This window comes from Triticum dicoccoides, chromosome 7A (genome assembly GCF_002162155.2).
Source record: "Triticum dicoccoides isolate Atlit2015 ecotype Zavitan chromosome 7A, WEW_v2.0, whole genome shotgun sequence".
In the NCBI taxonomy this organism is placed as follows: domain Eukaryota; kingdom Viridiplantae; phylum Streptophyta; class Magnoliopsida; order Poales; family Poaceae; genus Triticum; species Triticum dicoccoides.
The window spans coordinates 80,610,567-80,681,724 of NC_041392.1; the positions used below are offsets into that span (position 1 = coordinate 80,610,567).

General features: G+C 46.4%; 4 protein-coding genes and 1 long non-coding RNA gene across 5 annotated transcripts in view; 2 read left to right on the plus strand and 3 right to left on the minus strand.

The window, feature by feature from the left end:
- LOC119333532 (ABC transporter C family member 10-like) overlaps positions 1 to 7,188 on the plus strand; it is a 9,251-nt gene extending 2,063 nt beyond the window's left edge. The window contains exons 3-13 of the mRNA XM_037606397.1: positions 1 to 1,653; positions 1,805 to 2,125; positions 2,202 to 2,288; positions 2,413 to 3,012; positions 3,120 to 3,284; positions 3,449 to 3,743; positions 4,529 to 4,743; positions 4,818 to 5,123; positions 5,840 to 5,903; positions 6,291 to 6,530; positions 6,702 to 7,188. The exon at positions 1 to 1,653 is cut by the window's left edge and continues 386 nt beyond it. Of these exons, the coding sequence (XP_037462294.1) occupies positions 1 to 1,653; positions 1,805 to 2,125; positions 2,202 to 2,288; positions 2,413 to 3,012; positions 3,120 to 3,284; positions 3,449 to 3,743; positions 4,529 to 4,743; positions 4,818 to 5,123; positions 5,840 to 5,903; positions 6,291 to 6,530; positions 6,702 to 6,811 (4,056 nt within the window). The 3' untranslated portion in view covers positions 6,812 to 7,188. The remainder of the gene's footprint in view (positions 1,654 to 1,804; positions 2,126 to 2,201; positions 2,289 to 2,412; positions 3,013 to 3,119; positions 3,285 to 3,448; positions 3,744 to 4,528; positions 4,744 to 4,817; positions 5,124 to 5,839; positions 5,904 to 6,290; positions 6,531 to 6,701) is intronic.
- A 2,389-nt stretch (positions 7,189 to 9,577) lies between these two features.
- Positions 9,578 to 10,349, minus strand: LOC119328691. The gene is made up of 2 exons (XR_005159093.1): positions 10,036 to 10,349; positions 9,578 to 9,849 (listed from the first exon to the last, which is right to left on the minus strand). It is a non-coding gene; the product is annotated as an uncharacterized LOC119328691 (long non-coding RNA).
- A 17,490-nt stretch (positions 10,350 to 27,839) lies between these two features.
- LOC119332684 (histone H3.2-like) lies at positions 27,840 to 28,500 on the plus strand. The gene has a single exon (XM_037605841.1). It carries the CDS (start codon positions 27,912 to 27,914, stop codon positions 28,320 to 28,322), a length of 411 nt encoding a protein of 136 aa, XP_037461738.1. The 5' UTR covers positions 27,840 to 27,911; the 3' UTR covers positions 28,323 to 28,500.
- A 1,245-nt stretch (positions 28,501 to 29,745) lies between these two features.
- LOC119333143 (GDSL esterase/lipase At4g01130-like) lies at positions 29,746 to 31,378 on the minus strand. The gene is made up of 4 exons (XM_037606145.1): positions 31,264 to 31,378; positions 30,631 to 30,939; positions 30,348 to 30,521; positions 29,746 to 30,264 (listed from the first exon to the last, which is right to left on the minus strand). Exons 1-4 carry the CDS (start codon positions 31,376 to 31,378, stop codon positions 29,972 to 29,974), a joined length of 891 nt encoding a protein of 296 aa, XP_037462042.1. The 3' UTR covers positions 29,746 to 29,971.
- Positions 31,247 to 38,620, minus strand: LOC119329659 (homeobox protein Hox-D9-like). The gene is made up of 5 exons (XM_037602724.1): positions 38,401 to 38,620; positions 37,745 to 37,791; positions 36,488 to 36,703; positions 35,443 to 35,544; positions 31,247 to 31,609 (listed from the first exon to the last, which is right to left on the minus strand). Exons 1-5 carry the CDS (start codon positions 38,618 to 38,620, stop codon positions 31,478 to 31,480), a joined length of 717 nt encoding a protein of 238 aa, XP_037458621.1. The 3' UTR covers positions 31,247 to 31,477.
- Positions 38,621 to 71,158: the final 32,538 nt, after the last annotated feature.

Here is a 71,158-nt window from a genome sequence, read left to right on the forward strand (position 1 = left end):
GCTTTCAGCACCAGGCCTCTGTTTCTTGGGGCAGCGTTTGTTAGATTTTGGCCGGTCCTGCTGACCATCTGCGCAGCATTCATCTGTTGTTCTTCGGTTGTTAATATTGTTGCAGAGAAGACGATCACCATTAAGGCTTGTTCAGATGTTCTGTCCCTACCAGGTGCAGTTCTCCTCCTCCTTTATGGCATTCGGCACAGCCATGATGAAGAGGGTTATGGAGGAAGTGGAAATGGTTTATACAAGCCCCTGCACACGGAGACAGACAGTGAGGTAGCTGACTCTGAAAGTCAGGTAACTCCCTTTGCTAAAGCTGCTTTTTTCAGCAAGATGACATTTTGGTGGTTGAATCCTCTGATGAAGATGGGATATGAAAAGCCCCTTGAGGACAAAGACATGCCACTTTTAGGCGCCACAGATCGAGCGCGCAACCTGTATGTGATGTTCATGGAGAAGCTCAATGACAAGAAGCAGTCGCCGTCGCACCCCACACCATCATTCTTCTGGACTATTGTTTCTTGCCACAAGCGTGCAATCTTGGTCTCGGGTCTCTTTGCTTTGCTCAAGGTTCTGTCCTTATCCACAGGCCCAATACTTCTTAGGGAATTCATCAATGTATCACTTGGGAAATGCACCTTTAAATATGAAGGATATGTACTTGCTGTGGTAATATTTGTCTGCAAATGCTGTGAATACTTCTCACAGAGACAGTGGTATTTCCGCACCAGGAGATTAGGACTGCAGGTGAGGTCACTCCTATCAGCAGCAATTTACAAGAAACAACAGAGGCTAACAAATGCAGCAAAAATGAAGCACTCTACTGGAGAAATTATGAACTATGTGACCGTCGATGCCTATCGGATTGGGGAATTCCCATACTGGTTCCACCAAACATGGACAACAATTGTTCAGCTTTGCATTGCCCTGGCAATTCTGTACCATGCGGTCGGTGCTGCAATGGTTTCGTCATTGGTTGCCATCATTATCACCGTACTCTGCAACGCTCCATTGGCCAAACTGCAACACAGATTTCAGAGTAAACTTATGGAAGCACAAGATGAGAGATTGAAGACCATGTCCGAGTCACTAGTTCACATGAAGGTCTTGAAACTTTATGCATGGGAAGCTCACTTCAAGAAGATCATCGAGGGGTTGAGGGAGGTTGAGTACAAGTGGTTGTCAGCATTCCAGCTTAGTAGGGCGTACAACAGCTTCCTGTTCTGGGCATCACCTGTCCTGGTTTCAGCAGTGACCTTTCTAACATGCTATCTTCTGAAAATTCCTCTTGATGCTAGCAATGTGTTCACCTTCGTGACAACTCTACGTCTTGTGCAAGACCCAGTTAGGTCAATACCCAATGTAATTGCAGTTGTGATACAAGCTAAGGTTGCTTTCACCCGGATATCAAAGTTCCTTGATGCACCTGAGCTAAACAGGCAAGTTAGGAAGAAATACTATGTTGGCATTGATTACCCTATAGCGATGAATTCGTGTATCTTCTCTTGGGATGAAAGTACATCAAAACCAACCCTAAAGAATATAAATCTGATAGTCAAAGCTGGAGAAAAGGTAGCAATTTGTGGAGAGGTAGGTTCAGGAAAGTCAACGCTTTTGTCTGCTGCACTCGGAGAGGTCCCCAAAATTGAAGGCACGGTATGTTTCTTTACTAACATCATCTTTTGATGAAAGTTTGCAAAGTTGTTATGAAAATTAGGCTTGGCAATATTTCCAACATGAAGTACATTAATCATTTTTTTCATAACATCCTAACATCAAATTCTTGATCTTTGCATAAACATTTCAGATCAAAATCTCTGGGAAAATAGCATATATTTCTCAGAATGCATGGATCCAAACAGGAACCGTGCAAGACAATATTCTCTTTGGATCGTCGATGGTCAGGGAAAGATACAACAACACACTGGCGAGGTGCTCATTGGTCAAGGACCTTGAAATGTTGCCATATGGGGATTGTACCCAAATTGGGGAGAGAGGAGTAAATCTTAGTGGTGGTCAGAAGCAGCGTGTCCAGCTTGCTCGTGCACTATACCAAAATGCAGACATCTATCTTCTTGATGATCCTTTCAGTGCTGTTGATGCCCATACAGCCACAAGTATATTCAATGTAAGGATCATATTCAACAGATGCAGATTGTATTACTATTTGGTTGTGAACTTCTTTACAAAGCTCTTTGTAACAGGAATATGTCATGAGTGCTCTATCAGACAAGACTGTTCTCTTGGTGACCCACCAAGTGGATTTGTTACCTGCATTTGACTCCATTTTGGTACCTCTATCCACTTCGAAAAAGTCAGCATTTGATGATATTTGTGCCTGTATAATTTATATTTGTATGTAATGAGCTTTATTTATTTGTGGATTCGTCTAAAATTTGCGATGATTTTTTGCAGTTAATGTCAGATGGAGAGGTTATCCAGTGTGCACCTTATCAAGATTTATTGGCAGATTGTGAAGAATTTAAAAACCTTGTCACAGCCCATAAAGATACTACTGGTGCATCGGATCTTAATAACAATATACCACCTCAAAGATCTAAGGAAGTATCAATAAAGGAGACAGACGGTATTCATGGAAGCGGATATACAGAGTCTATGAAGCCATCGCCGGCAGATCAACTGATCAAGAAAGAGGAAAGAGAAAAGGGGGATTCAGGTGTTAAGCCTTATATGCTTTATCTGTGCCAGAACAAAGGCTTCCTGTATTTCTCCTTTTGTGTTATTTTTCACATAATTTTCGTAGCTGGGCAAATATCACAGAATTCATGGATGGCTGCTAATGTCCAGAATCCTCATGTTAGTATGCTGAAGTTAATTTCTGTGTACATTATAATTGGAGTTTGCACAATGTTGTTCATGCTATCAAGATCTTTAGTAGTCGTCGTTCTTGGGATCCAGACATCAAGATCCTTATTTTCCCAATTGCTCAATTCATTGTTCCGTGCACCAATGTCCTTTTTTGATTCTACTCCTGTAGGAAGGGTTCTTAGCCGGGTAAGAATTCTTAAACAAATGGCAAATACAACAAAGTACAATCTGTTTTACACCCAGAGATTTTTTTCCTGATGGATTAACTTGTTCTCTTTTTTCTTTTAATGCAGGTCTCTTCAGATTTGAATATCATTGACCTCGATCTTCCATTTGCCTTCGTGTTTAGCCTTGGTGATACCTTAAATGCATATAGCAATCTAGGGGTATTGGCTGTTGCTACATGGGAAGTTTTATTTGTATCTGTGCCAATGATAGTTTTGGCAATTAGGTTGCAGGTAATTGGTATGACTTTGTTACTTTATGGCTCTCATTTCTGTCATTATTTGATTAGATTTACCAATTGATGTTCTCTGCTGCTATTTTTGTCTGGGGTGAATGAGCCTACAGTTTTGTATTCAAAATTATCATTAACTGAAACCTATTATGTTTGGTCATGTAGAGGTACTATCTAGCCTCGGCCAAGGAGCTGATGCGGATCAATGGTACTACCAAGTCCGCTCTGGTGAATCACTTAGGTGAATCGATTTCAGGGGCTATAACAATAAGGGCCTTTGGGGAAGAAGATCGTTTCTTTGCTAAAAATTTGGATCTTGTTGACAAGAATGCCTGTCCATATTTCTGTAATTTTGCCGCAACTGAATGGTTGATTCAACGCCTGGAAATAATGAGCGCCTCCGTGCTTTCTTTTTCTGCCTTTGTCATGGCTCTTCTTCCTCAAGGAACTTTTAGCCCTGGTAAGAAACTGTATGAACACCATGCTGCTTCAATTGGACAAAATTGAGTAGCCAGCTTGTTCTAAGGCCATCGGTGCTTACAACTAATTTGCGATAAGTGTTAGATGCATTGCCATGTAAATGTTGCTACCTTTTCATATCTTTTGTCATGACAGCATACTTATACTCCCTCCACGCCTAAATAGATAACATTTTGGACATGACATGGGTCTCCAACAAATTTATTTGACTGTTACTTTTGTTATGTGCATGTTTGTAGAGAACTACTCCCTCCGTTCCAAAATATTAGTATTTCTAGAGATTCCAATAGGTGACTACATACGGAGCAAAATGAGTGAATCTACACTCTAAAATATGTCTACATACATCCGTATATTGTAGTCCTTTTGAAATGTCTAAAAAGACTTATATTTCGCAACGGAGGGAGTAGAAAAAAAATATTATGAAAAAATATTGATAAAGAATATGATAGTACTCAAAGTTAGAAAAGCTTTACTTGCTAGTGAAGTTAGAAATGTTTAAATGAACACTTTTTAGAATGTCTTGTGTTTACGAGAGGTAGTAATGTCCAGGCAGAACACGGTGAATAAAAAACACCATGCGTTTCTCAAGCTACCACTTGCTCTGGTGATTTTATGGATGCGTTTTCATCTTTTATGAAAATGTATTTTAAGTCCTAATGCTTATGTGCCGGAGTCAACTAAATAAGTATTTGATGCTATACCGTTTATGAATAGCACCATTACAAATAGTAGAATTAATTCATTGCTTTCGTACATGCACAGGTTTTGTGGGAATGGTATTGTCCTATGGTCTTTCGCTAAATGTGTCCTTTGTTTGCTCTATTCAAAACCAATGCAACCTTGCGAATCAGATAATATCAGTGGAACGGGTGAACCAGTACATGGACATACAAAGTGAAGCAACGAAAGTTATTGAAGAAAATCGGCCATTGCAAGATTGGCCCCAAGATGGCTATGTGGAACTTAGAGATTTGAAGGTAATCAAATATAAATATTTACATGTACACCTAACAGTACTAACAAATTTAAGCGATTAATTTTCATTCAACAGATCAGGTATAGGAAAGATACTCCCCTTGTACTACATGGAATCACTTGCAAGTTCCAAGCTGGAGACAAGATTGGTATAGTTGGTCGGACAGGAAGTGGCAAGACAACGTTAATTGGTACATTGTTTCGTCTTATTGAACCTGATGAAGGGAAAATAATTATAGACTCTATGGACATCGGTACGATAGGGTTACATGACCTGCGTTCGCGTTTGGGTATCATTCCACAAGATCCAACACTTTTTCATGGTACAGCAAGATACAATCTAGATCCTCTTGGACAATTCTCAGATCAGCAAATATGGGAGGTAAGATTTACCCTGCTATCTATGTTGATTTTTCTCATTTTACCCAATGATCAGATAATATTATGATGAAAAGGTATTAGATCAAAACAACCTGCTATAATGTTTAATCATGTGACAGTCATCTTTAGTACCGTGTCAATTCAACTTAGTTACTTTGACATTCTGTCCGAAAATATAGTGCACATTCGAATTTTTTTAAGTCAAAATTTGTAAGCTTTGACCAAGTTTATACAAAAATTTATCAACATGTAAAATACCAAATCAATGCCATTGGATTCATCACGAAATTTATTTTCATTTGGTATATATTAGGTATTGTGTGGTCAAAGTTTGTGAAGCTTGACTTTCACGAAAACCAATGTGCACATTATTATGGGACGGAGTGAGTACCTAACAAATTCAGAAAGTTCAGCAGATTACCAAAGTAGGGCGAATAAACCAAGTTAGCCAATTAGGGGAATCTCAGATGACAAGTTGCCTTTCTCATATAAAAACCAGATTGCCTAGGAATTACTTGACAACTTTTCATTCATCGAAGAAATAAGCACCGAAAGTTGGGTTGAGAACTCAAACATGAGTGATGGCATGGTAGGAGTGTGAAGCCACACCTTCCACCAACTGAGCTAGGCTTAGGGCCTCCTTTCTCATTTTATGGCACGATGTACGTTTCAAAAGGAACCACTAAAGTGGTCACTCCATTTGTTATTACGGTGCAGGTTCTTGGCAAATGTCAACTTCTTGAAGCTGTCCGAGAGAAGGGACATGGATTGGATTCACTTGGTATGAAACTGCTCTTCATCTATAATTGGTTTACGGAGTTCCTCTTTTGAAGCTAATAGACTGGGCAAACAGAAAACTCCGCTCTAATCATTCCAGAAATTCAAATAGGTGTGAAAATGCATCTGCTACTAAATATGTTAAATTGTTAGTGGTCCTCCTAGAGTATTCTTCACCAAAGGAGGAGTATCATGGGCGTGCAGGCTAGTACTTCAAATACACCAACGGGCTCTTAGCAAAAACAAAATCATGTTCAATGTGTATGTGTTGAATGTGGTGTCTCTAGAAATTGTGCCCAGACCTGCCTATGGACATAGTTATATATCCTTTCGCCAGCGTGATGTTTGGAACTATCTTATTCATGGTACTGATCAAGACCTATCATAATAGTTGTGGAAGACGGGTCGAACTGGAGCATGGGCCAAAGGCAGCTCTTCTGTCTGGGACGCGCACTTTTGAGAAGATGCCGCATCTTAGTTCTTGATGAAGCGACGGCCTCTATAGACAACGCAACAGATGTTGTCCTTCAGAAAACGATCCGAACAGAGTTCAAATATTGCACCGTTATTACAGTTGCACACCGTATACCAACAGTTATGGACTGTGATATGATACTTGCATTGAGAGATGGTATGTTTCTCTTACCGGCAACTTATTAGAAATATAGTTATTTCTTATAGTTCAACCCATCGTCTTATTGACAACACCAATTTATATGGAATTTATGAATTATAGTTGATACCACATACAGAGTATTTGTAGATCTTTCCCGTACTAATGATGTGTGTACGAACACTTCAGGGAGAGTAGCAGAGTATGACAAACCTGTAAAGCTCATGGAGACTGAAGGATCTCTCTTTCGTGAGCTGGTCAAGGAGTATCGGTCACACACATCAAACACAAATATTTAGAAGAGACTGTCGATTTTGATTGTTTACTTGATGCAGCTTTCCAAGAGAGAGAAAATAAATCAGCTTTTATTATACGCTTTCCAAAAGAGATACGACGTGAAGCTATATTCCTCGGAGGAGTTCATCAATTTGGTACCCTAGGAAAAACAGTACCATCTGTATTATTTCGAAGTTTCTTTTGCTATTTATTGCTACCGGAAATTCTGTGCAATACATTGTGAGCTGTCATAGTTAACTGATGAAGTTGAAGAGAGTAAATCCCCGGAGATTTCCTTGCTCCAGAAGTCAGATACAGTATAAAAGGCTAAGCAGGAGGGACCCTGCTGACCGTACTGATTAGCAAGGCTAAATGAGAGCTCATAATATGTTCATTGATTGGTGCACGCAACCATCTTTTATTATGAAGCGTCAAGTCTTATAGAAAATAAAATAAACATGTCAGTCGGGGCTAAGGGCATCTCCAGCCGCGCCCCCAGGAAGGCCTCCCCAGGCGTTTTTTTTGCGCCGGCGCCGAAAAATCGGCCAGTCGCGCCCCCAGGAGCCCGATTTTCGCCGGCTTAGGCCGAAAACAGCGCTGGCGGACCCAGGCCGAACCCGGCGCGCTGGGGGGCGCCCGGGGGCACCGGGGCGAACTGTTTTGGCGCGAAACAGCCGCGGGCCCGCCGCGTCAGCGACTCTACCCTCTTCTCGCCCCTTCGTCGTCCTCATCGCCTCGTTTCCCGCGGCGAATCAATGCCAAAGCTGCCGCGCTGCCGCGCCGGTCAGCCTGCGCCATTGATGCCTCACGGGCGGCGCAGTGAAGGCCGGATGACGCGCGTCCCTCGCCCTCCCTCGCCCGCCACGCGTACTCACGGCGGCTCGCGCACGGGCGGCGCCTCGGCCTATATAAGACGCGCCCCAGCGCACTCGGCGACTCGTACTCTCTCGCCGTCGTCGTTCCTCCCTCTCCTCTCTCTCGCCGTCGTCGTTCCTCCCTCTCCTCTCTCTCGCCGTCTCCAGCACCCATGGCCGAGCGCTTCCCAGGCGACGGCGCGGCGGCGAACGGCTTCGGCCGCCGCCATCTTCACGAGAGCGAGGCTCGCCTCCTTTTCGAGGCCGAGTACCCGGTCCCGCCGGACATGCGGGTACCCGAGACGTGGAGGATCAGCGCCGGCGGCGTGCCGGTGCCCCCGATACCACCGGCGCGGCGCAGCGTGCGGAGATCGCACGCATCCGCTCGTCCCTGCCGCGTGCGGCGAGGGAGGGGCCACGGTACGTCCCCGACAGCCCGCTCTGGGAGCCCTACTTCCGCCGCCGTCACGCCGAGCAGCTCGAGGCCACCAACGGCGTCGAGCCCTCCGGCAGGCTCAACGCCGTCGGCCGGCGTCGGTGGTGGGGCGTGCCCGGGCGCACGTTGGAGGCCGTCCTCGAGTACATCGAGGGCGGCAACACGCCGCGCCTCGAGTACCCCACTCCCCCGTCCTTCACACGCCGCCGGGGAAGCTCCTGGACCCCGAGGCGCATGGAGACCGGGGGGTCCTCCTCCTCGTCCGGCGGCTCCCCCTGCCTCCACCTCCGCCCCGTCAAGCCGGAGCCCCAGGGCACGCCTGTCAGCGCGCGCACCCGCAGCTCCGGCGTCCGCATCAGCGACAACGCCTCCCCCACCGTCCGCTTCGTCCTCGTCGAGCCCAAGCCGGAGCCCGGCCTCCCCGCGGAGTACGAGGAGATAGCCCGGCGTGGCTTCTCCGATGAGGATGCCCTGCGGTGGGCGCGGGACGACTACCTCCGCGACGAGATGGTCCGGCAGCGCCGAGCCCTGGAGGAGATCGCCGCCCGCAAGCGTGGGCGCGAGGACGAGCACGGCGTCGTGGTCCTCGACAGCGACGACGACGCCGCCGCCCCCGGACCGTCCAACCCGCCGCGCCAACCGGGGAAGGGATGCAGCAGGGACGGCGGAGGCGTCGGCGGGGGCGACGACGACGACACGCGGTTCTACCGCCTCCTCGGCATGTAGAACCGCGTGGGCGGGCGGCGAGGGAGACGGCGGGGGTAGCCCGCGGTAGTTTTTCCCATTTTTGCAAATTATGTTTAAATTTGAACGAACTCGCCGATGTTTGCGTTAAATTTGAGTCGTGTTTGCGCCGTATTTGACTTTTTTAAAAAAACGTGGGTGCCACGACTGGGGGGCATCACGCCCCCAGTGCGCGGTTTAGCGCCGGTGCGCCCCCAGGGGGCAATTTTTTGCCCCTCCTGGGGGGCCAACGGCTGGAGATGCCCTAAGATAGCCTCAGTAGGGATAACATGACGCACTTATGCATCAATGGTCCTACTGGTAGACCATAATCAAAATAGGTTGAAGATAGATTTGGCTACACCTAGATATCTGGGAATGTCATCGTCCACACACTAAAGTAAGAATCACGTACGAATCCAATAGTCAGGTGGATAACCTACAAGGAATCGGAAAATCTTTTGCTGTTAAAAACTGTCAACGATTAATGAACAGCTGATTTTATGATCTACATGGAGTCGAGGAATGTAGAGTGACAGATGGTGCCCAAAGGGATCTCAACGGCGATGAAGGTGACATGGTAGTTTTACCTAGGTTCAGATCCACGGATGAGTAATAGCCCTACGTCCTACATATATGTCTTTATTGTTGAGAGGATTACAATGGTCATGAACTTGTAGGTCAACTCCATATCAGACACACAATATGCATGAAAATTGAAAAAGGATACTACTAAGTAGTAGAATAGAAAGGGATAATTAAATGACCAATTGAACTTGTCATCAGTTCACACAATTGACCATATCACTATATTAGAACACACAAAAAAATAGAAAAGGGGGGGAAGGCCCCTGCCTCTGCATCATCTAGATGGACACATCCAAATAAAGCAGATCTGACAGGTTCACACATACCTGGGCATTGTAAGTAAATTTTGGTACTCCAGAAAATACTACACATAACGACCACCAATGCTAGACCATCAGGAGCTGATGGAGATTTACCAATTTCCACCAATGACTGCATCGACTCTGCTGTTTCCCCATTGCTTCCTAAATAAATAAAATTGCATAAAGCATCCAAATTTCAACAATTAACCAATGGGTGTACACTACTGGGGTTCGACATCGAAATTTTAGTACTAAATCATCTTGGGCGCTTGCAATAATCAGAAAAAAAGGACAACTCGGGACTTGCACTGATCAGAAAAATAGGAGGTGGTTACTGAACATACCTAACCAAAACCAAGGGTCCAGGGCGAGTGACCGACGAGCCGACGAGGGAGCGGCGTCTCGGCGTGCACTGCCGGCATGGACGAGCCATGTGCGGTCGACGCGGTTCCAAGCGCGGAGAAGCCAGAGGAGCATCGGGCGCCGGCGTGCGGGCTGCCGGTGTTGGCGGACTGGGACGGCGAGCCGTGGGCGTGCCGCGTGGTTGGAAGGGGAAGGAGGTTCCGATGAGGAGGTCAGAAGTGACTGCTGATCAGAGCTCGGGATAAGCTATCACGTCGCCGGCGGCCGACGCGGAGGCCGGAGGCGGACGGACTGCTTTCTGAATCTCTCCATCGGCAAATGGGCTGGCCCTGAGCAACTATAGAACGCATGGTAGTAAATTTTTGTTTTCACTTTTGTAGCTTTTGTAGGGGTCATGGGCCCGTTTGGCCTCAACTCAACGAGATTGAGCAATTTGCTGCACATTTTGCAATTTTTGTTACTCCCTCCGTCTCATAATATAAAAATGTTTTTTACACTAATGTAGTGTTAAAAACGTTTTTATATTTTGGGACAGAGGGAGTACTATTTACTTTTTTGTGACTGCTCTTGCTTTCAAACAAATCATCAAACACCCTTTGCAACTTTTACAGCAAACTCTTGTTGTTTTCCATTAACCAATTTCTTCTTCTTCTCATTGGGTTGAACACTCTTATTTTTCGAAAAGGTTAGAATAGACGGAAGCAGATTTGTAGCACTCGGGTGCTCCACACCCCTATATGAACATTAAATTCAAAAAAATACCGAGAAATTTGAAAACAAAAATCTAAGATTTGGGATAACAAACTTGGATTCCCGATCTACTACTGTGTGAAATTTCGTGAAAAAATAACAGGAAAATGCATTCGTTAGAAAAAAGACAAAATTTTCCTATGTATAGAAAAAAAATGTTTGGACGGATTTTTGTTCGGACAGTATTTTCTTCGTCGCGGATACATTTTATGGTATTTTTTCACGAAATTTCACAATGGAGTAGATTGAGAACCCGGGTTTGGTATCCCCAAATTTCAGGGTTTTTTGTTCTGTTTTTTTATGTTTAATATTCGTATAGGGGTGTGAAGCACCCAGGAGCTCCCGTGTATTTTCCTAGATAGACCCCTGACACTTGTGGGTTATCACCTAGCAGTGTCATGTCTAATCAGGAGTCTAACTCTATTAGACCAATTATACAAGGGTTAGAGCCTGTCTAATTATGAATCTAAACTTTAGACAAATTAGACCGGGTTGAGAGTGAATTCATGTGGGACCCTAAAGATTGGTGTGCCTTTTCAGGGTCTCTCTCCACATATTTATAGATGAAAGAGGGAGGACTGGAGGAGGGGGCACCACCATGAGGAGGAGTCCACCTCGTAGTTCGTTTGAAGTAGGGAGGAAGGACTCCTCCCCTAGTCCAATTTGGCCACCTCTATCATATATTCGGGGCGACCCACTAGGGCTTGTCCACTTGGGTAGGCCCAAGAAGGACTTATTACACAAATAAAATCCCAGAATTTTCAGAAGTTTCTGGAACCTTGCAAAGCTTTTCATATATAGATCTGAAACTTTTTTAGACATGTCATACCTTTCTGAAATTATTGAAATCCTTCCGGGTCCATCCGTGTAACGCCCCGAGACCGATGTGCCAGGTGTCCTCCAGTTATTCGATGTTGTTGCCTTGTCATTGCTTGCGTGTCATGCATTGCATAACATGTCATCATGTGCTTTTCATTTGCATACATGTTCATCTCTTGCATCCGAGCATTTTTCCCGTTGTCCGTTTTGCAATCCGGCGCTCCTATGTCACCCGGTGTTCCTTTCTACCTCTTTTTGTGTGGGGGGGTTAAAAATTTCCGGATTGGACCGAGACTTGTCATGCGGCCTTGGTTTACTACCGGTAGAACGCCTGCCAAGTTTCGTATCATTTGGACTTCATTTGATACTCCAACGGTTAACCGAGGGGACCAAAAAGGCCTCATGTGTGTTGCAGCCCAACACCCCTCCAAAGTGGCCCAAAACCCACCTAAACCTCCTCCATCACCTCGGTTGTTCGATCACGATCGCATGGCCGAAAACCGCTCCTCATTCTGAGCTTCCTAGCTCCTCCTATCTATAAAAGGCCACTCCCCCGAAATTTTCGGATCGTTCCTACCCCTAACCCTAGTCTCCTCCCTCCTCCAGCCGCCGGACGTGTCCGACCGGGCCAGACACGTCCGCCCCGCTTCCCCCGGCGAACCAGAGCACGCCACCTGGACCCTGGCCACCGCGCCGCCGTCAGGCCCGCCAGGCCCGCGGCCGGCCCACGCCTCGCCGCTCCGGGGCGCGTGCCTCCCTCCGCCGCCTCAGCAGCCTGCCGCCTCGCCTCGCCTTGCGCGAGCGCCGCCACCGCGCTTGCCGGCCGCGGCCCCTTCCCGCTGGCGCCGCTCATCGCCGCTGCGCCGCCCGTCGCCGCCCGGATCCCGCGCCGCTTCGCCGCAAGCTCCGGCGCCGGCGACCTCACCCCAGCGCCTCCCTCCGCCGCCTCGACCTTCCCGGCGACCCCGTCCTCCTCACCGCCGAGTACTTCGGCGACTTCCCCTTCTCCGGCGAGCAGCATCTTCGGCGAGCACCCGCTGCTACAGTACCGCCGGATCCCGATCCAGATTTGTTTTGCCCTAGGTTGATTTTTATCCCCGAAACCCTAACTTTATGCTCATCTTCATCGCATCGTAACTTTGCATCCGTAGCTCCGTTTTGCGCGTGCAGCATATCAAAATGTTCGCCTCAGAGAGTACATCATTTCATCTCATTGCATCATTTTCATTTGAGCTCATCTTGATGCCCAAAATGTTGTTGGAAGAGAGCTATTTGAGTTAATTGTCAGATCTGCTGCACCAAATAGCTATTTGTCATTTTTGCCATGATTAATGTGTGCATGATATGCTCCTGTTTTCTACATGAGTTTTGTTATATGCTTTGCCATCTTTAGAGAGGTGCTATCCATGTATTTTTGTGATATGTGTGGTGACTAGCACAAGCTTGCAAAGTGGTGCATTCGTTAATGCTGATTTCAGGGACTTAGAGATATCACTAAGTCCTTGATCTGTTTTTATCAATATGCCATATGGTCATGTTGTTTCCTAGTGATCCGTGCCTCTTTTGAGGATGATAAGTAAGGATGAATTGTTAATCTTGTAGTGCTCTATCCATCCATGTCTTTGTTTGCAATTATGGAGCATCCTAGCTTGAGTCAATCGAGCTCTACTTTTGCTATTTCGTAATTCCTGGCAGATTGTCTACTTGTTAGCGATTTTGCCAAGGATGTTGTTGTTGATCCGTGCATGCTATGTTGTTGTTCTTGCCATGTCTAGCTTATATAATGTGTATTATTGATGGGTGTGTGCTTAGATTGTCATGCCTTGCTCTGTAGTGAGTGCATCGAGCTAGTAAACATGCCTACTCGTTAACATATTTGCATGCTCCAGTTTTTCACTAAGTCTGAGATCTGATTATGTTTTTGCCATGTTCACATGCTTGCAATTGTATTTTCTAATCCCTTTTGGCTCAAGGTCACTAAGGGACTTTTGTCCATCATTCCTTTGCAAATCATGCATATACATCGCATACCGCATCCCGCATATCATATCATGTTCATGTGTTGGTTGTTTACTATGTTGTGTGCTTCTTTTCCGGTGTTGCTTCTTCGGGTTGGTTCCGTAAACGTCGTGTTTGTGAGGACCCGTTCGACTACGTCCGTTTGACTTCTTCATGGACTCGTTCTTCTTCCTTGCGGGATCTCAGGCAAGATGATCATACCCTCGAAATCACTTCTATCTTTGCTTGCTAGTTGCTCGCTCTTTTGCTATGCCTATGCTACGATACCTACCACTTGCTTATCATGCCTCCCATATTGTTGAACCAAGCCTCTAACCCACCTTGTCCTAGCAAACCGTTGTTTGGCTATGTTACCGCTTTGCTCAGCCCCTCTTATAGTGTTGTTAGTTGCAAGTGAAGATTGAAGTTTGTTCCTTGTTGGAACATGGAGATGTTGTTCCTTGTTGGAACATGTTTACTTGTTGGGATATCACAATATACCTTATTTAATTAATGCATCTATATACTTGGTAAAGGGTGGAAGGCTCGGCCTTATGCCTGGTGTTTTGTTCCACTCTTGTCGCCCTAGTTTCCGTCATATCGGTGTTATGTTCCCGGATTTTGCGTTCCTTACGCGGTTGGGTATAATGAGAACCCCTTGACAGTTCGCCTTGAATAAAACTCCTCCAGCAAGGCCCAACCTTGGTTTTACCATTCGCCACCTAGCCTTTTTCTTTCCCTTGGGTAGGCCTGCCCAAGGGTCATCTTTATTAAACCCCCGGGCTAGTGCTCCTCTGAGTGTTGGTCCAAACTGAGCGATGTCTGGAGCTACCAGGGGCAACTCTGGGCTGGCCCACCCGACGTCTGGCCCATCTGGTGTGCCCTGAGAATGAGATATGTGCAGCTTCTATCGGGATTTGTCGGCACATCTGGGTGGCTTTGCTGGTCTTGTTTTACCATTGTCGAAATGTCTTGTAACCGGGATTTCGAGTCTGATCGGGTCTTTCCGCTATAAGGAATATCCTTCGTTGACCGTCAGAGCTTGTGATGGGCTAAGTTGGGACACCCCTGCAGGGTTATGAACTTTCGAAAGCCGTGCCCGCGGTTATGGGCAGATGGGAATTTGTTAACGTCCAGTTGTAGAAAACCTGAAGTTGACCTTAATTAAAATACATCAACCGCGTGTGTAACCATGATGGTCTCTTTCCGGCGGAGTCCGGGAAGTGAACATGGTGTTGGAGTTATGCTTGACGTAGGTTGTTCTAGGATCACTTCTTGATCATAGTTTCTCGACCGTGCTTTGCCTTCTCTTCTCGCTCTCTTTTGCGAATATGTTAGCCACCATATATGCTAGTCGCTTGCTGCAGCTCCACCTCATACCTTTACCTTACCCATAAGCTTAAATAGTTTTGATCGCGAGGGTGCGAGATTGCTGAGTCCCCGTGACTCACAGATACTTCCAAACCAACTTGCAGGTGCCGATGAGTTCGTGCAGATGACGCAACCAAGCTCAGGAGGAGCTCGATGAAGATCTTGTCCTTTGTGTTGTTTCATTCTAGTTGATCAGTAGTGGAGCCTAGTCGGGACGATCGGGGATCTATGTAGCATTTGGGGTAGTCTTCTTTTATTTTGGCTCCGTAGTCGGGACTTGATTGTAGCTGGTTGACGTAATGCTTTATTCATGTAATTGTGTGAAGTGGCGACTGTAAGCCAACTATGTATCTTTTTCCTTATGTATTACATGGGTTGTGTGAAGATTACCTCACTTGCGACATTGCTTTCAATGCGGTTATGCCTCTAAGTCATGCTTCGACACGTGGGAGATATAGCCGCATCGAGGGCGGTACAAGTTGGTATCAGAGCCAGCTCCGACCTTAGGAGCCCCCATTGCTTGATCGAATTAGCTGACGAGTTGAGTCTAGAAAAAATGTTTTGAGTCATTTAGGAATTATATATCGGAGAGTTTAGGAATTCTTTTTACTCCCCAGTCCCTTCATCGCTCTGGTAAGGCATCCCGACGTAGAGTTTTGACTCTTATCTTCTCAAATTTCACTAAAAAAATTTAGGATCACGCGGGTATCTTGGAATCATTTCGATGGTTTTGTGACGAGAACATTGTTCTTGGTGCCTCCTGTCATTTAGGGGTTGTGGCAGTGTCCTGGGGAGTTGAGCTTCGAGGTGTTGTCGTCACAATTTTATCGTTGCAGTTCTGGAATACCTGAGTTTAGTTCACCGACATCGAAAATCTCTTTTATGCAGTTGTTGGTGAGATAACCTCGACGCCACCCAGTACTGGGGCGGGAGTTCGGAAGTATTGCCATAACTTGTATAACGGATGCTTTTCGAAGGTTGAGGTAGACGATTGCCGAAGGTTTCTTGGTTATGTGTTGAAGGATGGATACAGCTGGATGTAGGATTTGCTAGTTTTGGGTGACATATTATGCTTCCCCTGTATCCCCAACACCTGATTGCATAACCGGAAAGTTTCGGAAGTTTATAAGTGAGAATTCAAGTAGCTCTTAGGATATCTTTTCGACAGATGTATGATATGAAATTGGGGTTCGATGTCTAGTGGTCCGCCTATTCACGGTTGGTTTTACAGTGGTCTCGTTGTGTCTTAAAGAGTCATTGGCTATGCCGACTCGGGGATGCTTCGTATGTCATGTGCACTGCCTTGTACATGATGGTGTTGTACGATCGAGCCCGTGTAGGCCCCACCACGAAAACTTCGGACGAAATCTGTTTGTTCTGGCTTATTTTGCAAGCCAATTCTTATTTTGCTTTTGAGTTGTGGTATTCGAGTTGCTTCAATGTCAAGAGTTGATTCCATACTTTTCCTAAGCGGTATTCTCATATTCCTATGTGAATACTAATCCTTCTCGATCATTGAGTTTGTCATTTCAATTTCTTTTCAACCGGCGCGTTTTCTCTTCAAGTGGATCCGATCACTTCAACATCCGCAAGATCACCTCTTGGGTTTTCCAACGTTGTTCGTTTCATCTGTCCTCAAGTTGCCTTTGTTTTTCCCGCCCACCCACCCTTTTTCTTCAAGGACTAAGATTTCGTAATCCAGTATCATCTTATTGATGAGAAGCCTCTCCATTCTTTTCCCTTCAATCTTCTTACCCGGTGATTCTCATGAAGATTCTAACGGGCCTCAAGCTCATCATTCTTCATTCTTTTCTTCTCCGGTGGATTCAATTCAAGCTTTCGGTGTTTGATCACATTCTTTTCCTTGTTTCAAATGTTTTTCATGCCGGTGCACCTTATATTCAATCATTTCTCGCTATTCAATTGTTCCGAAGTGCTCAAGATATCTCAGGAGATTCGTTTCCATTCTCAATCCGTTAAAGCTTTTGCGAGGATGTTATCTCATTCAAGCCATTTAATTCAACCAGTGCATTCTCTCTTTTAAATCGTTCAAAGGTGTTTCTTTTGAATGGGCCTTAACCCACAGGTCTTTTCCCAGGATCTTACCTAACTCTTCTTATTTTCCCTGGAGCTATCCTCAAATTCTTTTAAAGTTTGACGTAAGAATGAATTGTCATCAGTCAAATGTTTTTCTCCAAGATCTTTCAAATTCTTTTCATCGTTGGTTCAACCTTTCTAATTTTCATCCCGGAGTATCTCAACAATTTGCTGGTGTGTCCCGTCGTAATTCTCAGAATTCGAAGACCGAAGAAGAGTTTTACCTCTATATCTTATCCATTCTCTCAGAGATTCGTGGTTCTAATTCGAGACCATCCTCTCATAATTGTTTTGATCGTGAGAATTCTTTTCACCCATCCGAAGCATTTCTTGAGTTGTTTTCCATTTCTTTCCTCCGAAGGCCATCTTTTCAAATATTATTCATTTCAGCTGGCAGCTCACATTCTCCAAATCTTACCGGTGCATCAATCAAATATCCTCTAATCAGTTATTGATCTCTTCGTTCTAATGGATCTAAATCCCCTCAAGCTTCTTCATTCATTTGCTAATTCTTTCCAGTGTTTCTTTATCTTTTCTTCGTTCATTTTAAATTCTTACGGTGGTTTGTTCAAGATTCCTCTTCTTACGTTATCATACTTCCGTTCTTTCAAATCCTACCGGTGGATCATGGAAGACCTTTCCAAGTTGACGCTATATCTATCTTAATCCTTTCTACGAGAATAAGTAGTATGTCAAATCCGTTGCTTCTCATCAATCTAAATTGGTGAAGGATACGCATAACTTAATTCTTATTCTTGTTTCATCCAAGTGATTAATTCCTTATTCCGGAGGCTCATCAAATTCTCGGTTCGAGATGCTTTATCTATTCTTTTACAGGAGTTCCAAGCCCTCTCAACTATATCGTCATGAAGATCCATCTAATCATTGCAAGGGTTCAACTGGTGTTTTCAACTTCTCCTTCATTCCGTTTTGGTCATCCTTTCGTTACCGGAGTTCTTCATGGAGGTTCTACATAATGGTCCATCAAGGATTTAATTCCTTCTCTAACTTTTTCATCGAGATTCTTTTCTAAGAAGCTCAAGCTTTCTTCATATTGTAATCCGGAGTGCAATTCGTTCTTCCGTATCATTTGAGATGGTATTGTGTCATTCTTGATAATCTGAGTTTATGTTTCATGATTCGAATGTTGTTAAGAATGAGATATTTTAAATCCATCAACCTCTTCGTTGGAATTATCTTGGGTTATATTTCACCTAAAGCCTTCCCTAAGGATTGTTGCTATCTATGGTGCTTATAAATGATCCAATTTCTTCATTTATCCTTTCCGGTGCGATATAGTTTCTCGTCTCCTTGTTGATATCAATCCAATTCCGCTTCTCGTGAGTGGCAGGTTGACACCTCATAATTTGAGATGTATTCCATATGACCATATCAAGCTTATTCTTTTCGTTGTTGGTTTTACAACAACTCCGTTCGACCCTTCTCCTAAGGAGGCCTTCTCAAACTCTTTTTGGCAGAAATTGGCATTTTCTCCTCATTTCTCCTATGTCAATTATCTATCTTCTATTCTTTCGTTCCGGAGGCATTGCGCTGTTGTTCTTTCACCAGTCATCTCGTTTTGGCAAATATCATGTTCTTTTCATGCCTATCCAATTAACCGGAGAGTTGTGCCCTCTACTCAGTTCTTTTCATCTTATCAAGCTTTGCATGCCCTCTCAACCGGAGTGCTATCCAAAGTTGTTCTTCCTTGTTCCTCTTTGCTAACGAAGTGCTTTCAACTCCATTTATCTCTGTTGTATTCTTTTCTCGATATGGCTTAACCTTTTCAAGGTTCTTTGGTTTCACTCGTTTGTCAAAGAAGCAACTTAGCTTTACCTCTCCTCTTTCTCTTCCTTTGTTCCTCCGGTGCCATCCTAGATCTCGGGACAAGATCCTCTCGTAGTGGTGGAGTGTTGTAACGCCCCGAGACTGATGTGCCAGGTGTCCTCCGATTATTCGCTGTTGTTGCCTTGTCATTGCTTGCGTGTCATGCATTGCATAACATGTCATCATGTGCTTTTCATTTGCATACATGTTCGTCTCTTGCATCCGAGCATTTTTCCCGTTGTCCATTTTGCAATCCGGCGCTCCTATGTCACGCGGTGTTCCTTTCTACCTCTTTTTGTGTGGGGGGGTTAAACATTCCGGATTGGACCGAGACTTGTCATGCGGCCTTGGTTTACTACCGGTAGACCGCCTATCAAGTTTCGTATCATTTGGACTTCGTTTGATACTCCAACGATTAACCGAGGGGACCGAAAAGGCCTCGTGTGTGTTGCAGCCCAACACCCCTCCAAAGTGGCCCAAAACCCACCTAAACCTCCTCTATCACCTCGGTCGTTCGATCACGATCGCGTGGCTGAAAACCACTCCTCATTCTGAGCTTCCTAGCTCCTCCTATCTAAAAAGGCCACTCCCCCGAAATTTTCGGATCGTTCCTACCCCTAACCCTAGTCTCCTCCCTCCTCCAGCCGCCGGACGTGTCCGACGGGGCCGGACACGTCCGCCCCGCTTCCCCCGGCGAACCAGAGCACGCCACCTGGACCCTGGCCACCGCGCCGCCACCAGGCCCGCCAGGCCCGCGGCCGGCCCGCGCCTCGCCGCTCTGGGCCGCGCACCTCCCTCCGCCGCCTTAGGAGCCCGCCGCCTCGCCTCGCCTTGCCCGAGCGCCGCCACCACGCTTGCGGGCCGCGGCCCCTTCCCGCCGGCGCCGCCCATCGCCGGTGCGCCGCCCGTCGCCGCCCGGAACCCGCGCCGCTTCGCCGCAAGCTCCGGCGCCGACGTCCTCACCCCGGCGCCTCCCTCCGCCGCCTCGACCTTCCCGGCGACCCCGTCCTCCTCACCGTCGAGTACTCTGGCGACTTCCCCTTCTCCAGCGAGTAGCATCTCCGGCGAGCACCCGCTGCTACAGTACCGCCGGATCCCGATCCAGATCTGTTTTGCCCTAGGTTGACTTTTATCCCCGAAACCCTAACTTTATGTCCATCTTCATCGCATCGTAACTTTGCATCCGTAGCTCCGTTCTGCGTGTGCAGCGTATCAAAATGTTCATCTCAGAGAGTACATCATTTCATCTCATTGCATCATTTTCATTTGAGCTCATCTTGATGCCCGAAATGCTGTTGGAAGAGAGGTATTTGAGTTAATTGTCAGATTTGCTGCACCAAATAGCTATTTGTCATTTTTGCCATGATTAATGTGTGCATGATATGCTCCTGAGTTCTACATGAGTTTTGTTATATTCTTTGCCATCTTTACAGAGGTGCTATCCATGTATTTTTGTGATATGTGTGGTGACTAGCACAAGCTTGCAAAGTGGTGCATTCGTTAATGCTGATTTCAGGGACTTAGAGATATCACTAAGTCCTTGATCTGTTTTTATCAATATGCCATATGTTCATGTTGTTTCCTAGTGATCCGTGCCTCTTTTGAGGATGATAAGTAAGGATGAATTGTTAATCTTGTAGTGCTCTATCCATCCATGTCTTTTTTGCAATTATGGAGCACCCTAGCTTGAGTCAATCGAGCTCCACTTTTGCTATTTCGTAATTCCTGGCAGATTGTCTACTTGTTAGCGATTTTACCGAGGATGTTGTTATTGATCCGTGCATGCTATATTGTTGTTCTTGCCATGTCTAGCTTATATAATGTGTATTATTGATGGGTGTGTGCTTAGATTGTCATGCCTTGCTCTGTAGTGAGTGCATCGAGCTAGTAAACATGCCTACTCGTTAACATATTTGCATGCTCCAGTTTTTCACTAAGTCTGAGATCTGATTATGTTTTTGCCATGTTCACATGCTTGCAATTGTATTTTCTGATCCCTTTTGGCTCAAGGTCACTAAGGGACTTTTGTTAAGCTCTTTGAGTAGCTCCATGCCATGCCTTACTTTGCCATGTTAAGTTCCTGTAACATCTAGTTTTCATGCTTCAAAGTGTGCTACCTGATCTGAAATTCCAGGCTTGTGTTAATTTCATTAAGTCTGAAACCTGTTTACCAATTGCACTTTTGCCATGCTTGTTTGAACCTGTTAATGGATGAATTGGCCATAGCTCAGTGTTCATCTTTTGTTAAGCCTTATGAGTGGATCCCTGCCATGTTTTTTGTTGCCATGTTTGAGTGCTGTAGCATAATTATCTTGTTACATTTAGATGGCTACTTGTTGTTTATCGCAGACCGATGTCATATTTGTTTCGCTTGCCATTTCCAAACCGTGCATCCGATTCCGGCGATCCTTATATCGATTTCAAACGAAATCACCTCACCTTTCCAGTGGTACTCTTGGATTTCCAAGTTGAGGCCAGGTTGAATCATTCCTTTGCAAATCATGCATATGCATCGCATACCGCATCCCGCATATCATATCATGTTCATGTGTTGGTTGTTTACTATGTTGTGTGCTTCTTTTCCGGTGTTGCTTCTTCGGGTTGGTTCCGTAAACGTCGTGTTTGTGAGGACCCGTTCGACTACGTCCGTTTGACTTCTTCATGGACTCGTTCTTCTTCCTTGCGGGATCTCAGGCAAGATGATCATACCCTCGAAATCACTTCTATCTTTGCTTGCTAGTTGCTCGCTCTTTTGCTATGCCTATGCTACGATACCTACCACTTGCTTATCATGCCTCCCATATTGTTGAACCAAGCCTCTAACCCACCTTGTCCTAGCAAACCGTTGTTTGGCTATGTTACCGCTTTGCTCAGCCCCTCTTATAGCGTTGTTAGTTGCAAGTGAAGATTGAAGTTTGTTCCTTGTTGGAACATGGAGATGTTGTTCCTTGCTGGAACATGTTTACTTGTTGGGATATCACAATATACCTTATTTAATTAATGCATCTATATACTTGGTAAAGCGTGGAAGGCTCGGCCTTATGCCTGGTGTTTTGTTTCACTCTTATCGCCCTAGTTTCCGTCATATCAGTGTTATGTTCCCGGATTTTGCGTTCCTTACGTGGTTGGGTATAATGGGAACCCCTTGACAGTTCGCCTTGAATAAAACTCCTCCAGCAAGGCCCAACCTTGGTTTTACCATTCGCCACCTAGCCTTTTTCTTTCCCTTGGGTAGGCCTGCCCAAGGGTCATCTTTATTAAACCCTCGGGCCAGTGCTCCTCTGAGTGTTGGTCCAAACTGAGCGATGTCCGGAGCTACCAGGGGCAACTCTGGGCTGGCCCACCCGACGTCTGGCTCATCCGGTGTGCCCTGAGAACGAGATATGTGCAGCTCCTATCGGGATTTGTCGGCACATCTGGGTGGCTTTGCTGGTCTTGTTTTACCATTGTCGAAATGTCTTGTAACCGGGATTCCGAGTCTGATCGGGTCTTCCCGCTAGAAGGAATATCCTTCGTTGACCGTGAGAGCTTGTGATGGGCTAAGTTGGGACACCCCTGCAGGGTTATGAACTTTCGAAAGTCGTGCCCGCGGTTATGGGCAGATGGGAATTTGTTAATGTCCGGTTGTAGAAAACCTGAAGTTGACCTTAATTAAAATACATCAACCGCGTGTGTAACCGTGATGGTCTCTTTCCGGCGGAGTCCGGGAAGTGAACACGATGTTGGAGTTATGCTTGACGTAGGTTGGTCTAGGATCAATTCTTGATCATAGTTTCTCGACCGTGCTTTGCCTTCTCTTCTCGCTCTCTTTTGCGAATATGTTAGCCACCATATATGCTAGTCGCTTGCTGCAGCTCCACCTTATACCTTTACCTTACCCATAAGCTTAAATAGTCTTGATCATGAGGGTGCGAGATTGCCGAGTCCCCGTGACTCACAGATACTTCCAAACCAGCTTGCAGGTGCCGATGAGTCCGTGCAGATGACGCAACCAAGCTCAAGAGAAGCTCGATGAAGATCTTGTCCTTTGTGTTGTTTCGTTCTAGTTGATCAGTAGTGGAGCCCAGTCGGGACGATCAGGGATCTGTGTAGCATTTGGGGTAGTCTTCTTTTATTTTGGCTCCGTAGTCGTGCCTTGATTGTAGCTGGTTGATGTAATGATTTATTCATGTAATTGTGTGAAGTGGCGATTGTAAGCCAACTATGTATCTCTTTCCCTTATGTATTACATGGTTTGTGTGAAGATTACCTCACTTGCGACATTGCTTTCAATGCGGTTATGCCTCTAAGTCGTGCTTCGACATGTGGGAGATATAGCCGCATCGAGGGCGTTACAAGTTTGCTCGGATGCAAGAGACGAACATGTATGGAAATGAAAAGCACATGATGACATGATATGCAATGCATGACACGCAAGCAATGACAAGGCAACAACAGCGAATAACTGGAGGACACCTAGCACATCGGTCTCGGGGCGTTACAATCCGGAACACTTTTCGATCCATCCAAAACATTTCCTATGGTCATTCTCTCGTTTCTATGGTTATCATAGCTATTAGTCATTGAGCATGTGACCCTACAGGTTCGGAAATAAGCAAAAATGACCCGGGACCCTTTTTGGTCAATAGTTAAGAATGGGATATGGACACCCTTGTTAACTCCTGTATATTCATGAAATTCTCAAGCAAACCTTTTGTTCCCGAATCCCATTTCCTTTGTTGCGCGGTACATTTAGAAATTTTGATGCAAGATATTATCGGTATCCTCGTGATCAACTCCTGGTCACTATACTGGTTATCCTCGTTACCAGTTTTGTTCTCTTTGCTTGTATCCATATTCTGGTATCCCTGTGATCTTCATCACATATGTCTGGCCATACGATAATGATATCATAACACCGAGTTGTCCCAGAGAGTACCTCTCCATCGTCAGAGGAGCAAATCCCACTCTCAAACTATCAATATCGAGACATACTTTTTTGGTATAACCGTAAGTCACTTTTATTCACATCCAGTTATGGAGTGACATTCGATAACCCCGAAGTAACCATCCGGTATGTTGGTAAATGATATTCTCATGGTCTAAGGAACTAAGTAAGCGATGACACTTTATATGAAAATACCGACAACATAATAACGACTCTCAGCAATTCATAAGTCGAGTATATCCAACACTATTTTTTCTGATAACAGTGTTGTCTCATTATTGATAACAACATTGTTAGTATAACAATGCTCATACTCAGGAAAACAATATGATCATGAATACATGAGCAAGTTTTAGAGGCATGACTAGGGATCATATTGGCATTGAGAGACTGATTTTCCTATGCATGATGGCAACTACGCACACATAGTGGCAGCTACACACCCTTTCACATAAGTGCCTTTTTGATATATGGGGTGTTAGGTTTTTCATGGCACTGGCACAACTGCCATTGTATAGAAGTGTCTTTTTCTCACTTCTCTTTGCCTTTTTGCTTGTCTTTTGGCACAAATGCCTTTTTTGTATATAAAAGACTTTTTCTCGATTCCCTCTGTCTTTTTGCTTGCTTGGATGATCATACGTCATGAAAAAAACTTTATTTTTGTTATATACCTTTTTATTCATGGTCCAAAGTAATTTACCAAAATAGTTAGAGATGAAATTTGGGGTTGTGTGCATCTGTCACCATGTGTAGAGAGTTATTTTCATATTTGTGTTTATGTTTCCGCACATGTAATGGGCTTTTCCTCTGAATCCCATATGCAATAACCAATACAATTATAGCATAAAAAATAAAATTAATTATGAACATGAGAATATAATAATACATTCATTATTGCCTTCAAGGCATATCTCCAGCATGCTATGTCTTAGGTGATCATGTATGAGGTAAATGATGTGAAAAATGGGCCGGACTCTTCACCTTGGTATATTCCCATCTTAATAGTGTGGAATTCCTATCAACTCAAATCAATAATCATAAAAGACTACCCTAAGTCGCCGAGGATCACATCTTAATTCTTGTGTTTTTGTGAGGTCGACGATCATCCATCAACCATGCACCATGCATGGCATTAATACCTGAGATACACTCGCTGATACGTCCATCTTGCGTCATGCTTTTATATCGATATTTATTGCATTATGGGCTGTTATTACATATTATGTCACAATACTTATGTCTATTCTCTCTTATTTTACAAGGTTTACATAAAGAGGGGAATGCTGGCAGCTGGGATTCTGGGCTGGAAAAGGAGCAAATATTAGAGACCTATTCTGCACAGCTCCAAAAGTCCCGAAACTTCACGGAAGATGTTTTCAGAATATATATAAAATACTCAGCGGAAGAAATTCACCAAGGGGGCCACACCCTGCCCACAAGGGTGGGGGGCGCGCCCTACCCCCCTGGACGCGCCCCCTACCTCATGGGCCCCATGGTGGCCCTCCGGTGGCCATCTTCTGCTATATGAAGTCTTTCGATGGGAAAAAATAACAAGCCATCTTCTCGGACAAAACTTCGCCGCCACGAGGCGGAACCTTGACAGAACCAATCTAGGGCTCTGGCGGAGCTGTTCTGCCGTGGAAACTTCCCTCTCGGAGGAGGAAATCATCGCCATCGTCATCACCAACGCTCCTCTCATCGGGAGAGGACAACCTCCATCAACATCTTCATCAGCACCATCTCCTCTCAAAACCCTAGTTCATCTCTTGTATCCAATTCTTGTCTCCAAGTCCGGGATTGGTGCTAGTGGGTTGCTAGTAGTGTTAATTACTCCTTGTAGTTGATGCTAGTTGGTTTATTTGGTGGAAGATCATATGTTCAGATCCTATATGCATATTAATACCCCTCTGGTTATGAACATGTTTATGCTTTGTGAGTAGTTACGTTTGTTTCTGAGGACACGGGAGAAGTCTTGCTATTAGTAGTCATGTGAATTTGGTATTCGTTCGATATTTTGATGAGATGTATGTTGTCTCTCCTCTAGTGGTGTTATGTGAACGTCGACTACATGGCACTTCACCATTATTTGGGCCTAGAGGAAGGCATTGAGAAGTAATAAGTAGATGATGGGTTGCTAGAGTGACAGAAGCTTAAACCCTAGTTTATGCGTTGCTTCGTAAGGGACCGAGTTGGATCCATATGTTTCATGCTATGGTTAGGTTTACCTTAATACTTTTGTTGTATTTGCGGATGCTTGCAATAGAGGTTAATCATAAGTGGGATACTTGTCCAAGTAAGGACAACACCCAAGCACCGGTCCACCAACGTACCAAATTATCAAAGTACCGAACGCGAATCATATGAGCGTGATGAAAACTAGCTTGATGATATTCCCATGTGTCCTCAGGAGCGCTTTTCTCTATATAAGAGTTTGTCCAGGCTTGTCCTTTGCTACAAAAAGGATTGGGCCACCTTGCTGCACTTTATTTACTTTTGTTACTTGTTGCTCGTTACAAATTATCCTATCACAAAACTATTTGTTGCCACTTATTTCAATACTTGTAGAGAATACCTTGCTGGAAACCGCTTATCATTTTCTTCTGCTTCTCGTTGAGTTCGACACTCTTACTTATCGAAAGGACTACGATAGATCCCCTATACTTGTGGGTCATCACTCGCAAAATGTATTAGTCCAAACAAAGTGTGTGTCATAACATACCAAAATTATATCAAGTGCATGATTGTACTTTCAAGCGGGCGCCTGCTCCGGCCAGCCTGGGTCGGTTTCGGTTCGTGGCGAGATGGGAGATGATGACCTTGTGTGGTGATGGCGTGGTCGTTGTGTAGGTTGTGTGTGGGCTAGTGGAGATGTCTGTCGACATTGGCCATTTTGCGAGGTGGTGGTATTGCGCTACTTCGGTGAAAGCTTGGCCGATGACTACTGCACGGCGAAGATAGTGCCCATGGGCGTCTCTATCCTCCTCGGATGCGTCATCGAGGAGTTCATGTATCGTCAACCCCCCGAATCAAGCTCTTTGGAGAAACTCACGATCCCGCACAGGGGCATGAGATGGAGGTGTCTCCAACGTCATTTCCTCATTTGGGGCGTCGTCTTGAAGTTCTTGATCCACATGCACTTCCTTGGTGCCGGACGTGCCTGATCGTGCGGTGTGGTTGGTTGGTGTTGCGACTTGTGCAACAATGATGGTAACAAGAGGAGTGGGATAGTGGCATGTCCTTTGTCATCGACCGATCGACTTGTCTTTACGTGTAAAGTCAGAGCTGTATAGTGGCGGGGTGACGCGGTGGCAATGATGCCGTGTAATGGTCATGATATCCTGTGTTTTGCAAGACGTGCTTCTTTCTCCTACAAAACTTGTTATCGTCAGAGCTGCCTAGTCCTTGACGCGGTTGACCGATTGTTTGGCATAGGACGACATGTGTTCTAGTGCATTGTTCGTCCCAGAGGCTCTTGGTCGGTCGTCCTCAGTGAAGTTAGAGTCGCTTGCTCAAGGAGAGTGACGACGATGACAGCTCGTAGGCATCTTCGACGTTGTTCCTCTCGTCGATGGTGTGTGTGGGTCTTGCGGTTGCCACTTCGGCCAGGGTTCCCTATCATGTGGGCGTGTTTTAATTATTTCGTCAGGTTTTCCATATATTAATCTGACAACTTCATTCTACCTTTTTGAATGAATCATGTTGTAACGGGTCGACTTCGAAAAAAAGAAAAACCGAACAAGTTTTTCCACCAGTTTGAACCGTTCGTGTAGCACACACAAGTGAGAGATGCTACTCAACGGATCGTGATCCGTGGCCAACCCGCACAAACACATCTCCAACGTCCATTCCGGCTGATCCAACGGCTCATCCGACCCCGCGCGCTCCTCGCCCGTGGCGCCAAAGAATCCGTCCAAAACCGGGAATTTCCGCTCGAAATGCTCCAGCCGCGCGCCATCCTCCAAAAATTCCCCACCCCTACTTAACCCCTCCTCCTCTCCCCCAAATCCTCACAAATCACAGCGCCGCCGCACCCGATCTCCCAAGAAGACACCACCACCACCCGCGCCGATGGCCCGCACGAAGCAGACGGCGCGCAAGTCCACCGGCGGCAAGGCGCCGAGGAAGCAGCTGGCCACCAAGGCGGCCCGCAAGTCCGCGCCGGCCACCGGCGGCGTCAAGAAGCCCCACCGTTTCCGCCCCGGCACCGTCGCGCTCCGGGAGATCCGCAAGTACCAGAAGAGCACGGAGCTGCTCATCCGCAAGCTCCCCTTCCAGCGCCTGGTGCGGGAAATCGCGCAGGACTTCAAGACCGACCTGCGGTTCCAGTCATCCGCCGTCTCCGCCCTGCAGGAGGCCGCCGAGGCGTACCTGGTGGGGATGTTCGAGGACACCAACCTGTGCGCCATCCACGCCAAGCGCGTCACCATCATGCCCAAGGACATCCAGCTCGCACGCCGCATCCGCGGCGAGCGTGCCTAGGTCTGGGTCGCCGGTAATACTGCTGGGTAGTAGCTGTTCCTGTCTCGTGATCTGGATGTGTGTCGGTTGTGTTTGTTGGTGTTGATATGATCGTATCGTTTGGTCCTGTGATTCGTGATGCTCGAATGAAATGGCAATGAGAAGTTCAGTTATAATGTGATGGTAAATCTGCCCTCTAGTTCTACTGTTTGCCACTTTATTCCTCTGTGATTCTGCAATGGTGTTTTTGCCGCATGTAGCCCTGTTGCAGTGTTGGATGCATGATGCGGTGTCCCATGGGTGTTGTGATTTTGCTGGCGTGGTCTGTTATTTTTGTTTGGTTGCTGTGCGATTCGTTTTTTTTTTGCACGTTTCTACAGGGATTTGGTGAATCTAATTATGCCTTCTGCTCTGTTCGATATGATTCTGAATTATAGTTGGGTTGGTTGATGTGGACTAGCTGAAGGTGAAGTGGCTACATGTTATGTGATTCTAAAATATGTGTTTGTTAGTTCAAATTTGCAAAGAATGTGATCTATTTCATCTGCATTTCCTAGATCTTGTTAATCAAGTTCTGTGATTGGATGCTATGTTTGGCCAATGATTTCATCCTGGGAATGATTATTGTCCCATGGGTTTGGTGATTTTGCTGGGGTGCTCTGTTATTCTTCATTCGTTGCTGTGTGATTCAGTTTTCTTGCACCTTTTGTGCACACTTGTACAGGGATTTGGTGAATTCATTTGGGCTTTCGGCTCTGTTTGATGTGATTCCGAACTATGGTTGGGTTGGTTGATGTGGATTAGCTGAGCGAGGTGGCGATGTGTGATGTGCTTCTGAATTATGCGTCTGTCTGCTAGTTGGAAATTTGCAATGGATGTGGTCGGTCTACTTTATCTCCATTTCTCAGATCTTGTTAACAAGTCATGTGCTTGGATGCTATGTTTGGCGAATGACATCATCCTGTGAATGATTCTTGTGCTGGAATTTTTCTGGCTGTGATTGTTCATCTTGTGGATTAGATATCATAGTTGACAATTACAGTAGAGACTGCAATATTTTTCTTTGATCCTTTCAGTACTATCCATTTAATCTAACAGGTTAACAATATATAGTGGCACATTTGTTTGATGTGATTCTGAATTATGGCTGGGTTGGTTGATGTGGACTATCTGAAGGTGAAGCGGCTACATCTGACGTGATTCTGAATTATGTGTCGTCTGCTAGTTCGAAACTTGCAATGGATGTGGTCTACTTTATCTCCATTTCTCAGATCTTATTAATTAAGTTGTGTGCTTGATGTTATGTTTGGTGAATGATATCATGCTGGGGATGATTCTTGTGCTGGAGTTTTTATGGTTGTGATTGTTCATGTCTTCAAGATGATTCTTGTGCGTCAGAAATCTGCAGTTGATAACTACAGTAGAGACTACAATTTTTTTGTCTAATCTTTCAGTACTACAAGTAGTGGTGCATTATAGCAGAAACAAGTCTATAACAGGACACACTTACTATGACGCTCTTATTTTCTGTATCATCCTACACATCTTTTAACTGACAGAATGAGTAATTTGGTGTCTGACTGAACTTGCGCTGTTATCTGACAGCGGGATAACTTGGTTTGAGCAAGCAGTATCTCTGAGTAAACTTATGCTGTGATCAGGCTATGGGGTCATGGCTGGCAAAGTTTTGAAAGACCGGAAGGTGGATATGAGAAGGCGCCACTCATCACCGCAGACGCTATGATATTGTTTGCAGCTTCGGTGGCATGAATTCCATCCCAGCTCACGTAGTTCTGCGGGTCTCCGCAGGCCGTCGCACTTGCGATGTTGCTTGACACGCTCGAAGGAAGCGTTCGCTTGATACGCTCGATGCCCTGGGACGCCAGGTTGGAGGTGAAATCATTCTGGCCGATGTCGATCGTGTAGAGAGAATCGCGGAGAACACCGGGCGGGGGAAGCTGGCCTGAAATTCAATCGAAACGATCAGTCTCTGATGGAGCTGTAAAACTCAGAGAATTCAGACCGTGTTTTGTTTGCTATTTTTACCACTGGCGTCATCGGAGGCGATGGCTCTGCTGCTGAGCTCCTTCATCTGCCGGAGCTGGATGGCGAGGGAGAAGGGCGACGTGTTGGGCGGCAGCGCCGTCGAGGCGAGGGTGGCGAAGTCGGAGCCGACGGACTGCAGGTAGGGGCTCAGCAGCGGCAGCCCCATGGCCTGAGCTGATCAGTGATCAAACCAACACCAACAGTACGACACCACTTTTCTCTCGTCAGAATCAATCAAACCACTGCGTCATCGATAGAACGGCGATTAGTGGCAGGCACCTACTTATGAAGTCGATGACGAGGCGGCCGAAGTAGGTGACGCCGAACGGGGGCGGCTGCGCCGGGAAGGCGGCCCAGAAGCCGCCCGTGTCGGAGTTGGAGTCGCCCAAGTTGAACACGGCCGGGAACCTGCACCGCCACCCCTCGCCGGCCGTGCCGCCGATGCAGCAGCCGGCAGGAGCAGCTGCCACGCCGACGCTGTCCTCATCTCGGGGAGCAAAACCACGTGCGAGCGAGCACACAGCGGCGTTGTCGTGTTGGGCGTGGCCAAGCTTGCCATGCTTATACAGCGGTGCTGGGGCTGGAGGCCGTACTGATCGAGTTCAATCTGCATTTCGTCACTGTAGATATATATCACCACATAAGCTGTATGTTATATATCTCCAGTTCTCCACAGATACTATTTGCTTGTCTCTCGCTTGGCCCGTGCTGGGCATATGGTTAGGCCAAAGGCGATTCGATGGTGCAGTTCTGCTTTGGAAGCGCGTCGCTGCACGAACAAGCTAAATGGACACATACATACATGACACATGTAGCCCTGGGTCCTAACATTTCGTTGGAGCTGCGCGGTGGGCAGCCGATGACAAACTACACGCAGACAAGAAGTTCCAGACGAGATCTTCACCGCAACGCATACACACATGACTGAAATAACGTACTGTGTAGAAAGACTGTGACACGCCAATCTTGGCCGTCGGGCTGATGCGCCACACCCGCAGCTGACAGACACACTGAACCGCTCCAGACTCCATTACAAGTTACAGCTAGTACAGTGTAGGCATAATGTTGGCTAGACTAGAGGCGGGACCTGTCTCACTGTACATATGCGGAGACGAGAATCACGGGCAATGTTATGTCGTGCTGAGCAGGTGCTGGATAACCTTGTCGGGGTCGTTGTCGTGCATCGCCAGCAGCTCGGGGACGTTACGCGAGGTGAACCCCATCTCGTGGAGGGCGTTGTAGGCTTTCACAAACTCCTTCACCTGCGCCACAAGGTAAACAAACCACACAGTCCAGGTTTATGCTTTGCCACCATAACCGAAGATGAATCGTCAGGACAAAATTGTACATGCATACAGAAGATAAAACACACATGCGTCAGTGCACATGCTGAAGCACACATGCGCACTGTTGATTGAATGAATGATGGACATAACACAAATGCACACTATTGTTCCACTACTAAGTGACTGTTGTTCGTTAAACTGTGTGATTTACAGCTGTAGCCAGAACGGGAAGTATTCTGCTCATTATTTTATAACTGTCCACGTCAATTATTTGGTAAGAGGATTTCTAAGTAGGCAAGCATTTTCTCCCATAGAGACAACTATTACAACAAGTTTTAACTTAGACTGGATAGAACGACAAGCACAGTGCAGTTCTCCAATCGATTAGTGTGTGGCACTGGCGCGCGTGCACACACAAAGAGAGAGAGAGAGAGAGAGAGAGAGAGAGAAATGGACCAAATCTATAATACCTAAATAGTTCATCCCCACTATCTTATTTCTCTTCACATGAAGCCCGTCCACATCAGCAAGCATGCCACGTCATCACCTCAGTGCGTTCCGTTACCAGCATCAGCAAGCATGCCATGTCGTCCCCTCAGTGTGTTCCATAACCAGCGACAACAAGTACATAACCGACGAATACCAGCCATCTCGCCGTTTCCAGCAGTAAACCACTGACCCTCCCTATGCGAACGAAAATAAAATGATCGACCACCATCTCCGCCAGAAAAAGACGAGAGGACCAACACACACATATGGACCCCACCGCTACCCTGCAGCCTAGGCGCGCCCATCTTGGGCCACCTCCATGCGCGACGAGTCCCGCGCCCCCCGTCGGCGTCAAGCCTCTCCAGCACATGCAGATCCGCCCACCTGCACGTGAGGATGGAGGCTTGGCTCCTGTTAACCCCAGTTGGAGCCTCTTCTCTCTGCCATGCCCGTCCTCAACGTCCCACGGTGCCGTTGGCCTCCTGAAGGTGCTGTCACAAACGTGCCTAACCTGTCTCTACCTACAGTCGATGGTAACCAAAGTAGGGGCTCAGTATTTAATTAGCCTCACATTCACCCTTCAATTTTGTTTATGGATCTGGGGCAGTGAGGGATTGGAAACAGATTATATGTAGATGTGTTACTTTGTTATTGTAGCTGTGCTGATGTTGTTGCCTGTAAGATGTACTATGGTTTTCCCTTCCGCATAAGTGCAAAACTTGGTTAGCTGGCTTGTGTGATGTTGAGGCCAACAGTATTAGGAAGAGTTTCAGAAAGAATAAGCTAGCACAATGTCATCTTGGCTTGCATCCATTCCATTGATTACGAGTCGAGGGACTAGTCGAGACTAGTCGCTAGACTAGTCTATGAGTCGCATTCTGGGTGTCGACTAGAAATCTCGTGTAGACTAGTTCGCCGAGTCAAAGGAGTCGAAGGACTAGTCGTAGACTAGTCGTGCACCTTGAGTCTTTCGACTCATTTTTATTTTTATTTTTTAGGGATTGGGAGGGGATAAGTGAGCCAGCCATCCTCCCCCTTTCCCTCCATTGCTTATGCTCTTCATGGATCTGCACTCCTCTGCTCTGGCCCTTTCCCTCCATTGCTTCTGCTCTCCCTAGATCTGCCCTACGGTCTCCCTCTGCTGCCTTCTGGCTACTGGATCCGCTCGTCCCTCAGGTTGCAGTAAGCAAGCAAGCATACTAGCAAAGTAATTTCTCCCTTCTCTTCTTCCCTTCTTTGATTTGATTTTTACCCCCTGCCCTCTTCCTTATTTCGTTTTGTTTGCTTCAGTTTCAAGATCCTTAGGTCTGAAGTGCAATGTCTATGCCGGAAATATCTCAAGTATTGTATTCAGCAGCAGCAGCTCAGGCCAATGAGCAATATGATCCATCGAAGGATCCTGCAAGAAGCCAACTAGGAGCAAGGATCCAAAATGGAAATATGCTTACTGGCCTAATCTGCAGGACAAATTGACGCTCTAATGATCTTTTTATAGTATATATTACATATTAATACTAGGTTTTAGTAATTGATTACTGCAAGTTGTGAACTACAGTACCATGTCGACTAGTCCAGCAGTAGTCTAGGTTACAAATTAATGCGTGTGAAACTATGAAGAATTCCCCACAAAGGTAAGTGTTGTAATGTTTTATGCAGTTTCTCCAAGTGTTGTAGCATTGCGGTTAATTCAGTGAGTATGTCAGTTACTATTGTGTCCTTCCAGCTACCTTTTCCTGTATGTATGTTTTATTCATCAGAAATTAAGCAATTTCCTATGGTATCACTACAGTGGAGCAGAAAACCTGAGGAGTATCTTCCAAGAGTACAAACAAACTAACCCAAATCGTAACAATTCTGAAACTGAATTGTTTAACTATTGTCCCTCCAACCTCATAATATGCCCTTCTCTCCAAAATTTAACCTAATAGTTTCTATGCCTTTGTTTTGCATTGCTTTGTGTTCTATTATTGGATCAATAATTTATAGGTACAATAGTGTGTGTTTTGTGATCTTAACCAAATGCATATTGCTTCACTTGGAAATATATTCTGAATTGGTTGAGCCTACCTTTTCCTAAAAAGGTACGGTTTCATTTTCTTTATTTCGATAGGCATTTGTACTGAAGATTTAAATCAACAAGTAGTGACATTCCTTATTGATTTATATGTGGATTTATCCAGTCAAGCAGGGATTGAATTTTAATTCTTTCGTGCGAACTCAGAAAGAGGGTAAAAATGAGATGAAATATGATCACATGTTTTTTTACACCCAAGAATTTGGCATGTTTTTTTTTCATTAGAAGAAAGTTAGAAACACCATGTTACTTTCCTAGATTTTCTGCAATTTTTCTGCAGACTAGGCCTCTCTTAGCTCTTGATGGTTACTTCACACATCAAAGACCTGGTAAAGTGGCCCATCCATTTGATTATCTAATCTTGATGCATTATTTTTGTTTTTTTCTCTAATGGTCTATTATTTGCACATTGTTTTGTCAGCAAAGCTAAACTACCATTTTTTGTCTCAAGTGTGAACCCTCTTTACCCAAAAAGTTACTGATAGCATTTTTTTTTGTTTCATATGGAATCCATCTAATATTTCTGGCAGCATGCAGACTGAATTGGAGGGCGAGAACATACTTGGTATGCTAAGTTTTTTTTTTGTCATTTGAGGGCTTCATGTCACGTCTATGTTATTCAATTTTGATGTTTCTGATTGTACTTCAGAAAGAACATTTAGTGACTGCCATTTTTTTCATATACATGAACAGAATATCGATAAATGTAACACTCATTTTATTGTTATGCAATTCAGGAAATCTGTAAATGTGTGATATCGAAATGTGGCCAAGATTGTAACATCTTCTGTGAACATCTAACTGGTTGAGATGATATTACGAAATTGAAACCTTTTAGCCTAACCTCAGGTATGAATAGGAAACATTAAGTTATTATAAGTTACCTTTTGTTAGGTAATTTGATTTTTTCCCCTTAATGGTCGAAACACCATTTGATGTGCTGATAACGCATACATGACACTTCCACATAAGTACATTATTTGCTATCACATGTATATAATATAGTTGGTATTTGTTTCCTTGCAAATTAATTGCATAAATTCCTGCCGCAACACGCAGGGTATCGTCTAGTTAACTGTAAAATGTAACAGCCATCAGCTGTTTGTACCTATGTGATTGGCCACAATGAAAGATAGTATTGGTTCACCGATACAGTCACATAATACAGCAAAGCATTGGTTTTTTGTAATTGACGATGATGAAAGAAAGTATTGCTAAAGGACAAGATAAAAGAGAAAGATCATGCCTTTGTTGGGTTATCTCCATAATTTAGCACAGCAAATGAAACAGCTTCACGTCCAAGCCCCATAGACATATACTTCTCCACAAGTGGATCTCCTGGGGTAGCCTGAAAAAGGGACAAAACAGAAAGAAAAACAAGTATTCAGAGATACTTTATTACACTAAAGACTTTAATGAATATACCCAACTGTTATAAACATCTGGCATGCATTTATCATGTGGAATGACACAGCTAAGTTAGGGATGCAAAGGAGGTGAGGAACCTCGAGCGGAGTCATAAAATAGACTATAGAGAAATGTGCTAATATCTGCAACATCAAATTTATATACTACAAAAATATATTTATGATGAATCTAATGAAACTTATTTCGTGTAATAGATTTTCATATATTATTTTATAAACTTGGTCAAACTTAAAGAAGTTTGACTTAGGACAAAGCTAGGACTTAGAATAATTTGGAACAGAGGGAGTATAACCAATCTTTTTATTTAATTTTTAATATAAGTAGCAGAACCTTGGTAGCAAGCTGTCAACGGATAGCACGGACTTCAGTACATAACTTAAGGGTGTGGGCTTAACAACATAATTTTCTTGCAATGCTCTAAGTAGGCAAGCCTTTTCTGCCATAGAGACAACTATTTCAACAAGTTAGAACTTAGAATGGATAGAACAACAAGCACATACATAGGCCTGAGGCTAAACTAGCTTAACCAGTATACCCTCATGATTTTCTTGCAATTTTGAAGGTATATTTAAATGGATTTTCAGTCATAGGCCATGGCAGCCCCAGGCGAGTCTCTGCCCCTGCTTAAGGTTAAAAGTGGCATCGAGTTTGAGCTAATAGAAAATCCAAGCAAAAAGCAACTATGTACATGAGAAAGTGGATTCAAGTTGGGTCTAACAGAAAAGGGTATAAAATGAACCAACATAATAGGTGTTGCTAGACCAGACTGCAAAGATTGTTGTAATTACAATACATGATTTCACCATATTAATGTACTACTGCTTTGGCAGAGAGGGATGGGGCAAGTGAGAGATATTGTTTACCATAGAAGTAGTGGATGTTGAGTGTCTTGGCCCTCTTGGCGGCTGTGGTTGTTGTTGTTGTTGTGGTGGTGGTGGTGGTGGCGTCTGCCTTTCAATTACAAACTTCCCCCAGTTGGGGTTTTCCTTCTCTGCCTCCGCAAGAATCTTTCTTTCATACTCAAAATCAAAGTTAAAGGTGCTGCGGGGAACTTCTACCATCTGTGGTGCCAACTGAGGCTGAAAACATAACACTAATTAAAAGGGTGCTAATTATCCAAACGCTGTGAGGGGAAGGGTAAATAAAAAGCAGCACAGCCTTGCATAAGCATACACGTTTGCAGAATGGTGGGATGCTTCTCTAGAAAATGAACAGAATAGGATGAGTTTTCAGGGAACCCACAAAACTGGTGAAGCATGCTCTCATACATTTCAACCCATACTATTAACTATCACACCAACATTTTAGGATCAAAGTCTGAAATAGTTACAACAGCAATAGGATGAGTTCTTCTACTGTGAACCATAACAAGACTATTTCCATGTATTCCTTACTCCTTAGACACTTCCATTCAGACATATGTTGCATCCAGTGTTTAGATATGCCATCATCAGTATGGAACAAGCTACACCATCTATTTTTCAGTTAGTCTGCTAAGGATGGAATGGTCCATCAGGAGAACCTGACATGCCCCTGCAAACTTAACAAAACCTCCTCGCTGTCTATTATATGTGGGTCCAGACCCACATGGCACAGAGAACCTAGGATAAAAAGGATAAACCACTAAAACTAATCAGCGGTGCTTAAGATCACCAAGCGCACTAATTGACAGCTAAAGCTGTCTCCTCGCTGACCGTATGATGCTAAGTTGCTAACAATAACTCGTTTGTACATTTCTAGCACATACCCATGCACTAAATGAGGACAGAAACAGACATTTAGAACAATTAGTTATTAGCTAAAATGTCTTGCTTGAATGCATCACAATTTATTCACTACTCCAAGGAGTACTATTTCTCACAATCCCAAGGAGAATAACTGGCAACAGAAAACAAAACACTTATGGTAGTATGTTGATGTCCAGCCAATGCACAGAAGTTAAAGGCACCCATTTAACTACGAAACAGCATTTTTTTGGAGCAACACTCTTAACACTGGAGAATGAAAACTGAACTCAGTCATTACTCATTAATACAACTTTTTTGGTAGCAAAGTAGATTGACAGCTCTTGCATAAGAGAACAGGAAAGTAGTGATTGTATAATAAATCATATAACTTACAGGAGGGGTTATCCGATATTCTGGCTTTATAACAACTTGTATGCCCACTGCAGCGAAACAATGAATTACGTTAGTAACCATGAACTGTTCTCAATAACAGTACAGAAGGGCACAATATTGGGCAGTTTGTTAGTCTGGCATGGTAGCAACAGTAAAATATATACAAGCAGGCACTCCCTTCTCTGTATACCAATTCAAAGTCCAACCAATCTCACAATATTTTTCAATTTTCAGCATGACCCCCTTCTTCGCGAGGAAGCATGCTCTGACAAGCTAAGTTAAGTTACACATGTAATGGCCAAATTGGGGGAAATTACTAGCTAAACAAGTTTAAGCGCACACACATGCTGGCTACAAGAGAAATGATAGGGTTAAAAGACCAACAAACAAACTCGTGTAAAACTGCCTCAGTTTCAGGTCTATATTGTTCAATTCCACTTTCCACTCACGGGCTCTTAAATCAGAACTCAACTAAGAGATCCGCCGATCTAACGCGCACGAAACCACTCTCAGTTCGATCGAACGAAAGATCTAGCGAGCCCTACTCGATACAGCACGGAGCACCCGGGTTCTCGGATACCGAACAGCCCACCAACCAGGGCACCAATCGGCCGTATGGCATCCAAGCAGTACAGAGTGAAGGGAGAGGGGATTACTCGATGTGGAGGACGACGACGAGGAGGGAGCGGGGGGCGGGGCAGCGGGGGACGAGGGAGCTGCGGTGGCGTGGAGGTACGGCGCGGGCCGCTGCGGCGGTGGGCCGGCGGCGCCGTGGGTGGGCTGGCCGACGCGCGGGTAGAGGGACGAGCCGCCCCCGCCCCCGCCGGCTCCGCCGTACGAGCCGGAGCCCGACCGGCTGCGGAATTCGTAGTCCATCGGCGCCGGCGCGGGGGTGGCGGTGGTGGTGGGGTCGACGGGCGATGGGTCGGGGGAACGCGGTTTGGACTTTGGAGGGCTAGCGATGGAGCGGAGTCGTGTTCGTCTTCGTCGGGGAAGAAAGAAAGTGTACACGGAATTACGGCTCCCCTAGAAAAAAAACTATACACGGACCCAGGCGCGCGGTGCTGACGGTAAAGGGCGGCTCATCAAGGGCCGGCCCTTCGCGCACTCGGCCCCAAGCAAAGCGCGACGTTTCTCTTGCCCCGATGGGCTGTGCGGGCCACCGGTCAAGGGGCCGTAGCGAGCCCATAACATATGAAAAAAAAAACCCATTAAAAAACAGATAGAAAAAACCATTGCTTTTTCTGGGCATGGCATTATGAGCGGACGGGACTATTCCCGGTTCAGTTTGCATACCGTACTAGATCATCGTTGGCGTGCGTTGCCGCACCCGTCTTTTTAATACGGAATGTTAGGTATTGATGCAATGTTGTGTAGGTATTTTATTTGAAAGTTAACTATATGTAATTATGTACAATTTTATTTTATCTAAAGTTATAGTAGTTGTAGTATACATATTATTGTGATTTTTTGCGCACTTGTAGCATAAGATGTTCATTATAATAGACCAAATGCCATTTGCAGGAGGCTAGTATTTTTCTCTCAAGATCATGCATGTCAAGATCCTCTTGGCCTTTAGGCCTACAGTGGACACTCCACTTGGCTCGCTAGATGATGTTTTTTTTTACGATCACCACTTTGCCCATAGAAATTGGACTTGAAATATCTACTCCCTCCGTCTGAAAAAACTTGTCCCAACCTAGTCTTTCAAATGGATGTACCTAGTGCTAACTTGGTGCTAGATACATTCATTTGAGGGACAAGCTTTTTCGGACGGAAGGAGTACTATTTTTACGACAGGTGAGTAAAAGAATGGCTAACTGCAAACAAGAAGATAACAAAATATCAGAACTGATTTGCAATGTGCTATGGAGACACTGATATTCAGTTAAAAAAAGAAAAAACATCGACATTAATAGAGAAGCTGACGTGCAAAAGAAAAACAGAGAAAGTGCAGACCATTATTGTGCAAAACGTTCATGTACAAAGTAACAAAAGACTGCTGGCTGCTGGCAAGTGTTGTAGACACACTTAAAATAAAGACCAAATTGTACGACAACACAAAACAATGTTCGTTCTTTGTGACAAAAAAGAGCTCAACACATGGTGTCTCACAACTATTACATTATTACCCGAGGGAAGATCTTATAAGCATTTTTCTTATGTTTCTCAAGCACCAAATCTAAAAGTAGCAAGGGACATGACAAAAGAAGCTCAATCTAATCATCCAACCTCGTGAAGCAACAATCCCTCCTCTTTAGAATGATGAATACAATTTGACCTATTAGAAAGGTCCAACGTGCGTGATGAACTTCTCCAGCTCCGGCTCCTTCCTCATATACATCTTGACGACGTCTTGGAGGTTGGTGTGTGGCTTGTAGTTCCCAAAGAAGGCACCTTTCAAGTTCTTGCCATTGGGGAAGTTCATCAGGTGGATATTGAATGCCACCTCCTTGTGTGGACACCCACCAGCCTACCGTTGGACCAGCTTGGTTCTCCTACTGGTTTGATAACCTTGGTCTCATCACTGAGAAATACCTATCATTGTTGTGCTGCATCATCCCTTCCTCTTTGGAGAAATACCGACGCAGTTCTAGCAGACATCACGAACCACAGTTGAAGCTTTAGCATGTTTCTTTATTCTAATAGGGAAAGGTGGTTTCTCAATATAAGAAGTAGGAATATCAGGATCACCATTATAAGTAATAGTTTCTTCTTCAACTTTAATATGTTCCACTACTTTTACTCCAGTGGGAGGATGACATTTAAACCACTTATCTTTAGGGAGATCAACATGAGTAGCAAATGATTCACAGAAAGAAGTTACTATCTCAGAGTCAAGTCCATATTTAATGCTAAATTCACGAAAAGCATCGGTATCTGTCAGTGTCAAAACCGACCGATCTCGGGTAGGGGTCCCGAACTGTGCATCTGAGGATCGAAGGTAACAGGAGGCAGGAGACATGATGTTTACCCAGGTTCGGGCCCTCTTAATGGAGGTAATACCCTACTTCCTGCTTGATTGACTTTGATGAGTATAGGGGATATAAGAGTTGATCTACCTCGAGATCATAATGGCTAAACCCTAGATGTCTAGCCTGTATGATTATGATTGCCTCTACGAACTAAACCCTCTGATTTATATAGACACCAGAGGGGCATAGGGTTGTACTGAGTCGGTTTACAGAGAAAGGAATCTTCACATCCAATCGCTAAGCTTGCCATCCACGCAAAGGAGAGTCTCATCCGGACACGGGGGAAGGCCTTCTATCTTATATCTTCATAGCCCATCAGTCGGCCTAGATCACATAGCCCGGACGCCCGGGGACCCCCTAATCCAAGACTCCCTCAGTAGCCCCTGAACCAGGCTTCAATGACGATGTGTCCGGTGCGCAGATTGTCTTCGGCATTGCAAGGCGGGTTCCTCCTCTGAATACTCCAAAGCAGTTGGTCAAAAGAACTATGTTCGAATCTGTATAACAGTCACAACCCTGAACCACAAGGGCAAAATACTTAAACAAAATAAGTCATGTCTACTGACAGCTTTTTCGGCGAGACGTTATGTTCTGGCCTTATTATTATTTCGAACCATTTTTTAGCCTCCCGCTTCGTGTTTTGAGACGCGGTCATATTGACGCGTCTTGTAAAAGCAGAGATCGTGTCCCCTTATTGCGGGATTCTCATCAATACGTGTTTGAGTAATCCAACCATGCCGTTTGCACGACCCCTTGGGAATAGGCGAGTTTTAAGGCTCGTGGGGGGACGCTTGATATTCATTGCCTTTATAAGAAGATAAGGATCCATCTTTTTACCCCACGCCTTCTTCCTCCTCAGCCCACTTGCCCTCGAGCTCCAGCGCCCAAGTTTCAATCCTTTCCGTCCCCAGCAAACACTCCAGCCATGTCCGGATCTGCCACTCAGGGCAAGTGGATGGCCTCCTCCATCATGGAGGAGAACATCAAGGAACTCCGGGAAGCGGGGTACTTGGCCGCGGAAATCGCCCACCGGCTTCCTGCCAAAAAGCAGATCATCCCCACTCCGGAGTCCAATGAGAGGGTAGTATTTAACCCCCACTTTCTCAGCGGACTAGGGTTTCCTCTCCACCCTTTTGTCCGGCTCATGTTCTATTACGGGCTAGACTTTCACGATCTAGCCCCAAATTCCTTCCTCCACATCTCGGCATTCATCATCGTGTGTGAAGCGTTCCTCCGCATCCCCCCACTTTGGATTATGGCTCAAGGTCTTCAATGTGAAGCTGAAAGTGGTCGACGATCAACATGCGGAGTGCGCCCATGCCATGGTGAGCAAGCTCCCCAACGTCACTTGGCCCCAGGGGGCCTTCGTGGAGACCGTGAAGGGATGGCAACATGAGTGGTTCTATGTCACAGAACCTCACGACGCCACATGGGCCGCCACTCCTGAGTTCAAATCTGGGCCTCCAATGCGGCTCACATCGTGGGTTAAAAAGGGCCTGGACTGGGCATCGTCCGATGAGGTGATGACGTTGCAGAAGCGCATCAAGGGTGTGATAGAGAAGAACACTAGCCTCGCCGATGTGATCCAGGTGATGCTTTTTCGCCGGATTCTCCCCTGCCAGCACCAGACTCTATATATGTGGGAGTTTGATCCGGCCGGCCCTCGGACCCTGCAGCGCATGAAGAAATCTGGAAGCTGCTGTTCAAGGCCCAGAAGTCGTGGCCGGGAACGACCGAAGACCTCGGCCTCGACTGCGCTCACCCGACCACTCCAGTAAGTTTTTAGATTTCCAAACATAACCTCTACTTGTAGATTCGAGGAGTATGCTAAGCCTTCCTTTTCTCCTTCAGGGCTGGACGAAGAAGGCGGAGCGGATCAAATGTCCGGCTCCGCTGCCCGAAGACCCAGCTATCCCTCTGTTAACAAAGATGCTGGTTCCAGTGCCATACCAGGCACCGAAGAAGAAGGCCAAGAAGAAGGGCAAGGAGGCCAGAAGTGGCCTCCGCCGTAAAGGTACTTCGGACCTCGCGTCCGAAGACACCAAGGTTCTCTCCTCCCACGAGGGTGATGAAGATGAAGAGGAAGAGGAAGAGGAGGAGAGCAATTCTCCCCTCAAGGGGGGAGAAGAAAAGGGCGGCGTCAGCGGACCTAGAAGCGGAGGCGTCTAAGAAGGGGAAGATTTCCCTTTCTGATGATTCAGATTCTGACGCCGAAATCATCCCCGAGCGACGCCTCAGGCCAAAGCCCCCGGCCGAACCGTAAGTATTTAAAGATACTATACATACATCTGGCCTTTTACAGATCGTAGGATAACATTTTATTTATGTATTTTCAGTCCGGCCTGTGATCTCCCCTAACAATCATCGTCTTCAGGAAACTCGTTGGTGCCGGAGATGATGGAGAGCAAAACGCATCGGCGAGCCTCTCCGCCACGACCCGCGGATGACACCGAGGTGTTATCCCAAGGACTTTCCCATGCCAGGGGGATATGCGGAAGGCCGCTTAAACGGCGCCAGAGGGTTATGCCTCGGCTGCCGAAAACATGGGGGATACTATGTTGGGGAACGTAGCAGAATTTAAAATTTTCTACGCATCACCAAGATCAACCTATGGAGTTACCTAGCAACGAGGGAAAGGGGAGTGCATCTACATACCCTTGTAGATCGCGAGCGGAAGCATCCAAGAGAACGGGGTTGATGGAGTCGTACTCGTCGTGATCCAAATCACCGATGACCTAGCGCCGAACGGACGACACCTCCGCGTTCAACACACGTACGGTTGGGAAGACGTCTCCTCCTTCTTGATCCAACAAAGGGAAGGAAAGGTTGATGGAGATCCAGCAGCATGACGGCGTGGTGGTGGAAGCAACGGCGATCTCGGTAGGGCTTCGCCAAGCTCAGCGAGAGGGAGAGGTGTCACAGGAGGGAGAGGGAGGCGCCAGGGACTTGGTGCGGCTGCCCTTCCTCCCCCCCACTATATATAGGGCCCCTAGGGGGGCGACAGCCCTAGAGATTGGATCTCAAGGGGGGGTGGCGGCTTGCCCCCCAAGCCAAGTGGGGCGCCCCCATCCCTAGGGTTTCCAACCCTAGGCGCAGGAGGAGGCCCAAGGGGGGCGCACCAGCCCACCAGGGGCTGGTTCCCTTCCCCACTTCAGCCCATGGGGCCCTCCGGGATAGGTGGCACCACTCGGTGGACCCCCGGGACCCTTCCGGTGGTCCCGGTACAATACTAGTGACCCCCAAAACTTTCCCGATGGCCGAAACTGGACTTCCTATATACAATTCTTCACCTTCGGACCATTCCGGAACTCCTCGTGACGTCCGGGATCTCATCCGGGACTCCAAACAACTTTCGGGTTACCGCATACTAATATCTCAACAACCCTAGCGTCACCGAACCTTAAGTGTGTAGACCCTACGGGTTCGGGAGACACGTAGATATGACCGAGACGACTCTCCGGTCAATAACCAACAGCAGGATCTGGATACCCATGTTGGCTCCCACATGTTCCTCGATGATCTCATCGGATGAACCACGACGTCGAGGATTCAATCAATCTCGTATACAATTCCCTTTGTCAATCGGTATGTTACTCGCCTGAGACTCGATCGTCGGTATCCCAATACCTCGTTCAATCTCGTTACCGGCAAGTCACTTTACTCGTACCGTAATGCATGATCCCATGATCAACCACTTGGTCACATTGAGCTCATTATGATGATGCATTACCGAGTGGGCCCAGAGATACCTCTCCGTCATACGGAGTGACAAATCCCAGTCTCGATTCGTGCCAACCCAACAGACACTTTCGGAGATACCCGTAGTGCACCTTTATAGTCACCCAGTTACGTTGTGACGTTTGGCACACCCAAAGCACTCCTAAGGTATCTGGGAGTTGCACAATCTCATGGTCTAAGGAAATGATACTTGACATTCAGAAAAGCTCTAGCAAACGAACTACACGATCTTTGAGCTATGCTTAGGATTGGGTCTTGTCCATCACATCATTCTCCTAATGATGTGATCCCATTATCAATGACATCCAATGTCCATAGTCAGGAAACCATGACTATCTTTTGATCAACGAGCTAGTCAACTAGAGGCTCACTAGGGACGTGTTGTGGTCTATGTATTCACACATGTATTACGATTTCCGGATAACACAATTATAGCATGAACAATAGACAATTATCATGAACAAGGAAATATAATAATAACCATTTTATTATTGCCTCTAGGGCGTATTTCCAACAGTCTCCCACTTGCACTAGAGTCAATAATCTATTTACATTGTGATGAATCGAACACCCATAGAGTTCTGGTGTTGATCATGTTTTGCTCTAGGGAGAGGTTTAGTCAACGGATCTGCCACATTCAGGCCCGTATGTACTTTACAAATATCTATGTCTCCATTTTGAACACTTTCACGAATGGAGTTGAAGCGACGCTTGATATGCCTGGTCTTCCTGTGAAACCTGGGCTCCTTGGCAAGGGCAATAGCTCCAGTGTTGTCACAGAAGAGAGTCATCGGGCCTGACGCATTGGGAATGACTCCTAGGTCGGTAATGAACTCCTTCACCCAGATTGCTTCTTGTGCTGCCTTCGAGGCTGCCATGTACTCCGCTTCACATGTAGATCCCGCCACAACGCTTTGCTTGCAACTGCACCAGCTTACTGCCCCACCATTCAAAATATACACGTATCCGGTTTGTGACTTAGAGTCATCCAGATCTGTGTCGAAGCTAGCATCGACGTAACCCTTTACGACAAGCTCTTCGTCACCTCCATAAACGAGAAACATATCCTTAGTCCTCTTCAGGTACTTCAGGATATTCTTGACCGCTGTCCAGTGTTCCATGCCGGGATTACTTTGGTACCTTCCTAACAAACTTACGGCAAGGTTTACATCAGGTCTGGTACACAGCATGGCATACATAATAGACCCTATGGCCGAGGCATAGGGGACGACACTCATCTTTTCTCTATCTTCTGCCGTGGTCGGGCATTGAGCCGTACTCAATTGCATACCTTGCAATACAGGCAAGAACCCCTTCTTGGACTGATCCATATTGAACTTCTTCAATATCTTGTCAAGGTACGTACTTTGTGAAAGACCAATGAGACGTCTTGATCTATCTCTATAGATTTTGATGCCTAATATATAAGCAGCTTCTCCAAGGTCCTTCATTGAAAAACACTTGTTCAAGTAGGCCTTTATGCTTTCCAAGAATTCTATATCATTTCCCATCAACAGCATGTCATCCACATATAATATGAGAAATGCTACCGAGCTCCCACTCACTTTCTTGTAAACACATGCTTCTCCATAAGTCTGTGTAAACCCAAACGCTTTGATCATCTCATCAAATCGAATGTTCCAACTCCGAGATGCTTGCACCAACCCATAGATTGAGCGTTGGAGCTTGCACACCTTGTTAGCATTCTTAGGATTGACAAAACCTTCCGGCTGCATCATATACAATTCTTCCTTGAGGAAGCCGTTAAGGAATGCCGTTTTGACGTCCATTTTCCATATCTCATAATCATAGAATGCGGCAATTGCTAACATGATTCGGACGGACTTCAGCTTCGCTACGGGTGAGAAAGTCTCATCGTAGTCAACCCCTTGAACTTGTCGATAACCCTTAGCGACGAGTCGAGCCTTGTAGATGGTCACATTACCATCTGTGTCTGTCTTCTTTTTAAAGATCCATTTATTTTCTATGGCTCGCTGATCATCGGGCAAGTCAGTCAAAGTGCATACTTCGTTTTCATACATGGATCTTATCTCGCATTTCATGGCTTCTAGCCATTTGTCGGAATCTGGGCCCACCATCGCTTCCTCATAGTTCGAAGGTTCATCGTTGTCTAACAACATGATTTCCAAGATAGGGTTGTCGTACCACTCTGGTGCGGAACGTGTCCTTGTGGACCTACGAAATTCAGTAGCAACTTGATCTGAAGTTTCATGATCATCATCATTAACTTCCTCTCTAGTCGGTGCAGGCACCTCAGGAACATTTTCTTGAGCTGCGCCACTCTCCAGTTCAAGAGGCAATACTTCATCAAGTTCTACTTTCCTCCCACTTACTTCTTTTGAGGGAAACTCTTTCTCTAGAAAGGATCCATTCTTGGCAACAAAGATTTTGCCTTCGGATCTGAGGTAGAAGGTATACCCAATAGTTTCTTTAGGGTATCCTATGAAGACGCATTTTTCTGATTTGGGTTCGAGCTTTTCAGGTTGAAGTTTCTTCACATAAGCATCGCATCCCCAAACTTTTAGAAACGACAGCTTAGGTCTCTTCCCAAACCATAATTCATACGGTGTCGTCTCAACGGATTTCGACGGAGCCCTATTTAAAGTGAATGCGGCAGTCTCTAAAGCATAGCCCCAAAATGACAGCGGTAGATCGGTAAGAGACATCATAGATCGCACCATATCCAATAGAGTGCGATTACGACGTTCGGACACACCATTACGCTGAGGTGTCCAGGCGGCGTGAGTTGTGAAACTATTCCACATTTCCTTAAGTGCGTGCCAAATTCGTGACTCAAGTATTCTCCCCCATGATCTGATTGCAAGAACTTGATTTTCCTGTCACGTTGATTCTCAACCTCACTCTGAAATTCCTTGAACTTTTCAAAGGTCTCAGACTTGTGTTTCATTAAGTAGACATACCCATATCTACTCAAATCATCAGTGAGGGTGAGAACATAACGATAGCCGTCGCGAGCCTCAACACTCATTGGACCGCACACATCAGTATGTATGATTTCCAATAAGTTGGTTGCTCGCTCCATTGTTTCTGAGAACGGAGTCTTGGTAATTTTACCCATGAGGCATGGTTCGCACGTGTCAAATGATTCGTAATCAAGAGACTCCAAAAGTCCATCTGCATGGAGCTTCTTCATGCGTTTGACACCTATGTGACCAAGGCAGCAGTGCCACAAGTATGTGGGACTATCATTATCAACCTTACATCTTTTGGTATTCACACTATGAATATGTGTAACATTACGCTCGAGATTCATTAAGAATAAACCATTCACCAGCGGGGCATGACCATAAAACATATCTCTCATATGAATAGAACAACCATTATTCTCGGATTTAAATGAGTAGCCATCTCGAATTAAACGAGATCCTGATACAATGTTCATGCTCAAAGCTGACACTATATAACAATTATTGAGGTTTAAAACTAATCCCGTAGGTAAATGTAGAGTTAGCGTGCCTACGGCGATCACATCGACCTTGGAACCATTCCCGACGCGCATCGTCACCTCATCCTTCCCCAGTCTCCGCTTATTCCGCAGCTCCTGCTTTGAGTTAAAAATGTGAGCAACTGCACCGGTATCAAATACCCAGGAGCTACTACGAGTACTGGTAAGGTACACATCAATTACATGTCAATCACATACACCTTTAGTGTTGCTGGCCTTCTTGTCTGCTAAGTATTTGGGGCAGTTCCGCTTCCAGTGACCACTTCCCTTGCAATAAAAACACTCAGTCTCGGGCTTGGGTCCATTCTTTGGCTTCTTCCCAGCAGCTTGCTTACCGGGCGCGGCAACCCCCTTGCCGTCCTTCTTGAAGTTCTTCTTACCCTTTCCTTTCTTAAACTTAGTGGTTTTATTCACCATCAACACTTGATGTTCCTTTTTGATCTCCACCTCCGCTGATTTCGGCATCGAATATACCTCAGGAATGGTCTTTTCCATCCCCTGCATATTGAAGTTCATCACAAAGCTCTTGTAGCTCGGTGGAAGCGACTGAAGGATTCTGTCAATGACCACGTCATCCGGGAGATTAACTCCCAGCTGAGTCAAGCGGTTGTGCAACCCAGACATTTTGAGTATGTGCTCGCTGACAGAACTATTTTCCTCCATCTTACAACTGAAGAACTTGTCGGAGACTTCATATCTCTCGACCCGGGCATGAGCTTGGAAAACCATTTTCAGCTCTTTGAACATCTCATATGCTCCATGTTGCTCAAAACGCTTTTGGAGCCCCGGTTCTAAGCTGTAAAGCATGCCGCACTGAACGAGGGAGTAATCATCAGCACGTGACTGCCAAGCATTCATAACGTCTTGGTTCTCTGGGATGGGTGCGTCACCTAGCGGTGCTTCTAGGACATAATCTTTCTTGGCAGCTATGAGGATGATCCTCAGGTTCCGGACCCAGCCCATATAGTTGCTGCCATCATCTTTCAGCTTGGTTTTCTCTAGGAACGCGTTGAAGTTGAGGGCAACTTTAGCGTGAGCCATTTGATCTACAAGACACATTGTAAAGATTTTAGACTAAGTTCATGATAATTAAGTTCGTCTAATCAAATTATTCAATGAACTCCCACTCAGATAGACATCCCTCCAGTCATCTAAGTGAAACATGATCCGAGTCAACTAGGCCGTGTCCGATCATCACGTGAGACGGACTAGTCAACATCAGTGAACATCTTCATGTTGATCGTATCTTCTATATGACTCATGCTCGACCTTTTGGTCTTCCGTGTTCCGAGGCCATGTTTGTACATGCTAGGCTCGTCAAGTCAACCTAAGTGTATTGCGTGTGTAAATCTGGCTAACACCCGTTGTATTCGAACGTTAGAATCTATCACACCCGATCATCACGTGGTGCTTCGAAACAACGAACCTTCGCAACGGTGCATAGTTAGGGGGGACATTTTCTTGAAATTATTGCAAGGGATCATCTTATTTAAGCTACCGTCATTCTAAGCAAATAAGATGTAAAACATGATAAACATCACATGCAATCAAATAGTGACATGATATGGCCAATATCATTTTGCTCCTTATGATCTCCATCTTCGGGGCGCCATGATCATCATCGTCACCGGCATGACACCATGATCTCCATCATCGTGTCTTCATGAAGTTGTCTCGTCATCTATTACTTCTACTACTATGGCTAACGGTATAGCAATAAAGTAAACTAATTACATGACGTTATATGTTGACACGCAGGTCATAAATAAATTAAGACAACTCCTATGGCTCCTGCCGGTTGTCATACTCATCGACATGCAAGTCGTGATTCCTATTACAAGAACATGATCAGTCTCATACATCACATATATCATTCATCACATCCTTTTTGGCCATATCACATCACACGGCACATGCTGCAAAAACAAGTTAGACGTCCTCTAATTGTTGTTGCAAATTTTTACGTGGCTGCTATAGGTTTCTTAGCAAGAACGTTTCTTACCTATGCCAAAACCACAACGTGATATGCCAATTTCTATTTACCCTTCATAAGGACCCTTTTCATCGAATCCGATCCGACTAAAGTGGGAGAGACAGACACCCGCTAGCCACCTTATGCAACTAGTGCATGTCAGTCGGTGGAACCAGTCTCACGTAAGCGTACGTGTAAGGTTGGTCCGGGCCGCTTCATCCCACGATGCCGCCGAATCAAGATAAGACTAGTAACGGCAAGTAAATTGACAATATCGATGCCCACAACTGCTTCGTGTTCTACTCGTGCATAGAAACTACGCATAGACCTAGCTCATGATGCCACTGTTGGGGAACGTAGCAGAATTTAAAATTTTCTACGCATCACCAAGTCAATCTATGGAGTTATCTAGCAATGAGGGAAAGGGGAGTGCATCTACATACCCTTGTAGATCGCGAGCGGAAGCGTTCAAGAGAACGGGGTTGATGGAGTCGTACTCGTCGTGATCCAAATCACCGATGACCTAGCGCCGAACGGACGGCAACTCCGCGTTCAACACACGTACGGTTGGGAAGACGTCTCCTCCTTCTTGATCCAGCAAAGGGAAGGAGAGGTTGATGGAGATCCAGTAGTAGGACGGCGTGGTGGTGGAAGCAACGACGATCTTGGCAGGGCTTCGCCAAGCTCAGCAAGAGGGAGAGGTGTCACGGGAGGGAGAGGGAGGCGCCAGGGACTTGGTGCGGCTGCCCTCCCTCCCCCCACTATATATAGGGACCCTAGGGGGGGGCGCCGGCCCTAGAGATTGGATCTCAGGGGGGGGGGCGGCCAAGGGGGGTGGCTTGCCCCCCATGCCAAGTGGGGCGCCCCCACCCCTAGGGTTTCCAACCCTAGGCGCAGGGGGAGGCCCAAGAGGGGCACACCAGCCCACCAGGGGCTGGTTTCCTTCCCCACTTCAGCCCATGGGGCCCTCCGGGATAGGTGGCCCCACCCGGTGGACCCCCGGGACCCTTCCGGTGGTCCCGGTACAATACCGGTGACCCCCGAAACTTTCCCGATGGCTGAAACTGGACTTCCTATATACAATTCTTCACCTCCGGACCATTCCGGAACTCCTTGTGACGTCCGGGATCTCATCCGAGACTCCGAACAACTTTCGGGTTACCTCATACTAATATCTCAACAACCCTAGCGTCACCGAACCTTAAGTGTGTAGACCCTACGGGTTCGGGAGACACGTAGACATGACCGAGACGACTCTCCGGTCAATAACCAACAGCGGGATCTGGATACCTATGTTGGCTCCCACATGTTCCTCGATGATCTCATCGGATGAACCACGATGTCAAGGATTCAATCAATCTCGTATACAATTCCCTTTGTCAATCGGTAGGTTACTCGCTCGAGACTCGATCGTCGGTATCCCAATACCTCGTTCAATCTCGTTACCGGCAAGTCACTTTACTCGTACCGTAATGCATGATCCCGTGATCAACCACTTGGTCACATTGAGCTCATTATGATGATGCATTATCGAGTGGGCCTAGAGATACCTCTCCGTCATACGGAGTGACAAATCCCAGTCTCGATTCGTGCCAACCCAACAGACACTTTCGGAGATACCCGTAGTGCACCTTTATAGTCACCCAGTTACGTTGTGATGTTTGGCACACCCAAAGCACTCCTACGGTATCCGGGAGTTGCACAATCTCATGGTCTAAGGAAATGATACTTGACATTCGGAAAAGCTCTAGGAAACGAACTACACGATCTTTGAGCTATGCTTAAGATTGGGTCTTTTCCATCACATCATTCTCCTAATGATGTGATCCCGTTATCAATGACATCCAATGTCCATAGTCAGGAAACCATGACTATCTTTTCATCAACGAGCTAGTCAACTAGAGGCTCACTAGGGACGTGTTGTGGTCTATGTATTCACACATGTATTACGATTTCCGGATAACACAATTATAGCATGAACAATAGACAATTATCATGAACAAGGAAATATAATAATAACCATTTTATTATTGCCTCTAGGGCATATTTCCAACATACTACTCCCATGGAAACTAACGACGGGGCCTGGATCAGTCCAGCCTGTGACGCCCGGATAATTAACCTACAGTAATCCCCCGCTAATGATGCCACGTCACCTCAGTTACTGTTGATAAACTCTGGATAGTTCAAAAACGAAACAAAACCAAATTTAATTAAAGGCAAACAATAAAAGTTTTCAAATTTTAAAACCAAATTGTTCGGGTTGTGCCCAATAATGCATAAGTTATTATGGTGGAGAAAATAAACTTTTATAAAGTGTTTAACTACTCTAAAAGTAAATAAGATAGTAGCAAAGACAACTAATTAAATGCCTTTTACAATTAATAAAATACTAAACTATTTTATTTTGTCACCAACCTTTTTGTGGCATTAGGGTATTTTGAAACACTAATTTAGGTACTACTTATGTAGTTTATAAAACAAAAGTATATAGAAAATAAAATAGAAAACTAATAAATAGGAAATAAATAAAAAGTAAGAAAAAAACAAAACAAAAGAGGAGGACCCCTCCTAGCCAACTGGGCCCGACGACCCAGCCGACCAGCCCATCTGGCCCTAACCGGCCCAGCCCCACTCCCTTAACCACCCACTACGACTGAACCCTAGCGACCCCCTCCCCACTTCCCCCCGATCCCCACCCCGTTCCCTCGTCCTTCCACCCCGCCGCCACCGCACAACACACACACACACGGGAGAGGAGCTCCCTCCTGTCCAATGCCGCGCCGGCGACTCTGGCCGCCTCACTGCCCTTCCCCGTCGCCCGGTCATCTCTCCTCCCTTCGTTCTCCCCAGCAGCTCGCCGAGCCCCTCTTCCTCCTCCTTTGGCCGAGCGCAGCCACCACCTCGCCGTGGCCATGGCCAACGGCCTTCCCGAGCTGCTCGTGCTGCCCTACGGCTTCCTTGACGTCGTCCACGACCTCCACGTGCCCGAGACCGACTGGAGCGGCCCCAAGTCGGCGACATCGACGGTTCCCCGTCGCGTCCACCGGAGCTCCTCCTCGACCCCTGCCGTCGCCGACGCCGTCAACGCACGCCGCCGCGCCGCTGCACCTCGTCACCACATCACCGTCGTCTCTGACTTCCTCCTCGACCCCACTGCCCCGTGCCCTGCAACCCCTCGTGAGGCCCCCTCCTTCTCCTCTGCCCCGCTCCTCACGCGCGCCGCGCGCCCCGTGCCGCGCCTAGCGTCGTCCTTGTCCCGCGTGCCTCGCTCTGCTCCAGCCCGTGGACGCCTTCGCCGGCCAGCGCTCATGCGCGCCTCCTCGTTAGGCCTTGCCCCGCCTCTGCTCCGCCTGCCGCTGCGGCCTCTCCGCGTCGCCCACTGGCCTTTGCCGCCTCCCCTGGCCGGTGACCGCGTCGCTGGCCTCGCCTAGGTCGCGCCTGACTAGGCTTGGGCGCCCACGCCCGCAATCGCGCTCGAACCGCTAAGGCCCTCTGGGCCTGTGACAAAAGGGCCCCACCCCGAACGTTTCTTAAAATTAAAATAAAATAAAAATATAATAAAAATAAAATTAATTAATTAATTAATTATGATTAAATTAGCTAATTAAGATTAATTAACCTAATGACTAATTAACCTAATTAACTACTGTTAATTAGCTAACAGAGTATGACAGTGGGGCCCACCCCCCTAATTAATACTAATTAGGTTAATTAAAATGTTTAATTAAAATGTGTCACTGACCAGTGGGACCCACTGGTCAGGTTGACCAGTCAACCCTGTTGACTGCTGATGTCATAAATCCATTTTTGAAATTAAATTAAATAATTAATTAAATTCCAGAAATTAATAAAATCTTTAGAAAATATATCTTTTAATCCGTAACTCGGATTAAAATATTTTCAACATGAAAGTTGCTCAGAGTGACGAGACGAATCTGGATACGCAACCCGTTTGTCCGCCACACATATCTAGCATAGCGAACACACAACTTTCCCCCTCCGATTCCTTTGCCCGAAAATGAGAAACACTGGGGATACTTTCCCGGATGTTTTCCCCCTTCACCGGTACCACCTCGTACCGCCTTAGGGCACACCTAGCATCACGCTTTGTCATGTCATGCATCGTCATGCATTTGTTTGCATTATATTTATTGTTTCTTCCCCCTCTTCTCTTGCTAGACACCGAGATCGACGCCGCTGCTACCCAGTACGACTACGGTGTTGACGACCCCTCTCTCTTGCCAGAGCAACCAGGCAAGCCCCCCCTTGATCACCAGATATCGCCTACTCTCCTCTATACTGCTTGCATTAGAGTAGTGTAGCATGTTACTGCTTTCCGTTAATCCTATCCTGATGCATAGCTTGTCCTTGCTACTACTGTTGTTACCTTTACCTGCAATCCTAATGCTTAGTATAGGATGCTAGTTTATCATCAGTGGCCCTTCATTCTTGTCCATCTGCCATGCTATACTATCGGGTCGTGATCACTCGGGAGGTGATCACGGGTATATACTATATACCTTATACATGATACATGTGATGACTAAAAGACGGGTCGGCTCGTAGGAGTACCCGCGAGTGGATCTTTGTGGCGAAGCGACAGGGCAGGTTGAGACCACCTAGGAGAGAGGTGGGCCTGGCCCTGGTCGGCGTTCGCGGTTATTTCAAGATAACACGTTTAACAAGATCTTGGTATTTGATCTGAGTCTGGCCACTGGCCTATACGCACTAACCATCTACGCGGGGACAGTTATGGGCACTCGACGTCGTGGTATCAGCCGAAGCCTTCATGACGTCAGCGACTGAGCGGCGCGCGCCGGATTGGAACATAAGCCTGCTCTTGTATTAAGGGGGCTAGTTCTGCTTCCGGCCGCCCTCGCAACGTGCAGGTGTGCAATGGGCGATGGGCCCAGACCCCTGCGCCATAGGATTTAGACCGGCGTGCTGATCTCTCTGTTGTGCCTAAGTAGGGCTGCGACGTGTTGATCTTCCGAGGCCGGGCATGACCCAGGAAAGTGTGTCTGGCCAAATGGGATCGAGCGTGTTGGGTTATGTGGTGCACCCCTGCAGGGAAGTTAATCTATTCGAATAGCCGTGATCTTCGGTAACAAGACGACTTTGAGTTGTACCTTGATCTTATGACAACTAGAACTGGATACTTAATAAAACGCACCTTTCCAAGTGCCAGATACAACCCGGTGGTCGCTCTCTAACAGGGCGACGAGGAGAGGATCATCGGTTAGAATTATGCTATGCGATTCTACTTGGTGAACTTACCATCTACTCTCTTCTCCTGCTGCAAGATGGAGGTTACCAGAAGCGTAGTCTTTGAAAGGACTAGTTATCCCTCTCTTATTCCAGCATTCTGCAGTTCAGTCCACATATGATAGCCTTTTCCATTTGATACCAATGCATACATATGTAGTGTAGCTCCTTGCTTGCAAGTACTTTGGATGAGTACTCACGGTTGCTTTGCTCTCCCTTTTCCCCCTTTCTATACTCGATTGCTGCGACCAGACGTTGGAGCCCTGGAGCCAGACGCCACCGTCGATGACGACTACTACTACTCAGGAGGTGCCTACTACTACGTGCAGCTCGCTGACGACGACCAGGAGTTGTTTAGGTGGACCCCAGGCAGGAGGCCTGCGCCTCTTTCGATCTGTATCTCAGTTTGTGCTAGCCTTCTTAAGGCAAACTTGTTTAACTTATGTTTGTACTCAGATTTTGTTGCTTCCGCTGACTCGTCTATGATCGAGCTCTTGTATTCGAGCCCTCGAGGCCCCTGGCTTGTAATATGATGCTTGTATGACTTATTTTATTTGTAGAGTTGTGTTGTGATATCTTCCCGTGAGTCCCTGATCTTGATCGTACACGTTTGCGTGTATGATTAGTGTACGATTGAATCGGGGGCGTCACACGACCCCTAGCCAAATACCACTCTGGAGACCAACATGGCTCCGGAGTCGAGCGAGCAGCCCCCTTCAAGGGAAGGGGGAGTGCCGACTCCGCAGGCGACCTCTATCAATCTGGAGGCGCCGGATATGTTGAAGGAAGCACTTCAACGTGCTTCTGTCGTGGAAGAGCACCGTGCCCTGATGGGTACGGTGGTTGAGAAGGTTTAGTCCGCCAAAAGCGGTCTGAACGAAGCTTTCACTAGCCTGTTAATAGGTTTTGAAGTAAGTGATATAACATGCCTAGCCGCTTTTCGTATTGGAAGAATATGCCTGTATATAGATAGTAGCCCCTGAGACTCTGTTTGGATCTTTGGGAAAAAGAGCCGGATAGAGGATCAAATAGTCGCCAAAGATAACGCGTTCATCTATTTTGATAAACAAGCTTCATTGTTGGCGGCTTCAGCTAAGGATGCTGAAGTGTCCGAACTGCAGCGGAAACTGAAGCTGGCTAACAATGAGATCGACCATATTAACAAGCGGTTCGATGAGGCCCAAGGTATGTTTTTTAAAAAGACCCTTTTACCAGCCTAAATTATAATGCAAACCCAGAGTTTAAGCTCATGCACTGCTATGTAAATGATTACAGGCAACACGACCGAGGTCGAGGCCCTCAAGAGTGCCCTTGCCGAAGCCAAGGAGGAGGCGAGGGCAAGCAAAGCAGCCACAGAGAAAGTAGCTGCGGATATAGAGGTCGAAAAGGCCGCCCGCCTCCAGTATGTGGCAAGGGTGACCGAAGTAGAGCAAGCGCTCCAGGACGTCGCCAACAAGTGTGAGTCCTTGGAGGAGAGTAACAAGGCCCAAGCGGCCGAACTCACCAAGGCTCTTCAAGCTGCGAAGAAGGCTCAGTCCGAGTCCTAGGCGGCTCGTGAGGAGATCAAGCAAGCTGAACATATAGCGGCTAGTAAGCCTTTTCTTTTACAGAGTATATTCAGCGGTCGAAGATATGCTTTGCTAAATCGACTATGGAGTGCTCTAGATGCTTTTGCAGATCTCCCGAGGAGTGCTGCCGATGCCGCCCAGTATTTATGAGCCCAAGAAGGGAACGCGACGGAGAAGCTCTTCTGGTCGCAGTACTTGGCGCCGGAGCAACTAGCGCTGCTGAACAATCAGATGATGTAGCTGGCAGAGCTGCATAGGATGTCCGGTTTGGCCATGAAGGACATATTCCAAGAAGCTACTTCGGCTTGGTCAAGCGGCTTGGCGATGCCTTGCCCCGAGTAGAGCCCGTGAAGCGCTCGGCGTGTATAGAAGGTGCGCGAATGGCCTTTGCCCATGTTAAGATGCACTCGGCGAAGATGAAGGCCACCGTCGTGGCAGTTGAGGGTCCGCCTGGAGGCAAGGACCACCGCAAGCTGGAGCGCTATTTCGAAGACGTCCTCGAGGGTGCCTGTTTGATAGAGGGTCAATGCTCGAAAGATATCATGTTCGAGTAAATGTATCCGGGCTACCCGGACAATGTATTATAAACCCAGGTTGTGTAATATGTTGTATGCATTTATATCAAAGTGTTATTCCCCCTGTGCGGCCATTTTTAATTCTTGAGAGTTTACCAGTTGTCGGCTTCAGCCCCCACATAGATACTACGGGGGTGTTCGGAATAGCGCGTGACCACACTTAACCCAACGTCTTGGTCCGTAAAGGAGGTGATAGCGCGGCAAACCAGGCAATCGAACTATACCGTTTTATCATTCTCACTTAGCCATAGGAGTTTGACATGAAGGAAATATGCCCTAGAGGCAATAATAAAGTTATTATTTATTTCCTTATATCATGATAAATGTTTATTATTCATGCTAGAATTGTATTAACCGGAAACTTAGTACATGTGTGAACACATAGACAAACAAAGTGTTACTAGTATGCCTCTACTTGACTAGCTCGTTAATCAAAGATGGTTAAGTTTCCTAGCCATGGACAAGAGTTGTCATTTGATGAACGGGATCACATCATTAGAGAATGATGTGATTGACTTGACCCATCCATTAGCTTAGCACGATGATTGTTTAGTTTGTTGCTATTGCTTTCTTCATAACTTATACATGTTCCTATGACTATGAGATTATGCAACTCCCGATTACCGGAGGAACACTTTGTGTGCTACCAAACGTCACAACGTAACTGGGTGATTATAAAGGTGCTCTACAGGTGTCTCCAATGGTACTTGTTGAGTTGGCATAGATCAAGATTAGGATTTGTCACTCCGATTGTCGGAAAGGTATCTCTGGGCGCTCTCGGCAATGCACATCACTATAAGCCTTGCAAGCAATGCAACTAATGAGTTAGTTGCGGGATGATGCATTACAGAAACGAGTAAAGAGACTTGCCGGTAACGATATTGAACTAGGTATTGAGATACCGACGATCGAATCTTGGGCAAGTAACATATCGATGACAAAGGGAACAACGTATGTTGTTATGCGGTTTGACCGATAAAGATCTTCGTAGAATATGTAGGAGCCAATATGAACATCCAGGTTCCGCTATTGGTTATTGACCTAAGACGTGTCTCGGTCATGTCTACATAGTTCTCGAACCCGTAGGGTCCGCACGCTTAACGTTCGGTGACGATCGGTATTATGAGTTTATGTGATTTGATGTACCAAAGGTAGTTAGGAGTCCCGGATGAGATCGGGGACATGACGAAGAGTCTTGAAATGGTTGAGACATAAAGATCGATATATTGGACGACTATATTCGGACATCGGAAAGGTTCCGGGTGATTTGGGTATTTTTTGGAGTACCTGGGAGTTACAGGAATACGGGGAAGAAGTATTGGGCCTCATGGGCCAAGTGGTGGAAGAGAGGAGGCAGGGCGCGCGCCCCCCCTAGCCCAAACCGAATTGTACTAGGGGGCCGGCCACCCTTTCCTCCTTTCCTCCCTCTCTATCCTTCTCCCCTCCCCCTTCCTTTCCTCCTCCTAGTAGGAGTAGGAAAGGGGAGTCCTACTCCTACTAGGAGGAGGACTCCTCCTCCTGGCGTGCCCTACAGGGGCCGGCCGGCCTCCCCCTTGCTCCTTTATATACGGGGGTAGGGGGCACCCTAGAACACACAAGTTGATCATTGATCCCTTAGCCGTGTGCGGTGCCCCCCTCCACCATAATCCACCTCGATCATATCGTGGCGGTGCTTAGGTGAAGCCCTGCGTCGGTAGCAACATCATCACCATCATCATGCCGTCGTGCTAAGGGAACTCTCCTGTGAAGCTCTGCTGGATCGGAGTTCGTGGGACGTCATCGAGCTGAACGTGTGCTGAACTCGGAGGTGCCATGCGTTCGGTACTTGAATTGGTCAGATCGTGAAGATGTTCGACTACATCAACCACATTCTCATAACGCTTCCGCTTACGGTCTACGAGGATACGTGGATGATACTCTTCCCTCTCGTTGCTATGCATCACCATGATCTTGCGTGTGCGTAGGAATTTTTTTTGAAATTACTACGTTCCCCAACATGACAATGGGACTGTAGGGTAGCCCCTGGTGCGTATGCGGCCATCGAACTTGGATGCCTTAAGCGGCCGACTAGGAAAAGCCAGCCCTTCGTGTAATATGGAAGAAATCGCTAGAGATTTAGTAAGTCACCGAATTGCTGACCAGCTCTTGCCAGATCACGACAGTCAGTTTTCGGCTTTCTCTACTGAGGTGTTGGACCGGGCCAGCCGGAAACACAATCACATTAGTTCTCCCTTTACTACCTTAGCCAAAAAAATGGAACATAAGGTAGCAAGCACAGGAGCCGGGCAACCCAACTATTGACCAAAGACGTGATTCAGAGCCGATGCATATAATGCAGTATTCGGGACGTCGAAGTATACTTTGAGAGTGTTCGGACTTTCTATTGTTGAGAATATATATGGCTTGAAATAGAGCCCCTGGCGATTTAAGTCGTACCAAGGTGTATATGCCAATTCGGATATAAAGTGAGAAAACAGATTAAGAAATAAGCCAATACCGAACAAGGTTGGGCAAAACTGTTTCCATTATAGTTAGATTGGTATGTTGAAACGTGTTTTTACAGAAGATGGCATAAGCATCAAGGCCATTTTACATGCCGAGAACAAGGGAAAGCTATATACAGGTCCTAAACTTGAAAAAGATGATCGTGAAGATCCTTTGGACACTCTGTCGCACGTTTGCGCCGCTTTTCCCCATAGTGTATGGTCCTTTGAGAGGATCAACAATCGAGTGTATATAAGGGGCCTGGTAAAAGGGCCCTAAGTACCATCAAAGAGTGGTGTGGGTTGTAAAGAACCTGAAGAAGAAAAAACAAAAAGAAAAATATGGAAGAGTATGAGGGTCCGGATAGGCTCGAGCCGTACCGTAGACTTTATTTTTAGTATTCCTTCGTCCTTTCCCATGGTATATTTAGTGCGTAGTTATGTACGCGCGGTACGTATGCCGCTATCAGGTTAGGGCTCTGACGGAGGCCGAATTCCTAATCTAGCTCTAGATGAGCCGGACTATCATTCTGCAGGGTAGATCGGACTCTTTTGACGGTGTCCGAGGTATTGACTGCCGATTTGATTTTCGACTCGATGAGGCCACCCTGTACTTCGGCTGCAAGGGCCGCGGTATGCTCCTCTGTACGGAGGGAGCGCTTCATGTTTCCATTGACTGTTATAACGCCACGTGGTCCAGGCATCTTGAGCTTTAGATAAGCATAGTGCGGGACTGCATTAAAATGGGAGAAAGCGGTTCGTCCGAGCAGTGCGTGATAGCCACTGCGGAAGGGGACGATGTCGAATATCAAGTCCTCGCTCCCGAAGTTATCCGGTGAGCCGAAGACGACTTCCAACATTATGGATCCTGTACAACAGGCCTCTACGCCGGGTATTACCCCTTTAAAGGTGGTTTTAGTGGGCTTGATTCTTGATGGATCAATACCCATTTTACAGACAATGTCCTGATAAAGCAGATTAAGACTGCTGCCGCCGTCCATAAGGACTAGTGTGAGGTGGAATCCGTCAATAATTGGATCGAGGACCAATGCGGCCGAGCCTCCATGACGGATACTGGTCGGATGGTCTCTGCGATCGAAAGTGATCGGACAAGCTGACCATGGGTTGAATTTTGGGGGGACTGGTTCTATGGCATAGACGTCCCTTAGTGCGCACTTGCGCTCCCTTTTGGGGATATGAGTAACGTAGATCATGTTCACCGTTTTGACCTCGGGGAAAAATTTCTTCTGTCCCCCTATGTTCGGTGGGCGAGGCTCTTCATCGTCGTCCTCGCTGGGCGGCCCTTTCCCCTTATGTTTGGCGTTTAGCTTGCCGGCCTGTTTAAAGACCCAACAATTTCTGTTGGTATGATTGGCAGGCTTATCAGGGGTGCCATGAATCTGGCAAGGCCTATCGAGTATTCTGTCCAAACTAGATGGACCGTCCCTGTTTCCTTTGAATGGCTTCTTTCGCTGATCGGGTTTAGAGCCACTGAATCCGGCGTTGACCACCGTGTCTTTGGTATCTTTGTTATTGCTTTGACGCTTATGTCAGTTGTGTCGTGGCTTGCCATTTCCATCCCTGGCTTTGGAGGTGCCAGGGTCGCTGGTGCTGTTGCTTCTATGAGCTAGCCAGCTGTCTTCTCCAACGCAAAAGCGGGTCATAAGTGCGGTAAGGGCTGCCATGGACTTCAGCTTTTCTTGGCCGAGGTGTCAGGCAAACCACTCGTCTCGGACGCTGTGTTTAAAGGCCGCGAGGGCTTTGGCGTCTGGACAATCCACAATTTGGTTCTTTTTAATTAAGAACCTGGTCCAGAGTTTCCGGGCTAATTCTCTGGGTTGCTGGACTATGTGGCTAAGGTCGTAGGCGTCTGCTACCTCTTGAGCATGCGTTGGTTTTCCCTTGAAGAGGAAAGGGTGATGCAGCAAAGTAGCGTAAGTATTTCCCTCGGTTTTTGAGAACCAAGGTATCAATCCAGTAGGAGACTACACTCAAGTCGCCTAGTACCTGCACAAACAAATAAGAACCTTGCAACCAACGCGATAAAGGGGTTGTCAGTCCCTTCACGACCACTTGCAAAAGTGAGATCTGATAAAGATAATAAGATAAATATTTTTGGCATTTTTGTTGTATAGATTGGAAAATAAAGATTGCAAAATAAATAGTAAACTAGAATTGTAGATCGGAAACTTATATGATGTAAAGTAGACCCGGGGGCCATAGGTTTCACTAGTGGCTTCTCTCAAGATAGCATATATTACAGTGGGTGAACAAATTACTGCCGAGCAATTGATAGAAAAGTGCATAGTTATGATGATATCTAGGCATGATCATGAACATAGGCATCACGTCCATGTCAAGTAGACCGAAACGATTATGCATCTACTACTATTACTCCACACTTTGACCGCTATCTAGCATGCATCTAGAGTATTAATTTCATAAGAACAGAGTAACACATTAGGAAAGATGACAATGTGTAGAGGGATAAACTCAAGCAATATGATATAAACCCCATCTTTTTATCCTCTATGGCAACAATACAATACGTGCGTTGCTGCCCCTATTGTCACTGGGAAAGGACACTGCAAGATTGAACCCAAAGCTAAGCACTTCTCCCATTGCAAGAAAGATCAATCTAGTAGGCCAAACCAAACTGATAATTCAAAGAGACTTGCAAAGATATCAAATCATGCATATAAGAATTCAGAGAAGAATCAAATATTGTTCATAGATAATCTTAATCATAAACCCACAATTCATCGGATCTCGACAAACACACCACAAAAAGAATTACATCGAATAGATCTCCAAGAACATCAAGGAGAACTTTGTATTGAGATCCAAAGAGAGAGAAGAAGCCATCTAGCTAATAACTATGGACCCGAAGGTCTGTGGTAAACTACTCACACATCATCGGAGAGGCTATGGTGTTGATGTAGAAGCCCTCCGTGATCGAATCCCTCTCCGGCAGATCGCCAGAAAAGGTCCCCAGATGGGATCTCACGGGTACAGAAGGTTGTGGCGGTGGAAAATTGGTTTCGTGGATCCTCTTGATGTTTTCAGGGTATAAGAGTATATATAGGCGAAGGAAGTAGGTCGGTGGAGCTACGAGGGGCCCACGAGGGTGGGGGGCGCACCTGGCCCCCCTGGGCGCGCCGCCCTACCTTGTGGCCGCCTTGTTGCTTCCTTGACCTCCACTCCAAGTCTCCTGGATTGCATTTGTTCCAAAAAATATCCTCACGAAGGTTTCATTCCATTTGGATTCCATTTGATATTCATTTTCCGCGAAACACTGAAATAGACAAAAACAACTGGCACCGAGCCTCCGGTTAATAGGTTATTCCCAAAAATAATATCAAAGTGCATATTAAAGCCCATTAAACATCCAAAACAGATAATATAATATCATGGAATAATAGAAAATTATAGATACGTTGGAGACGTATCAGCATCCCCAAGCTTAATTCCTGGTCGTCCTCGAGTAGGTAAATGATAAAAACAGAATTTTTGATGTGGAATGCTACCTAACATAATTTTCAATGTAATTTTCTTTATTGTGGCATGAATATTCAGATCCGAAAGATTCAAGACAAAAGTTTAATATTGACATAAAAACAATAATACTTCAAGCATACTAATAAAGCAATCACGTCTTCTCAAAATAACATGGCCAAAGAAAGTTATCCCTACAAAATCATATAGTCTGGCTATGCTCTATCTTCATCACACAAAATATTTAAATCATGCACAACCCCAATGACAAGCCAAGCAATTGTTTCATACTTTTGATGTTCTCAAACATTTTCAATCTTCACACAATACATGAATGTGAACCATGGACATAGCACTATAGGTGGAATAAAATGGTGGTTGTGGAGAAGACAAAAAGGAGAAGGTAGTCTCACATCAACTAGGCGTATCAATGGGCTATGGAGATGCCCATCAATAGATATCAATGTGAGTGAGTAGGTATTGCCATGCAACATATGCACTAGACCAATAAGTGTATGAAAGCTCAACAAAAGAAACTAAGTGGGTGTTCATCCAACTCGCTTGCTCACGAAGACCTAGGGAATTTTGAGGAAGCCCATCATTGGAATTTACAAGCCAAGTTCTATAATGAAAAATTTCCCACTAGTATATGAAAGTGACAAAATAGGAGACTCTCTATCATGAAGATCATGGTGCTACTTTGAAGCACAAGTGTGGAAAAAGGATAGTAGCATTGCCCCTTCTCTCTTTTTCTCTCACTTTTTATTTGGAACTTTTTTCTTTTTTTATGGCCTCTTTTTTTCGTCCGGAATCTCATCCCGACTTGTGGGGGAATCATAGTCTCCATCATCCTTTCCTCACATGGGACAATGCTCTAATAATGAAGATCATCACACTTTTATTTACTTATGACTCAAGAATTACAACTCGATACTTAGAACAAAATATGACTCTATGTGAATGCCTCTGCTGGTGTACCAGGATGTGCAATGAATCAAGAGTGACATGTATGAAAGAATTATGAACAACGGCTTTACCACAAATACGATGTCAACTACATGATCATGCAAAGCAATATGACAATGATGATGCATGTCATAAATATCAGAACGGTGGAAAGTTGCATGGAAATATATCTCGGAATGGCTATGGAAATGCCATAATAGGTAGGTATGGTGGCAGTTTTGAGGAAGGTATATGGTGGGTTTATGGTACCTGCGAAAGTTGCGCGGTACTAGAGAGGCTAGCAATGGTGGAAGGGTGAGAGTACGTATAATCCATGGACTCAACATTAGTCATAAAGAACTCACATAATTATTGCAAAAAAATATTAGTTATCGAAACAAAGTACTACGCATATGCTCCTAGGGAGATAGATTGGTAGGAAAATACCATCGCTCGTCCCCGACCGCCACTCATAAGGAAGACAATCAATAAATAAATCATGCTCCGACTTCATCACAAAACGGTTCACCATACGTGCATGTTACGGGAATCACAAAATTTAACACAAGTATCTCTCAAATTCACAACTACTCAACTAGCATGACTCTAATATTACCATCTTCATATCTCAAAACAATCATCAAGTATCAAACTTCTTATAGTATTCAATGCACTCTATATGGAAGTTTTTATTATACCCATCTTGGATGCCTATCATATTAGGACTAATTTCATAACCAAAGCAAATTACCATGCTGTTCTAAAGGACTCTCAAAATAATATAAGTGAAGCACGAGAGATCAATAATTTCTATAAAATAAAACCACCACCGTGCTCTAAAAAGATATAAGTGAAGCACTAGAGCAAAATTATCTAGCTCAAAAGATATAAGTGAAGCACATAGAGTATTCTAAGAAATTCCGATTCGTATGTGTTTCTCCAAAAGGGTGTGTACAGCAAGGATGATTGTGGTAAACTAAAAATCAAAGACTAAAATCATACAAGACGCTCCAAGCAAAACACATATCATGTGGTGAATAAAAATATAGCCTCAAGTAAAGTTACCGATAGACGAAGACGAAAGAGGGGATGCCTTCCGGGGCATCCCTAAGCTTAGGCTTTTGGTTGTCCTTGTCGGAGTAAATAGCCATGGGTAGCCTAGCCGGCTTCCCCTGGCCCTTCTGAAAAAATTACGAGCCTGTCCGGCTCTCAAGAATCCAAGACGTGGGGCCGCCTTCCCTTTGCTGGCTGTCACCCAGGCCAGCTTTCAGTAGGCGTCCCGACTTTAGCCCTCATGAAGAAAGCCATGGGAGGGCCGACTTCGAGAAGCCGGCCACGAGAAGGCCGACTCCAAGAAGCCGACTCCCATAAAGCGGTCGAGACCGTACCCTCAAAGTTTGCATCTACCTAGTGGCGATGAGACGGGGCGTGGCTACAGTGAAGCCCGCCACCCCCGAATCCCGGAGCACGACTGGCACAGTGCGCCGTACAGGTGGCCATGACCCGTTCGGCGCAGCACTGTTGCCATGTTGACCCTGATGTCATCCACGATGGACTACTAGTACAGCCCACGGGCGGTGGGTCCCTTTGGGCAGAGAGACACCCGAGGCGGCCACACCTCCCCCAGTCGGCCCAAGAGAGAGCCGGCTCCCCGCAGCCGGCTTGCCATCTTCCTCGAAGGAGACGCCCCATTAAGGAGACAAGACGCGGTGAGGCTACATCAATCGCCCGCCGGACGGCGGTACTGTAGCCACGCCTACCACGACGAAGCCCACGTCACCATGATGGAGCAATAGTAACTAGCTGCCGACCAGGTCCTGGACAGTGGGGCCTGCCTGTCGACCTAGGAGCCGGCAGCCGGCAGGACCCACCAGTCGGCGGGCCCTAGCGGCCGGCGCAGAAGCCGGCGAGCGCAGTCACCGACGGCTGGGCCCCGTGCCCAGTCGGATTACCATTGTACCCCCGGGGGGTAGGCCTATATAAACCCCCGGGGCACCCATGCAAAGGGTTCGACCCCTAGTTAGTTTTAGACATCACACAAGGAGAAGAAGCAAGCTAGCCGTGCCCTTCTTCCTCCTCCCACTAAACAGCTCAAGGAGCATTGTGTAGCTACTTGTCCATCTAGTGATCATGCGGAGACCCCGCAGAGTAGCAGTAGGGGTGTTATCTCCACGGAGAGCCCCGAAGCTGGGTAAGATCCGCCGGCGTGCATGTCTTTGCCTCATCCCGTTTCCAGGCACCGGCGATGTCTTACTAGCTCCCACAATGATAAGCCACCCGTTGGCATATGTCGCACCTACCACCCGACATTTGGCGCCCACCGTGGGGCCAGGTGCACCATCGTCCGGAGACCTGTTCTGGACGGGAACCCTCTTCCTCCCCAGCGAGCGTAGCCAGCCCGGCACGCCCGATGGCGCTTGCCACGACGCGCTGCAAGGCGTCACCAGCATCTGCGCGGCGAGCAGCCTCGCCAATCTCCTCGACGAAACCCTCATCTCCGACGAGCTCGCCTCTGATGCGGGCACCGACCACCTCGCCAACCTCCTCGGCCAGCTCCATGTCTCCAGCGAGCCCGCTGTGGATCTGGAGTCGGTTGGCTCCACCGACCTGATGCCCATCGACTCCGACACGGCCTCCTTCAACACCTTCCCCACCAACGTCGCGATCTACAACGACCCGCTTCCTCGGACCGACGGCCGCGATACTGTCACCACCGAGGTGATGGTCATCGGCCACGGCAGCCCGGCCGATGAGAGCGCCCACGACACCCCGCACGCGGCGGCCCACGACCTGTCCTCCTGGCTGATGCCGACGACGAAGCACTGGAGGCACACCGCCTCGCCCTCCTCGCAGAGGGCCGGAGGCTGGCTACCATGAGACGCCTCACTAAGGCCTACCAGCGCGAAGCTGACCGCGCCGCCTTCGGCACGCCGGCCCCGGCCGGGCCAAGCCGGGCCGACGTTGTCAAGCAACGCGGCGCCGTCATCGCCGACATGCTGGGAGTCGATCGCCCGGTCTATGCCACTCCGCTCGAGAACTTGCGTGCCGCCCAGGCGGCCGTGGACGAGTTGGACGGCTTGGAGGCCGAAGAACTCCCCCACATGACCCGGCGCATCCAGCAACTGATTGACGCGGCCGCACGGCGGCACGAAGCCGACGCCCGCGCGGGAAGCCCTCCCCCGCGCCAAGATCACGGCGCGACGTCCTGGACGCCGACTACGAGCAATACCTGAAGGAAATATGCCCTAGAGGCAATAATATAGTTATTATTTATTTCCTTATATCATGATAATGTTTATTATTCATGCTAGAATTGTATTAACCGGAAACATAATACATGTGTGAATACATAGACAAACAGAGTGTCACTAGTATGCCTCTACTTGACTAGCTCGTTAATCAAAGATGGTTATGTTTCCTAACCATGAACAAAGTGTTGTTATTTGATTAACGAGGTCACATCATTAGTTGAATGATCTGATTGACATGACCCATTCCATTAGCTTAGCACCCGATCGTTTAGTATGTTGCTATTGCTTTCTTCATGACTTATACATGTTCCTATGACTATGAGATTATGCAACTCCCGTTTGCCGGAGGAACACTTTGTGTGCTACCAAACGTCACAACGTAACTGGGTGATTATAAAGGAGCTCTACAGGTGTCTCCAATGGTAGATGTTGGGTTGGTGTATTTCGAGAATAGGATTTGTCACTCCGATTGTCGGAGAGGTATCTCTGGGCCCTCTCGATAATGCACATCACATAAGCCTTGCAAGCATTGCAACTAATGAGTTAGTTGTGGGATGATGTATTACAGAACGAGTAAAGAGACTTGCCGGTAACGAGATTGAACTAGGCATTGGATACCGACGATCGAATCTCGGGCAAGTAACATACCGATGACAAAGGGAACAACGTATGTTGTTATGCGGTCTGACCAATAAACATCTTCGTAGAATATGTAGGAGCCAATATGGGCATCCAGGTCCCGCTATTGGTTATTGACCGGAGACGTGTCTCGGTCATGTCTACATTGTTCTCGAACCGTAGGGTCCGCACGCTTAACGTTACGATGACAGTTATTATGAGTTTATGCATTTTGATGTACTGAAGATTGTTCTGAGTCCCGGATGTGATCATGGACATGACGAGGAGTCTCGAAATGGTCGAGACATAAAGATTGATATATTGGAAGCCTATGTTTGGATATCGGAAGTGTTCCGGGTGAAATCGGGATTTTACCGGAGTACCGGGAGGTTACCGGAACCCCCCGGGAGCTATATGGGCCTTAGTGGGCTTTAGTGGAAAGGAGAAAGGGGCAGCCCAAGGTGGGCCGCGCGCCTCCCCCCTCCCCTAGTCCTATTAGGACAAGGAGAGGTGGCCGCCCCCTCTCTCTCTTCCCCCCCCCCTCGAGGAATCCTATTCCAACTAGGATCGGGGGGGGGGGGGATCCTACTCCCAGAGGGAGTAGGACTCCCTTGGCACGCCCTCCTTGGCCGGCCGCCCCCTCCCCCTTGGCTCCTTTATATACGGAGGTAGGGGGGCACCCTAGGACACACAAGTTGATCCTTGAGATCATTCCTTAGCCGTGTGCGGTGCCCCCTGCCACCATATTCCACCTCGATTATATTATAATGGTGCTTAGGCGAAGCCCTGCGACGGTAGAACATCAAGATCGTCACCATGCCGTCATGCTGACGGAACTCCTCCCCGACGCTTTGCTGGATTGGAGCCCGGGGATCGTCATCGAGCTGTACGTGTGCTAAGAACCCGGAGGTGCCGGAGTAACGGTGCTTGGATCGGTCGGATCGGGAAGACGTACGACTACTTCCTCTATGTTGCGTCAACGCTTCCGCAGTCGGTCTGCGTGGGTACATAGACAACACTCTCCCCTCTCGTTGCTATGCATCACCATGATATTGCGTGTGCGTAGGAAAATTTTGAAATTACTGCGTTCCCCAACAGTGGCATCCGAGCCTAGGTTTTATGGTTTGATGTTATATGCACGACTAGAACACAAGTGAGTTGTGGGCGATATAAGTCATACTGCCTACCAGCATGTCATACTTTGGTTCAGCGGTATTGTTGGACGAGACGACCCGGACCAACATTACGCGTACGCTTACGCGAGACCGGTTCCCCCAACGTGCTTTGCACATAGGTGGCTTGCGGGCGACTGTCTCTCCAACTTTAGTTGAACCGAGTATGGCTACGCCCGGTCCTTGCGAAGGTTAAAACGGAGTCTATTTGACAAACTATCATTGTGGTTTTGATGCGTAGGTGAGATTGGTTCTTGCTTAATCCCGTAGCAGCCACGTAAAACTTGCAACAACAAAGTAGAGGACGTCTAACTTGTTTTTGCAGGGCATGTTGTGATGTGATATGGTCAAGGCATGCTGATGAATTTTATTGGATGAGATGATCATGTTTTGTAACCGAGTTATCGGCAACTGGCAGGAGCCATATGGTTGTCGCTTTATTGTATGCAATGCAATCGCGATGTAATGCTTTACTTTATCACTAAGCGGTAGCGATAGTCGTGGAAGCATAAGATTGGCGAGACGACAACGATGCTACGATGGAGATCAAGGTGTCGCACCGGTGACGATGGTGATCATGACGGTGCTTCGGAGATGGAGATCACAAGCACAAGATGATGATGGCCATATCATATCACTTATATTGATTGCATGTGATGTTTATCCTTTTATGCATCTTATCTTGCTTTGATTGACGGTAGCATTATAAGATGATCTCTCACTAAATTATCAAGAAGTGTTCTCCCTGAGTATGCACCGTTGCCAAAGTTCGTCGTGCCCAGACACCACGTGATGATCGGGTGTGATAAGCTCTACGTCCATCTACAACGGGTGCGAGCCAGTTTTTGCACACGCAGAATACTCAGGTTAAACTTGACAAGCCTAGCATATGCAGATATGGCCTCGGAACACGGAGACCGAAAGGTCGAGCGTGAATCATATAGTAGATATGATCAACATAACGATGTTCACCATTGAAAACTACTCCATCTCACGTGATGATCGGTTATGGTTTAGTTGATTTGGATCACGTGATCACTTAGAGGATTAGAGGGATGTCTATCTAAGTGGGAGTTCTTAAGTAATTTGATTAATTGAACTTAAACTTATCATGAACTTAGTACCTGATAGTATCTTGCTTGTTTATGTTGATTGTAGATAGATGGCTCGTGCTATTGTTCCGTTGAATTTTAATGCGTTCCTTGAGAAAGCAAAGTTGAAAGATGATGGTAGCAATTACATGGACTGGGTCCGTAACTTGAGGATTATCCTCATTGCTGCTCAGAAGAATTACGTCCTGGAAGCACCGCTAGGTGCCAGGCCTGCTGCTGGAGCAACACCAGATGTTATGAACGTCTGGCAGAGCAAAGCTGATGACTACTCGATAGTTCAGTGTGCCATGCTTTACGGCTTAGAATCGGGACTTCAACGATGTTTTGAACATCATGGAGCATATGAGATGTTCCAGGAGTTGAAGTTGATATTTCAAGCAAATGCCCGGATTGAGAGATATGAAGTCTCCAATAAGTTCTATAGCTGCAAGATGGAGGAGAACAGTTCTGTCAGTGAGCATATACTCAAAATGTCTGGGTATAATAATCACTTGATTCAGATGGGAGTTAATCTTCCAGATGATTGTGTCATTGACAGAATTCTCCAATCACTGCCACCGAGCTACAAGAGCTTCGTGATGAACTATAATATGCAAGGGATGAACAAGACTATTCCCGAGCTCTTCGCAATGCTGAAAGCTGCGGAGGTAGAAATCAAGAAGGAGCATCAAGTGTTGATGGTTAACATGACCACTAGTTTCAAGAAAAAGGGCAAAGGGAAGAAGAAGGGGAACTTCAAAAAGAACGGCAAGCAA

What these genes read in the sequence shown, in the direction of transcription:
- LOC119332684 (XM_037605841.1), top strand. Translation starts at nt 27,912, where the DNA reads ATGGCCCGCACGAAGCAGACGGCGCGCAAGTCCACCGGCGGCAAGGCG.
- LOC119333143 (XM_037606145.1), bottom strand. Translation starts at nt 31,378, where the DNA reads ATGGAGTCTGGAGCGGTTCAGTGTGTCTGTCAGCTGCGGGTGTGGCGC. An exon ending in CCTCGTCATCGACTTCATAA is followed by an intron (nt 30,522 to 30,630) that starts GTAGGTGCCTGC and finishes ATCACTGATCAG; the next exon opens with CTCAGGCCATGGGGCTGCCG. An exon ending in CGCCTCCGATGACGCCAGTG is followed by an intron (nt 30,265 to 30,347) that starts GTAAAAATAGCA and finishes ATTGAATTTCAG; the next exon opens with GCCAGCTTCCCCCGCCCGGT.
- LOC119329659 (XM_037602724.1), bottom strand. Translation starts at nt 38,620, where the DNA reads ATGGACTACGAATTCCGCAGCCGGTCGGGCTCCGGCTCGTACGGCGGA. An exon ending in AATATCGGATAACCCCTCCT is followed by an intron (nt 36,704 to 37,744) that starts GTAAGTTATATG and finishes TTATGTTTTCAG; the next exon opens with CCTCAGTTGGCACCACAGAT. An exon ending in ATGGAGATAACCCAACAAAG is followed by an intron (nt 31,610 to 35,442) that starts GCATGATCTTTC and finishes CTTGTGGCGCAG; the next exon opens with GTGAAGGAGTTTGTGAAAGC.